General features: G+C 41.2%; 1 protein-coding gene and 1 pseudogene across 1 annotated transcript; both read left to right on the plus strand.

The window, feature by feature from the left end:
* The first annotated feature begins 35,394 nt into the window (after positions 1-35,394).
* LOC147894742 (uncharacterized) lies at positions 35,395-37,151 on the plus strand. Its single transcript, XM_087385091.1, has 7 exons — positions 35,395-35,466; positions 35,900-36,008; positions 36,147-36,241; positions 36,325-36,439; positions 36,539-36,663; positions 36,759-36,829; positions 36,950-37,151. The coding sequence occupies exons 1-7, from the start codon at positions 35,443-35,445 to the stop codon at positions 37,083-37,085; spliced, it is 675 nt and encodes a 224-aa protein (XP_087241217.1). The 5' UTR covers positions 35,395-35,442; the 3' UTR covers positions 37,086-37,151.
* A 4,759-nt stretch (positions 37,152-41,910) lies between these two features.
* LOC147894743 (uncharacterized) lies at positions 41,911-46,789 on the plus strand (annotated as a pseudogene).
* Positions 46,790-72,089: the final 25,300 nt, after the last annotated feature.

Consider the following 72,089-nt stretch of genomic DNA (forward strand, 5'->3'; position numbering starts at 1 on the left):
ACCGGTCATGCTTATGTACTCTACATAAAAGACTACAACAATCAACTTGCAGTAGTAGGAGAGACTATCAACCCTGCAGAAATGGGTCAAGTAATCTTGAATGGACTAAGGAGGGATACAAGAATCTAGTCCAGAGTATTGACATTCAACGGCAAATTCTGACATTGGAAGAACTTCAATCAGCTCTACTTGGTGAAGAACTCAGGACTCAGGCAATTTAAGCACATAAAGGTCATTCTAATGATTAGGCATTTATAGCTTCAAATAGAAGTAGAGGCAGAGGTAGATCATACTAGAGAAGTGGTCATCATCAGTAACAAAATCAAAATTAGCATCAACATCAGCATCGTCATCCTTAACATCATCAGAATCAGCAAAGAGGAAATCATTCCAATCAAGGAAGATTTCAATGCAACTATTGTCACAAGTTTGGACACTATGAAAGAGATTGCCACAAGAAGCAGTACAACCAATGCGGTCAATCTAGTAGTAATTGAGGGAATTTTCGAGGCAGAGGAAATCATCATGGTGGACATTCTAGTCACAATCATTTTGCAAATAAACATGGAAATATGTTTCTTGCAAGTGAGGAAATACATCAGACTTATACAATGTACCTAGACTCTGATTTCAATCCCAAAGAGGATTATAGCTATCAAGTCGACCAAGTGGAACAGGATCCTTGGTACATCGACAGCGGTGCATCATCTCACATGACAAATCATTAGGAATGGTTCACAAAAAAGAGCCCATTAGAAGGACAGAAGAATGTCATCTACATAGCAGATAAAACACCGAATCCAGTTCAAGCAACAAGTGTTATCCCTATGAACAATTTCACTAGTACAAAAGGACTGCTGAAAGATGTGCTCTATGTTGCGAAGCTCAGCAAGGACCTCTTGTCAGTGGGTCAAATGACAGAACACAACTACAGAGTCATCTTTGATGGAGATAAATGCACTATTAGAGATAAATCCAAAAGATGTCAGCTAGTAGCAAAAGGTGTCAAGGAAGGACGCTTATACATAATGCTAGCTATAGTACTAGAAAAGCATGCCATGTCAGCTCAACCACAATAGATGCCACTTTTTGCAAAATGGCACAAGAGATATGGTTATGTCAACTTCAAGTACTTGTTAGATCTCAGGAATCAGAATATGGCAATTGGGATTCCTAAGCTACAGTTTCTTGGAAAAGTTTGCGAAGCATGTTGCTTCGGCAAACAAAATCGAACCAACTTTGTCAAAAGTGCCTCTTATGCATGAGGTACTCTTGATTTGATACATACAGATGTATGGGGTTATGCCCAGACCCGTAGCATCAATGGTTCACTTTACTACTTGACTTTCATCGATGACCAGCAAATATTATTGGGTCTATTTTCTGAAAAAGAAATCTAAAGTGTTTTCCAGATTTCAAGAATTCAAAGCCATGGTAGAAAACTAGGCAGGCAGAAAGATCAAGGTCATGAGATCAAATAGAAGAGGTGAATACATGTCTTTAGCATTCATAAACTTTTGCAGAAGTCACGACATACAAAGACAATTCACATGTGCAGATACTCCTCAGTAGGCAGAAAGATCAAGGTCATGAGATCAAATAGAGGAGGTGAATACATGTTTTTAGCATTCATAAACTTTTGCAGAAGTCATGACATACGAAGACAATTCACATGTGTAGATACTCCTCAATAGAATGCAAGAGCTAAAAGGAAGAATGGGACTTTAGCAGACAGTGCTAGAGCAATGCATAGTGAGAAGCATCATCCAAATCAGTATTGGGCAAAATCAATAGCCACTGCAAAGTATTTGCTTAATCGGCTTCCTACTGAACCGATATAGGGTATGACTCCTTATGAAGAATTCACTGGACACAAGCCACACATTGGGCATCTCCGCATATTTGGTTGCATAGCATATGCCCACATACATGATGATCATCATAGGAAATTGGATGCGAAGTCACGCAAATGCATCATGGTTGGCTACAGTGAAGAAAGCAAAGCATACAAGTTGTATAATTCCATCACCTGCAAGGTCATTATCTCCAGAGATGTAATCTTTGATGAGGAATCAGAATGGAAAACCTCACCTACACAGGAGATAGAAGCATTGACTTCACAGTCATCTACAAAATAGGATAATGAAGAAGAGCAAGAATTGCCAACAACACCCCAAGCAGAGCCACAGCAGCTCAGACGGTCTACTAGGGAAAGCAGACCCAGCCAAATTGACATATGCTTAGAAAGGCAAAGCAATTCGGGTGGAAACCACCAACTATGCTCTTATGACTACCATCATGGCTACAGAAGAGCCAATGTACTTCGAAGACATAGTAGACAAGCCAGAATAGAAAACTGCTATGAATGAAGAAATGGATGCTTTGTATAAGAATAATACTTGGGAATTATGCGACCTTCCACCAGGAAAGAAGGCCATAGCAAACAAATGGGTATACAAAGTTTAGGCCTCAAATGCTTCAGGAAAAGTTGGTGATTGGCAGTTTGCAGTCTTGTGATAGCAGTGAAAAGTGAGCAGGTGGCTGCTTTCAGCAGTGAATATCGAAAAATTCATAATGAATTTTGACTTGCAGTAAACTAGAAGTTCGTAGATCTATTGGTTGTCTACAACTTTGGTGTTTATATCAAAGGAACCAGGTTATGGTTGGGAAGATATTGACAGTTCAAAACAGGCCAAAACTGTTGCAGACTGTTATTATAGCAGTAAAAGTTTGCAAGTGGTGGCTTCCAACAGTAGATATAAGGAAATTTGTAAGGATTTTGGACTTGCTATAAACTGACAAGTTGAAGAATTTTTTACAAGCTACATTTCTTCTGTTTACACTTTTTGCATTGGAGCTACCGTGCAAAAGCTATTGGCTAGTTTTGGGATGTCTTGAGGTCACTTATAGCAGAACATGTATTTGTGACAGTGACAGTGTAGCTATTGTCATTGCAGTTGATATTTTTTGGGCTTGAGTTTAGTACATTGGTGTAGTGTATCCTAGTTGTTCTATCATCCATTGTGATGGCTTCAGCATCAGAGAATGCATTGTTTAACATTGAGAAGTTGGATGGCACAAACTTCTCCTATTGGAAGGAGCAAATCTACAATGTTTTGGTGCAGAAGAAGCAAGTAAAGCCTATAAAATGCAAAGGCATAAAACCAAAGGATTGGGAAGATGATGAAGAGTGGAAGGAATTGGATGAGCTTGCATGCTCCACGATCATGCTCACACTTTCAAAATCGATGCATTTCAATGTGAAAGATATTGCAGGTGGTGCCTATGGTGTGTGGACAAAGTTGCATGATCTTTATGAGAACCAGAGTGCCGCTTGTCAAGTGTATTGGCTGAAGAAACTCATAGATCTTCGCATGGAAGAAGGGACTTCAATGTCTAGCCATTTAAATGAGTTTAACACAATTTTCAATCAACTTTCAACTCAGAAAATTGCCTTTGATGACTCAGTTAAGGTGATGTCTCTATTGGTCACCCTTCCTGAAAGTTGGGATACTTTTAGGACTGCTATAAGCAATTCAGCTCGTGCAAGAGGCCTGACAAGTAGTGATGTTGAGAGTAGCCTTCTCATTGAGGAGGTAAATAGAAAGAACAATGCTGGAACTAAAAGTTCAAGTGCTCTCAATGTGAGAGGGAGGTCATATTCCAGGGCGAAATACCATGACAGAAATACAAGCAAGTCTAGAAGCAAATCTAGAGGAAAATCCCATGCCAAAAAGGATTTGGAAAGCTTCTATTAGAAAGGCAATTTCAAAAAGGATTGCTACAAATGGAAGAACGATAAAGGCAAAGGCAAAGCTAATGTGCAGCCCGAGAAGGAAGAGAAATCCACGGTCAATATAGAGGAAGTGAATGCCATAAGTAACAATAGTGATGAGGGTGACATTCTTTATCCCTCTATGTTTGAGCATGCTTTTCTTGTGACTAGTGATGATGCATTGTCACAGAATTGGATACTATACTTAGGAGCATCTTTCCATGTCACTCCACGTAGGGAGTGGTTTACCATTTATGGTGTAGGAAGGAAACGAACCGTGAGACTTAGAAATGATTATCCATGTGACATTGTTGGAGTGGGAGATATCCACTTGTCTCTTCCTAATGGTTCTACATTTGTACTCAAGAATGTTAGGCATGTTCCAAATCTGAAAAAGAGCTTGATAAGTATGGAAAACTTGATGATGATGGCTATCATGTGTTTTTTGGCAACAATACATGGAAAATTAGTAAAGGGTCACTTGTGATTGCTAGAGGTTCCAAGCATGGAACGTTGTACTCAATGCATGTGTTAGGCATAAGAGATAATGTAATTAATATGATGGATCATCCATCCGTCTCTTTGTGGCATCATCGGTTGGGACACATGAGCATGACAAGAATGAAGATACTTTTTGGTTTGCAGTATGTTCCTGTGTTTAATTTTTTAGATTTTAGCAAGTGTGAGCATTGCATGTATGGGAAGCAAACACGGTCTTCACATGAAAAATCTTTGGGCAAGAAGAGGCTTGAACCATTAGAGTTGGTTCATAATGATGTGTGGGACCTATGCCTACTGTCTCATTGGGTGGTGCTTCTTACTTTGCTACTTTCATTGATGATGCTACACGAAAAGTATGGGTCTATCCTCTTCAGAAGAAGAGTGATGTCTTTGATGCATTTCAAAAGTTCTTAGCATTTGCTGAAAATCAGTCGAGCAAGAAGCTCAAATGTTTGCACACTGATAATGAGGAGAGTATACCTCTCATGCATTTAAGAATTTTTGTGAGCTACATGGCATCAAGCGGGAGTTGACTACTCCTACGAATCCTTCTCACAATGGGGTTGCTGAGAAGATGAATAGAACTATTCAAGAAAGGAATATAAGCATGCTTTCTAATGCCGGTCTACTTGATGGCTTTTGGGCTGAGTCTATTAAGACAGTAGTACATCTTATCAATAGATCGCCTAGCAAGGCACTAGATGGGAAAGTGCCAGAAGAGGTTTGGTCAGGCAAGCCACCATCTTATGGGCATCTTCGTGTATTTGGCTGTGAAGCTTATGTTCATATCCCTAAGGAAAAATGCAGCAAGCTTGATCCAAAGTCAAGAAAGTGCATTTTTCTTGGATATGGTGATTCATGCGAGATAAGATACCGATTGTGGGATCCAGAGGCCAAGAAGATAGTATGCAGCCATGATATTATCTTTAATGAGGATAAGATGCACAAGAAGCCAAAAAAGACTGTTGAGATACAAAGAGTGGTGTTTCAAGAGGATGGACAACCACCATATAAGAGGCATGCACAACTTGTTCCACATGATGCAGGGCATGGATAGCCCATAGATCGTGAGGTGGGAGAGCCACATCTAGGCGGACAACCTCAGGTTATGCAAGAAAATTAGTTGGGATAGCAAGATGCTCATGGTGAGCAAGTGTTAAGACATTCCACTAGAGTCTCACGGCCTCCACAGAGATATGCTCCATCTCTAGATTATGTCATGTTGACAAATTGTGGTGAGCCTTCATGCTTTGAGGATGCTATGTCTAGGAATGACAAGCATAAGTGGGATAAGTCTATGCAGTCAGAGATGGGATTCTTTGATGAAGAATGCTACTTGGGATTTGGTTTATTTGCCCAAAGGAAAGCATGCATTGCAATGCAAATGGGTTTACAAGCTGAAGATGTCTCCAGCAGATGCATTGCCTAAGTATAAGGTAAGGTTGGTAGCCAAGGGTTTTAAGCAGGAGAAGGGTATTGACTTTGATGAGATCTTTTCCTCAGTGGTGAAGATGACTACTCTTGGTATAGTGCTTGCATTGGTTGCTAGAGAGGACATGGAGCTTGTCCAAATGGATGTAAAAATAGCTTTTCTACATGAAGATCTTCATGAGAACATCTATATGCAGTAGCCAGAGGGGTTTGTTGTGTAGGGCAAAGAACGGATGGTATGCAAGCTTCAAAAAAGTCTTTATGGGTTGAAGCAGGCTCCTAGGGAATGGTACCATAAGTTTGATGCATTTATGCGATCCCAAGGGTACACACAGAGTGAGACAGATCATTGCCTCTACACAAAGAAGGCATCAGATGGCAGCCTTCTTATTTTGATTTTATATATTAATGACATGCTTATTGCTAGGAAATCTAACCTGGATGTGGATGCCTTGAAGAAAAGGTTGCATGAGACCTTTGACATGAAGGATTTGGGTGATGCCAATCACATACTTGGCATGAGGATTGTTCGGGATAGGAACAAGAAACTCCTTCATTTGTCATAGAAAGAGTACATCAGCAAGGTACTTGAGCGTTTCAATATGGAGAGGGGGAAGTCCATAAGTACTCCGTTGCCTCCATATGTGAAACTCAGCCAAGCAGACACCCTAAGTCAGATGAGGAGTAGGCTGAAATGGCAAAGATACCTTATGCATCTGCAGTAGGAAGCTTGATGTATGCCATGGTTTCTACACATCCAGATATTGCTTTTGTTGTGGGAGTTGTTAGTAGGTAAATGGTAAATCCTGGCAAGAAGCATTGGGAGGCAGTGAAAGGTATCATGAGATACTAGAATGGTACAAAGAACATGTGCATTTTCTTTGGGAGGAAGGACACATCTGTTGTTGGATATGCAGATGCTGATTTTGCAGGGAATGTAGACACCAGGAGGTCTACTACAAGATATGTTTTCTCATTCACTAGAGGTGCAATTTTATGGGTTTCTTGTTTGCAGCCATGTACGCTTTGTCTACCATTGAGGCAAAGTATGTTGCAGCCATCGAGGCATGCAAGGAAGCTATATGACTTACTCGTCTAGTGGCAGACTTGATTATTGCAAGAGAGGTTCTAGTTTTGCACTGTGATAATTAGAGTGCGATCTAGTTGGCACGGAATCCTGTATTCCATGCAAAGACAAAGCATATTGATGTGAAGTATCACTTCATGAGAGAGGTGATTGAGGACAAGCGCATCGAGCTTGTCAAGGTTCACACAGATGAGAACCTTGTAGATCTTCATACAAAGAGTCTTTCCTCAGAGCGGTTTGCACATTGCAGAGTATTGATGGGTGTCAGATGACATTAGGATGCCCATCTTCTCCCTTAAAGGCGCCTTGGTCTTTAAGTGGAAGGTTGTTGGGGTAAAGGCCAATGGCCTAGTATATAGCCCTTTGTACCATAGTTTATGAATGAGATTTGACACCACACATAGTATAGCAATCACTCCAACTGGCTATTCCTACAATGTGATAGCAAAAAACACTAAAAAATAAGCTCAAATTCATGAAAAATGCTCTATGGGTAGAAATGACAATTTCTATTTTTCCTACTCCAAACTCACACTTTCTTCCTTCAATACCATCCTATACTCCACTAACAACACTGCTAGTAGCTAGAATAATTGTGCAATGGGTGGGTAATAATACAAAGGCATACCTCGAACTCCCCTGCACTGGCATCGAAAATATGTAGCCCGATGGTGACTCACATGTTGTGGAAATCTTGGAAGATTTCCATAGAAGCCTCTACTCTTGAGAAACTCCTTGTGGCATACTTGTATGCACAAGCCTCACTCTTGTGTCACCAAAGCATCTACCGAATTGTGTGCAAGCGATTCCACAAGGGAAAGGAGAGGAGGGAGAGGAAGGGGGAGGGAAGAAGGGAATGAGAGCAAGAGGAAGTAGAGAATGGGGGGAGGGGATACTGGCAATCACAAGACAACTTAGCAAGAGGAAATAAGAAGACTCAATGCAAGAGAATGTGGAGAAAGAGAGAGCTTCTATCCCAAAACCTGCAAGTATACAATGAAGACCAAAGTGAACTTTTAGCCTTTCATACGTCCACCTTTTGAAGGGAGGGCCAACCCTTGTACTCTCATGTCTCTCACTCTCATATTACAACCACTTGGGCCCATACAGCTCCAAGGCAGATGTCAGTTTTGCTAATCCTCACACTCTGTCCTACATCTTTGCTTGCTATTATAGTACATGAACAATTAATTATTGTGGTAGTGGTTAACAAGCATCTTCTTTATAGAACGTTACAATGTGCATGGATGCTTCCCCCTATGTATTACGACTTCTTCTCTCTTCTCTTGCATTCCCTCATGGTATGTTCACCCTTGCTTATGCTTCTGCCTTCATAGTATGAACTAATGGATATGTATTGTTGGCTCCTCAATCGACAATAAGCTCTAGGTCCTACTAGCTTAACCAGTGTAGGATGCTTATCTTCTTGGCTCTTGCTATGTTGCCTGACTTCTCCAACCCCTGACTTTGCATAATATGTTATGGCCTTTGTCTTAGCCTACAAAACACACACACACACATGCCGTGGTGCCTTTGTGGCGGGCATAAAAAGAAAAATGGGGGATCTCTCAAGCCCCATTCTAAATGGTTTCTAAATTTAATAATTCCCTTCAAAGGATAGCCTAAGTGGGCTATCCACCAACATCTAGCCTATAATCGGAGGCCTTGCAATAAATGTGATGGAGAAAACCAACCATAAATTCATAAAATGTGTGCAACAAACATGATATATCGTTTAAATCATCCCTTGCAATTTAATTTTGATATATAACATGACCCCATATGGATTTGGCAATCAAAAGATATGGGCTACCAAAGGCTAGAGATCCCTATGTTTCATCCCCCCTCCCAACAATGTGTTGACAAGCGCATGCGTGCACAAGTGCACACACACACACACGCGTGATGATGATGTGTGAATGGAAATCATAGAACTAAAGTCTTTCTAAGTAGTCTGAGTACATAGATTTTGACTCTCTCTCTCTCTCTCTCTCTCTCTCTCTCTCTCTCTCTCTATTTGTTCTCTTTTCCCCCATTCTCTATTCGTTCTTTGCTTTTCCTCCAATGCTTGCCCCCTATAATTCAATATTTGAACCTGCATGCGATTGTCTTTTGCCATTCCTTGTGTCGACATGCAAACTTTTTGCTTTTATTGTTGCTCTCTCTCTCTTTGTTATTTTACTTCGTTTCATCTTAGTGTGAGTCCTAGTACTAAAATGTTACTCTCTTTGTAGTATACGCCATGTCTCCAAGGAAGCCCAAAGGCATCACATCTCCCGCCTCCAAGAAGCCCGATGTCCTCTCTCTAAGAAGAAACACTCCATCCAGGAAGTCTGCAACCAAAGAGAAGGCAAAGGCTATGGACAAGAAAGCGGCTTCTATTCGGACTCCAACCAGAGAGAAGCCAAAGACTAAGGACAGCAAACCAATAGCAATTCTAACTGGAGTCAGTCTTGGATGGAGATTTTTCTTGAGAGCGAAGCCAGACTCATATCTGGAGTTCGACACCTGGATGCAAGAAATATGGGGAAATAACGACAAAGAGAGCCGGCGTGGCTTTCATATAGGTCGACTGAAGAAATCGTTTTACTGAACGATTTTATAAAGATTTATTTACAATTCAAAAACAGTCACGAATAATGAAGTTGGTATAGTGTTGGTGCGAGCATTCACTGCATCTACTCATGGAGTAGATGTGGATTGGGATGACTTTGCCCAACATAGAGACGTGAATCTGTGCTCGGCTAGCTTGGACAGCACATGTATCAAGCACGAACGTGATGTAGGCACGTCTATAGCAAAACAGGAGCTTGTACATTTATAGGTTAATGGAAGTTTAGCGTGGAGCAAGAAGGTATATTGCATGAGTGGAAGGGTATAGTGTCAAAGGAGAATGCAAGATTGCATGCAAATTTTGAGGCTGCTACTGCAACTGAGGGCGAAGCCCTCACAAAACTTGAATCAGTTGTACATACACTTAGCTTGGTGCACAATAAAGTAGACAATTTATTACATGGTAGTGTACTGCAGGACGAGTTCTTGAAGGATGTAGCAAAACTTGAGGTAGAACTAGATGCAGCAAAAGTAATATTTGAATCAGCAAAAAGGCAACGAATCAGTGTTGGAGAGTACTACACAGCAACCTCAAGTTTTTTGAGCAATGTGCAACATGTGATTGAGAAGCTTCCAAGTCAAGGTCTCGGAGTTCTGAATCCAACACCAACTCACCATCCCACAAGCTTTGCAACAGTGACTGTGAACGTGAATATTGAATGGTGAGATTCTTAACCTACATGTACAAATCGATGTTTTAGTTTTTAGAGTTGAGTCCTCTTACAATAGTGTGTACTTACCCTTTCAATAAATGTGCAGATGTGTTTTCTATAGGCTTGGATTTTCTCAAGAAACTATTGATGTGCTTTTTTGCACCATGCTTTTCTCTATATTCTTGCTTCTGTACAATGACCGCACATCAGATTTCTTCTTGTGTTGTATGTGGCGCTTCATCTTAGTAAGAGCTTCCTTAACTGGCAAACTTTCATTTGCCAAACAATATATAATAGATGAATAGATGTAATATATAAAACATGAATAAATGAAATAGATAAAATCAAAACTTATAAAAATAAGTAGTATTTAGCCTTTTAGGCTATCCTTTGAGTACTAAATGATATATAGTACTACATGCTAGGTGGTGCTAATATTACCAAATGTTGAATAGTCCTAAATGCTAAATAGTACTTACAGCTAAATAGTACTACATGCCAAATACTACTAAATGCTGCAAAATGTTAAACATTGCTAAATGCCAATAGTTCTAAATCATAAATATTGCTAAATCACATAAACAGTACTAAATAACCGACTTCAAATGTTCAGCGTGTACAACATTATATTACTCTATTGAGTAATAAGTAATAAGAAAAAAAGAGTAAAGAAAATATACCTTCTTTATCAAAGCCCATAGCCAATTTTGGTTTTGGATAAAATAATACTAAACTTTTAGTTAGGTCTACGCTAAGGAATCATGTGTCATGTCTGTTAGGGTGCTCATACAGTTGGCTGTTTTTGACTAGCATTACAAATCCATCAATGTGTAATAGAGCTGTACACTCTTCTGCTCTAGAGCTATAGGATGGAATATTGCAAAAAGAGCTGATAACATCTTCAGAGACCTTACAGATGCAGAGTACGACCCAGAAGAAATAGCAACTTTGGATGTCCGAGATGATAGCAACCCCTCAGGTTGCTCTACTAAACAAGGATGGTGAGGAAGAAGGGCCAAAAACTCTGACATTCTAGGGTAATTCCTTCCTAGAACATAGTATATTAGGGTGTGTGGAATGCAACGCCGCAGAGCTGTTGTATATATCCAAGCCTAACAAGGTTGTATATTGGGGTGTGTGGAGTGCAGTGCAAAGCTATTGTATCCAAGCCATTTGGGTTCCGTAATGTCATATGACTGATTCTATATGTCTCAATATGATTTTATATGGCACCTTCTAATTTTGTATGGCTCATTCTGAATTATAAGTGCAATATATTAAAAAGAGAAACAACATTACAAAAATATGATATGACAGTAGTACAGTGGTTCTCTCTCTCTCTCTCTCTCTCTCTTTCTCTCTCAATCGACAGCAGATGTGCTACTTAAGATAGTACTACATAGTATCACATAGTACTAACCAAATAGTATTTAGTAGTATGATATGACAATAGTACAATGGTTCTCTCTCTCTCTTCTCTCTCTCTATCTCTCACTATCAATTAACAGTAGTTGGGTTACTTAAGATAGTAGTACATAGTACTAAATAGTACTAACCAAATAGTAATAAGTAGTATGATATGACAATAGAACAAACTTAATATGAACTATAAAAATTATTACAATAGTACACAATCATTAAAAAATAGGGCTAATAGTATGATATGACAGCAGTACCTAAATAGTAATAATATAATAGTACACAATTAAAACTAATAGTACTAAAAACTGTTAAAGTTCCTCACTTTGGAGCATCCCTGAGAGAAACAAGATGCCTTTGTATTACAAAAAGCAGCCCCCAAAGGAGCAGCTAAAAATACAAAATGCACACAAAAATATGTAAGAGCCATTGCAAAAGTACATGCTCAGTAACAATTCTTATAGAGAAATGTTTGCCAAGATTCATTCGTGCACCTCCTGGGGTACACAATACACCGTTCTCTAACCTTTAACCTTGTGCTTTGCTTGCAATGTTTGGAACTTTATTACGAACACCGCATCAGCATGCACTATAGCAGGAGGTGCATCTTTTAGTAATTATGCATAACTGCTTTTGCATTTTGGGATTTTTGCATAAAAGATTCTAGAAACCACTTGATCCCCAACGTTGAAGACATTACCCTAGCCATATGTCTATTGCTCTATGAGGACTATTTTTTATTTTGAGCATAGCACCACATAATAATCCTCATTATCTTCATTTGTAGACGACCATAGTACTGCAAAATGGTCACCCATCTGAGGCATGGCAGCCAGCTGGTCTCTATCCATCGGATATGTTACATATTTCTTCTCCATGTCTGATGCAATCTGTCCATTGATGGGCTTCAGCCTGTTCAAGGTCCATGGACTTGCATGAGATAAATTGGTCCACTTATCCCATGTTTCATCCATGCAGAATGAACAAAAGCATGACAAATGTCTAAACAAGGCTTGTGTGGGATCTTTGTTACTAAAACCCAATATGCAGTGTGTTGAACGACTTCCTTTGATGGTCTGGCAGTTCCATGCTTTAAACCTGTCAACATCACCAACCTTTACTTCTATGAAGAGCCTTTGTTTAGAATCATCTCCCATCTTCCATGCCAACCATTCCACAACATCGTGTGCATTTTGTAGCTTTCCACCATTTACATCCAATTGCTCATTGGTTAGTGCATGCTTTATGAGACTGCAACAACCCCATCATGTTCTCCTTTGCCATGACCGCTTTCAAAAAAGTTTCACATCATCCAAATGCCAGTCAACTTGAGCAATACCTAGCATAACAAACAATAGATATATTGCATTTTAAAATATGCAACATCTTCAGCGTGATGTAGAAAATAAGGGGGCAGTGTCCAATGTCTTACCTTGCAAAAAAGTAAAATGGGCAAGCGGCCTTGAACTGAGATGCTGCCCCATCTGACCAAACCCAGTGTCTTTTAAACTTCAAGCCTTTAGACATCAACCATTGATGGTGGAGCATAAAGCAATGCTGCACAAATAGTGTGTCATGTTCTTTGTCATCTAAAATGTAAAAGATGGATTGCTTTTTTATCTCGCTCGTCTCCTTCCAATAGCAAATATGAACCAAGATGGTCACTTGGTCATTATGCCAATGCATTGATTGAACGTCATTCTCCACTTTGAATGTATAGTTCTCGCAAAGTCAACAACTAAAAGCACCACATCATCAGGAAAATTTGTGGTGCATTCTTTGAATTGAGAGTGTTGCCAAGTACAGAAGTTGTGAGTGATAAACACATTTAAGTGTTGCAAGTATTGACGGATGATGATGGATGGAGGAGTTTCCTTGTATAAGAATTTTATTCTTTTCTTTGGATCACCTTTTCACGTATCCTCGGTGACATATTCATACGTATTCCATCTTATCAATGCACCATTTGCATCATCCAACTCACATGGGCAAAACAACGGTTGTGGGCACTTGTCACATTTGTGCATTAAGCATTCAAGCTTGTGCCATTCACCATCCTCTTCCTTTGGACATACTGCCGAACGCCACATTTTAGACATAGAAGAACAGCCTGCTAGTGTGGGCACACGTGTCCTTCCCTTGGGGCCTACAAACCTTGCATAAGCAATCACACATATCTCCATGCAACAATGTGCTATTCTACCTCATGGAATTCTCTGCTAGTTGGAACAAGTCTATTCTTGTATGATAAATACAACAATAAGTATTCCTTTCCTTCAATTTTTTAATGAAATAGGGCTTCAAATTCTGAAAAGAATGGAAACCAATATCGATAGGATGATGCTCCTCCTTGAAATTAAGGAAGAATTCTGCCTGCAAAATCAATCATCAACAATTAGTATTATTTAAACCTAGATAGCAAACAAAAAAATTATAAGTTATTTAAAACTTAGAGTGCCATCATTATTTTACTAAGTTCTATCACTCAATTACTAAGTCTTAACTACTACTAGTAGTGCCAAATATTAGTAAGTGCTAGATAGTACTAAATGCTAAATAGTACTAGGTATTAAGTATTGTTGTAAATTCTAGATAGTACTAAATAGTAAATGCTAGATAGTACTAAATATGTTTACATAGTACTAAGTGCTAAAATTTTTACTAAATGCTAGATAGTACTAAGTGCGAATATTACTAACTGCTAGTTTAGTACTATTAGTACTAAGTGCGAATATTACTAACTGCTAGTTTAGTACTATTACTAAGTGCTAATATTACTAAGTGCTAGATAGTACTATTAGTAAGTGCTAATCTTACTAGGTGCTAGATAGTACTATTAGTACTAAATATTAAGTGGTAATATCAATAAGTGCTAATATTACCAGTGCTGGATAGTACTAAACAGTAAGTGCTAGATAGTATGAAATAGGAAGCATTAATATTATTAAGTGCTAGATAGCAAGTGCTAATATTACTAAATAGTAAATGCTTAATTTGTAGTACTATTAGTACTAAATAGCAAGTGCCAGATGGTAAGTGTGCTATTACTAGGTGCTATATAGTACTATTAGTATAAAATAGTAAGTGCTAATATTACTAAGTGCTAAGAATTATTGAGTCCTAAATAGTACTCAATAAATAGCACTTACTCATCATTGCTAAATGTTACTAAGTGCTACATAGTACTAAATAGTGCTAAAATACTACAAAATAATACTAAATAGAACTAATATTGTTATTAGAAGAGTCAAGGCAAGGAAGAGAAAAATATTCAAACAGTACTATATAGTACTAGTAGCAGGGTTAGTGCAAGGGATAGTTCTAGATAGTACTAAATAGAACTAGTAGCAGGGTTAGCGCAAGGAGAGAATGATTATGCTCGAAGTCCTTCTCTAATACAAATAATTTCAAACATCACACACTACTAATTAACACTAAACAGTATATTTAGTCATAACGAGTATTCTCTTTAGTCATAATAGCCGACTTGAAAGAGCAAACAATACTATTTTGTCCTATCTTTATTCCTAGGACTGATTTCTAAAATATGGTCTATACTATAAACGTATTAAGTCCTTGATGTAGTATTTAGTACTGATTTAGTGCTAAATTTGGTTCATATAGAGTCTGTTACAGTGGTAAATGTTAGCTTTAACATTTGAACAATACTAATATTATCCCTGATAGTACTTAATAGTTGTAAAGAGTACTAGATAATAGTGTGTAACTTGGGCTTCGTTGAAAGAAGGAAGATGCACCTCTGTGAGCTCCAAGAAATGGGTGGGATGTTTTGCATACTTTTTTGGGCCAAGCCTATGCCTGCAAACATCCTTCTTGTTTGGGGAAACCCTAGTGTTGTCTTTCTTGAACTGGACAATACATTGAACAACCTCACAACTTAAGGAACCTTGTCTACACTTTTGACCTCCATCTGCCCATTTGAAGGAAGCTTGTTTTATGTCAACGTGATGTTTCTTCAGATTCCATGCTTGAATTCCAAGGGCTTTAGATACTTTGCTATCACTATATTTTTGAAATGCTAAGGTCTTAGAAATCATGTGAAGAGCTCCTCTCTATTGGGGTAAGTATGATCAAGGGCTTGCTCTATGGTGCATGTGTGCATCTAGGGGAGTCACATGTGTGTTTGTGTGTGTTGTAAAGGCACATCAAGTGCTATGATGTGTCTAGTGTGTGACCTAAGTGATGATGTAAGACAAAGGCAATCCCACTAATGTAGGGATTGATTCCCACTGATGTAGGGGCTGATTGCCACTATGTAGGGAAGGTATTACCTTCTCCCCCTTGCTATAAGAGAGAGTCCTCTCTCTCACAATCATAATAGAGAACTACCATCTTTCTTTCATTGTGCTCTCACACCTCTTGCAAGATGCATCTATTCTATCCAACGGGATCCTACAAGTGATATCAAAGCTTTAGGTTCTAGATCTAGCCTAGCCTAGCATTAGATGCTATCTCTAGCATAAACTACTAGTTTCTCATCTTCTCCATTTTCCTTCTTCTTCCCCAAATCTTTGAGAGCTCTGTTCTCTGCCTACAAATGACCATTTCCCAAACCCTTTCAGTTGCAAACTCCTCACGTATGGGCAAACTTCTAGCTACAAGCAATCAGAGAAATTTTGACTATACGTGCAATGCCAACACTCACACTCTCTGACAAAATTTCATGCAATGCTACCTTTGTACTTAGCTTTCTGCAAATTCCTCTAAGCCCGTGTTGGATGACACTGAGGGCAAGCTGCTGCTGAAATCTGAGCTCATTTGGACAAGAGATGGAGGAGAAAATGACAAAAAACTAGTCTGTCTTCTCAAGCATAGCTATGGCGACCTGGCACAACATTTCCCCCTCCTTGCTAGTAGCCCTTCTTTGGTATAAGGCCCTTCTTCTACATAAAAATCCCCTTGAGTAGAGCTATGAGCTTTGAGAATTGCACCCTCCAAGTTTTGGTCTCTGTTTTGGACAGTTTTGACAATGTTATGAGTTTGATGCTACATTAGATGCTACTTTAGCATTTTTGATGTTTTAAAGTGTTGAATAGCATCAGTACAATTGTGTCCATAGCTTTACTTTAAGCTGTTATACCTATATTTGCCTAGAATACTTTCATTTAGCCACCTCTATGAAGCATGCAAGTGAAAGCATCATTTTCATTATAATTTGTAGTATGGAATTTGGTTACAAGTCTTTACTACTCTAAATGCATTGAAAAGAATGTTGTTTTGATCATATCTTTGCAATCATGAGTCAAAATGAGAGGATGTAAAGAGGAAGTTTTGGTGTTTTTCTGAGTATTTTAAGTTAGAAGTGTTTAAAGATACATTGGAATGGTTTTTGTAGGTGTTTTGGTTCAAACTTGATAGATACATAGATTAACGGAGCATGAGGTGAGATGGTTAAGTCTTGGAAGGCAATGTGCTGAGTCAATAATGGACTACACTAGTGTTATGTAGATTCTCCCTAAGCACATCTTACCCTTTTCTTAGTGCAATAGTCTAATAATTGGCTAGTCAAATACCCATACTTGTGGATACCTGCAGGGGTCTCCAACAAGGTATTTGTCACTTTTCGAAGAAATTTTGACAGTAATCACTCCCCCTCCTCCTGTGAGTTGGAACATGGTGAGTTGGAACGTGCACTAATATAAGCACAATAGATGCTACTTTGCTAAGAGTTGCAGAGCATTGTGGTAGCACAGGCATTGGATTTTATCTTGATTCAGGATCTCATGTACTCATTAGCAGATATTAGATGCTGACGTCACCTTCTCTCCATGAGGGGGTGCCGGAGGTTTGATCTCTTGCAATAGGCAAGAGAAGATGAGTCTATATATCTATTTCCCAGGCATTGGCCCCATATGTGTTTGATCAGGGTGAGCTTATCATAAGGTGGGAAATTTTTCTAAGGGAAAATCATCGGTATTTTTATGGAAATTTTCATCAGATAAAAGCATTATCAAATTTTCCTATGAAAACTTTCATTTTAATTTAAAAAACAATGCTCAAAAAATTAATAAAGTTAATCCATCAAAATTTTCATCAATCTATATATATACCTGCATCAATATTGATGCCTAACAAAATACTAATGCTATGGATTTTTTTTTAAAAAGTAGTGGTGGGGCAAAATGGCACATCTCATAGCCCTATTCTGCCCCACTATACATATTTTATTACAAGGTAGTACAAAAATACTTAATAAATTCCATCCAAGCTACAGAGTTTCCCAAAACTCTCATCATGTATTATTACATTTACTAAAGTTCACCCTTCCAAAGAGGGTAGTACAAAAATACAATGAGAGATACAAAATGTAAAACTGCCCTAAGTATGGCTAAATCAAAGTAAACTACTCATACTCATCATCATCTCCTCTTTCACTACTACACATGGGTCTTATTCCGATGCTTAAGCACCAACGTTTAGCATGCATAGGGTGCTACTCGTTGGTAACCAAAGCGGGATTCGTTAAGTGTCGCTATATAGTGACTTTAGGCAAGTGTCACTATATAGCGACGTTTAAAGAGCATCGCTATATAGCGACACTTATTAGACTTTATAAATGGTCGCTATATAGTGACACTTATTAGACTTGTGAATGGTCCCTATATAGCGACACTGAGACAGTTTCCTATAGCAATGTTTTACAGAGAGTGTTTTTTCCCATACCGGCTTGAAAAGATAGTTTTTCCCAATGACAATTTTTTTTCCTTTTCATACATGTTTGATCCTTTGAGAGAATAAAAGTACAAGAGCATGTACATCAAGCATTTGAAGCTCATATATTCATGTCCAAGTTTGAGATGAAAAAAATCAATGAAGAGCATTTACATCAATGGCTTCACATCTTGAGCCAAGTCTAACGTGCCAAACAAGTCTATCTCTAACTCTATACCGAGTTGATCTCCTATATCATCATTGTACTCTAGCATCATACGTTCACATAAGACTTGATCATCTTCTTCAATAAAGCGTGGTGATTCTTGATGATCATCATCTTCTTCCTCAATATCGTGATCTCCATCTTCCTCTCGTTCGGATGTCATTATGCACATCTTCCTCATGGCTCATATTGTGATCTTCATCTTCTTCGCTAGATCCATCCAGATCAATTGGATCCGACATTGGTAGTGGCATCTCCATATCCACATCTCTATCTTCAAAAATTTGCTTACTTCGTGGTGCAACTTGGATCACGTACCACCATCTTTGATCGGAATGATCCGTATGAAAAACCACCTATATTGAAGATGGGTGCCAAATGCCATCAATTATATATATGAAATTATGCTTAAGTACATGTATTAATGGATCTTTAAAAATGAAAGCTTCGATTAATTATATCATTATAGTGTGCACCTGCTCACAATGCTCAGGAAGAACAAAAGTATCACTTTCATCAGTCCAAAGTTAGGTGGAGTCTATTGCAAAGAAACCGCTACTGTCTTTTCTCACTTTTGCATGGGGACCGTTGTAAATAGTTCTAAACCATTTTACATCAAGAATGAAAATACTAAATCGTCTGAAATCAATTTTATAGATTTTGTGTATGGTTCCACAATAATCCAACTGTGAGGAGAGAAGATTGGTATCTGAAGCACTTGCTTGGCTATCTTGTGTGAAGTTAGCCATGACTCATACGTGACTCTCTTTGAATCGATGCGTTCCACATGAAAATATTGTCCATATGACCATAATGCACTATACTTTTTGTACTATTTGTACTACTTAATTATGTCAAGAGGTAAGAAACTTACATGCATTATACATCCAGATGATAACTCTCATGATAAAACATGTGTGCCTCTGGATCTATGGAGCACTCTAAGGTGGATGGAACCTATGTGGAGACATGATGAAGAGTCTAGTGCACATGACATGTACCTCAAGTCAATTAGGTTCCAAGATAGATTAGCTTGGACTCATAAAGAGAATCTTGAGATAGTGCAAAGTGCTTGATTGATATTACTTCAAATGAACCTCCCTTTTATAGGTGAGGGTACTTACATCCATATGCTTGCTCACATGTGGGATATCTCCTCCATGCCATGTGGCAACTTGCCCTTTACTGATACCTTTGCTCTACATGTGCTCATAGCACCACAACTCTCAACACCTCCCCTTGGTGCCATGATCCTTTGGCTACTGCAAGGTGGTCAGATGTGAGTTACATTCCATCACCTCCCCTTAGTGCATGCATTGCTACTTAAGGTGGTCAAGTGTGGTTTACATGTCAATACCTCCCCTGGGTGCTTTCATAGGTACTCTTAGGTGGTCAAGCTTGATTTACAAAATATAGGCAAGGTTGGCAAAGTTTTTGGCTTTCAATACATGTTATTCCTGTCATTCTGCTCATGGCTTGATGATGACTCCATGTAGTTGACTTGTTGGTTCTTCAATCTACAATTTTCTTCCTTGTGTCACTTCATGCATGATGCTTTGTTCTGCAATGTGCCCTGATGCTTTGTGTGTGGATGCCATGCTTTCTGCTATGGTCATCTCATGCACTTGTGCTTTTGGCATGCTTATGACAATGATGTGTGCATTCATGCTTTGATTTTTCATTTGTTGCAAAGGTCTTACCAATTGATTTCTTTCAATATTGGTAGTGTCTAGTTGTGTACAATGAATTTGATCTGACAGGTGTGTAGAACTCAAAAGGATGATTACTTTTCCTTTTTGGAGCGTGTCCAAATTCCTCCTGGATTGCAAGTTACGCCTTGTTGAAGGTTTTGTGAAGAAGAGGGCCATTGATGATGTGGCACAAGGATTCACATGTTGAATTTCATACTGTGCTTAACAAGAGGCTATGTGCTTAGAAGGCACTTGGGTGATGTGGCACAACTTTGACCAAACTGAAACTCAACCAACCTGTACCTGAACCAAAGTCTTTGAACTCAAGGTTAGCTAAACTCAAACATTGTGTTAACCAAGGTTAGAACCTATCTTCCACATGGCAAGAAACTGACCAAGCCTATGAACCATGGGTTAACATCATCTAACCTTGGTTAGAGCCTATCTGCCACATGGCCTAATGCTAGAACCTTGGGAGAAAGAAATGGAAGCTTTGCTTCTCTGCAGACGATGCGAATTGCGGGCAGTTCATCTCCTTGGAGAGCTCGAATCGGGAATCCTCGCCTACTGGTGTCTTGGGAGCGTGTGAAGTCCTACTCAACTCGATTCTTCGAAAGGCTGCACAGCTTAGTGCTACCTGCAGTGGAGGCAAATAGCATTGGCTAGAGTCGGGACCCTCTAGAGCATTGCCCGCGAGCAGTCGTTGAAGACCCGTGGGCTGACCTTCGTGCTAAGAGTGTGCTGCTGGTGGACGGGCTTGCAGTTGCCCTCAGGTGCAGTGATTGTTGGTAGGCGCTGCTGTGGAGTAGAGACCAGTACGATCCATAGGAGCTGAGGCTATCGAGACGCCCATCTGTAGGAGCTGCTCAATGGTCCATCGTTGTGAGCAAGGCTAACTGCTGCAGCGCTAGTGTCGTATGGAGAGCTACCTTGTCGTGTAGGTTGTATATGCTACTAGAGCATGGGTTGAAGCTCATTGGAAGATCATCGCCCGTGAGTGGAAGGTTGTTGTTTGCTGGACTATGTCAGCTGTTTGGGCTGCTGCTTGCTTTTAGAGTTGCAGGAGCCATGGTCATTGAGGATGGATCATTGTTGCCCTTCACAAGTGCTTTGTGTTGCTTAGTCGGCTTTGATGCCCATCTCTCCTCTCGGAATAGGAGGAGAGTAGATCTCTTTCTCAGAAGGGATCTCTCTCAAGAACCTCACAACTTCTTATCTCAATAGGAACACCTCTCTCTCATGGACGGAAATTCCTCAGCAAGAAACACTCAAGTTCACAATGAACTCAACCCTCTAAATGAAGAACTCTTGAGATCTAAAACTAATCTTATATTCTAAAACTAATCTAGGAATGGGAGCAATCCTAGTGAACTACTAATGAGCTAAACTAGGAAAGCTAAACCTATGCTCTGATACCATGACAAAACATGTGTGCCTCAGGATCTATGGAGCACTCTAAGGTGAATGGAACCTATGTGGAGACATGATGAAGAGAGTTCTCATGACATGTACCTCAAGTCAATTAGGTTCCAAGATAGATTAGCTTGGACTCATAAAGAGAATCTTGAGATAGTACAAAGTGCTTGATTGATATTACTTCAAATGAACCTCCCTTTTATAGGTGAGGGTACTTACATCCATATGCTTTCTCACATGTGGGATATCTCCTCCATGCCATGTGGCAGCTTGCCCTTTACTCATACCTTTGCTCTACATGTGCTCATGGCACCACAACTCTCAACATCTCACTCGCACTCATTTATTGTCTCTCCATCGTGTTCGGCTTTACGTAGAGCCAGTTGTAGCCAATCAAGTGACATGTGAGTGGCGAGAAGGGTGAGATCCCATGGATATGGTTGCAATCGCCTGTACATTACTCTAAATCTCGTCCTTGCATTTATTCTTTTTGCTTTGGCCGCTTCATATCTCTCAATCCATTTTTGCATCTCCTTGCTATTGAGGATACAAAACTTATTTAATTTCTTCATTTGCACTTTGCTGATCTTTCTTTCAATCCCTTTTCCTTGGGGAACCTCACCAATGATGTGATCATCATCCTTGTTATGCCAAGCTTGCGGCATATTGGGATCCGTGGATGCAAGAAAATTCCTGATATATACTAATGACTCTTGCACAAGCCATCCCTTTGCCATGCTTGCTTCTGGTCTTGCACTTTGTCTTACAAATCCCTTTAAAGTTTTCATAAACCACTCGAGAAAAACATCCACCGACTATGAATGGTACCTGCAATGGCAGCCTCATCAACTATGTGCACAAGTAAGTGCAGTTGAGTTGTCATTATGCTCGAGGGAAAGTGCTTCTCAAGCAAGCATACAACTTCGATGGATTCCACCCTAGCCTTCTCGATGCTCGATATGGAGATCTCTTTTTGAGATATCCACCTATTTCACATGCCCATGTAAGATATATTCATAATCAGTCTACAGATTATTCAGCTTAAATTGAAGAAAATGCAATCAATGTGATTTGATAGTAAGCATACCTCACAATACCACTAATCTTGAATATAGCATTTCTAACATCTTCTTATAAGCACCCTTTTATTGTAGTTGGGAGGATGAACTATCAAAGCAACAAAGAAGTCATGTCAATAATATAACATAATCATAATTACACTAAGGCATCATGATTATCAGTACACTAATCCTACAGCTTAGAATACCTGTAAGACCTTGTGCCAATCATGGGACTTGAGCCCACTAAGCTTATTGTCCTTTGAAAATGCTCCTTTCAAGCAACGCATGTACCCTGTGGGTGTTTGAAAAGAGGCAATGTCCGCCTTGACCGCCGCTACCTCCTCTCTCGTGGTGGAGAGGATCCATGTTGCTTTCAAGAGAACAACTTTTCCTGAAGCATGCACTTGGGTCTACAAATGAGACATCCTATTCATAGCACGCAAGTCTTCTCACACTCCTCTCGAGTCTTTGGAACCAACCAAGTGTGCTCAAATAGTAGCCCCCACATTCTTGAAGATATGCATGGGATCCAAGAGATGATTGATTTATAACTAACCCCAATAAGGAAGCTCGTGAAAGATCAATAGCCTCTTCATACCATGAGGAGGTTCCTCTCCATTCACCCTCCACCAATCACTTGCCTCCAAATATGGTGGTGGTGGATCAAGCTGACCTCCATGTGCGAGATGGTCCAGCGGAAGGTATCAAGCATGACCTTCATAAACATTTTTCTTCATATGTTTGGAGTATCATCCAAGGGATTTCAAACACGGTCCACAAATAGGACAAGCATGGTACCCACTTGTAGTACACGTGCATGAATGTGTTAGTATAAGACATGCGTGTGAAAGAGTCATAAAAGCATAATCCTATATTATACATGTAAAGACACAACCACGTACCTGCGCACTCTCCATATCCTAGGTAGTCATGCATGGTCCACATCAAGATACCCCTGACCAAAATATCATTAGTATGTCTAGGAGCTTTGGAAATATCAAAACCCGCACTCCTTTCCATACGATCTTAACTCCTCTATCAAAGGTGCCATGTACCAGTCCATATTTTTGGCCTTGTACTTCCGTGGCACAAGTAGAGCAAGCATGAGGTTCCCTTCCTTATTGTTAGACATGGTGGGATATTGTAATTCACCAAGACTATGGGCCATGTCGACCAAGATGTCGAGGGTAAGCCGAAAGGATTCATGCCGTCCATGGTGAGCCCAAGATATAAGTTGCATGGCTCCCTCATAAAGTTCGGCCATCGATTGTCTATGTGCTTCCAAGCTGCACAATCTACGGGAATCCTCAATGTGTCATCAGTGGACTGATGAGATGCATTTCCCTTTTCTTTCTTTCTTTCTCTTTTTCCCTCTTTCAAAGCAACAAAGAAGTCATGTCAGTAATCCTACAGCTAAGAATACCTGTAAGACATTGAGCAAGCTTAGAATCCTATAGCTTGACATTGAGCAAACATTTACAGACTCCTACATTCTTTGAATTAGAGTGACATGAGTCTGTATCTGTTTGCTCAATGGTAGGCTATTGAATCTTCACATGGGGAAAAAGAGAGAAGGAAAGAGAGAAGAAAAGAGAGGAAAAGAGAGGAGAAAAAAGAGAGAAAAAGAGAGGATAAAAAGGAAAAAGAGAGGAAAAAAAGGACTGAAAAAGAGAGGAGATAAGAGAGAAAAAGGGAGAAAGTGAAGAGAAAAAGTGGGGATAAAAGAGAGAAAAAAATAGAAGGAAAGAGAGGAGAAAAGAGAGGAAAAGAGAGGAGAAAAAAGAGAGAAAAAGAGAGGAGATAAGAGAGAAAAAGAGAGAGAAAAGAGATGAAAAGAGAGGATAAAAGAGAGTCACAATTCAAACATACATAGGCTTCGAATAATGATGACTCTCAAACATACATGATGATTCTCAAAATAAACAATATCCAAATACTGAGTCAAATTAATGTAAGAGCTAACCTCATTAAGGCTGAGACACTGGTTTCCGACCACCCATACTTTGCTTGCAGATTCAAGATTGAGAGCCAAGCCTGTAGTTTAGACATCCTAGCACCCTTGTACAACTGTGTCGATTGCAACTCTCACATATTGACCTCAGACTTTGACATCACGTGTACATGTGATGTAGTGCCCCTAAAAATAGAATCCATCATGTCCAACATACCCTCTCATCATCTGGCACATCTGAGAGACTATAGTCTTGCTCAAAGTGTGAAGGTATATGTGCACCCTTGCCACCCTCCTCATCCAGTCTCAAGATTTCATGTAAATATAAGATCTTGTCTCAAGGTTTCGTGTCATAATGGTATCCAATATTAATCACGAACTCAAATAGCATTGACTTACCGATGATCCATCACCACGTGCAATACCAACAATGGGTATTGGTTTAGGCTCCTCCCCATACATCTACAAGCGGCACATGCCAATACGACATTGATGTCATACTTCTTGCTTGCAATGATTGCAATGACAATACAACTTCTCCATAAGCCACTTTGCACTCCCGAGTGTTGGCGCATCATCTGATGAGCTTCCACTCGTCCCTTCCATCTGCACACTTCCAAAATCACAACATGAGCTATAAGGAAATCTATTAAGATCCAAAAAATAGCCACCCATGAGCTCCTTCTATCTCTTTTGACAATAAGTGCCCTGAACCGTCACTATATAGCGATGCTTTGCCCTGTTCCATCACTATATAGCGATGCTTTACCCTATTCCATCGCTATATAGTGACGCTTTTTGGATATAGATGTCGCTATATAGCGACTGACCAGCGTCGCTATATAGCGACGCTGGGGCTTAAACCCAAAACCCCACGCGATGCCGTCTTTCACATCTCTATTACGGGAAAAGCAAAATTTCTCCTCCCATCTTATATTTGATAACCTCGCTTTCCTCCTCTCTATTCCCCACTCCTCACCCTTACCTAGCCCCTCTCCCAACACTTATGCTCCCTCTCCACCCTTCTCCCTCTCTGCTTGTGTGAAAGGAGTTTTTCAAGGAGGTGGGTCTCTTTAAGCAATGTAGATTCATTTTTTGTGAAATTTCATTTTGTGAGTGTTGAAGCATGTTTCTCCATGTATTGCTAAGCCTATGTGCTAATTTTCATGCTTGATTTTCAAAGGTTAAGGACAAAAAACGAGATTTGGTGAAAGAAAGAAGACTCGCCTCTTCTCTTTTTGGTATTTCTCTTCCTCCTCTTTCTCCTTGTTTGTAGACTTATGCTTTCTCCTTGTTTGTAGGCTTCTCCAAACTCATCCAATCCCTTTGAAAAGTTGCTTCTCCAAACTTCTCCTTCCTCTAACTAGTTATCTGAAAAAATTGTATGTTTTCTCTTTTTTGTAGGCCCAGTCCACGAAACACGGTTCGGGACTTTTCCAAGTAAGAAAATGCTTCCTCTTTTTTCCTTTTGTTATTTCCGTTATTTGCATTGGCCTGCAGCTAATGCCTTAAGCGCTAGCTGCTGTAATGATGGGCGTAGGAACCCTCTCTTTTCCTCTCTTCTCTTATTCCCTCTTCTTCCCCTCTTTTCGTCTTTTCCTCCCTCTTTCCCCCCCTCTTTCCCTCATATGCTCATGAGTAAGCATAAGCATAATCTCTCTCTTTTTCTCTTATGCATATGTTTTTCCTTCTCTTATGCTTATGCTCTTTTCCCCTCTTCTTTTTCGCTTCTTTCAATCTCCTTTCCCCTCTTCCTTCTCTTATTTTCCACTCTCTTTTTTCCTCTCTTATAAGCATGTGTACTATGCTTATGCATATGCATGAGCATATGCTCATATGTGTCATGCATAAGCACAAGCTTATGCTTTCTCTCTTTTTCTCTTATGCTTATATGCTCATGCATAAGCATAAGCATATGCTTTCTTTCTTTTTCTCTTATGCTTATGCTCTTTTTCCCTCTTCCTTCTCTTATCCTTATGCTCTTTTCCTCTCTTCTTTTTCCCCTCTTTCGATCTCTTTTCCACTCTTCCTTCTCTTCTTTTCCCTCTTCTTTTTCCCCTTTCCCCTCTTCCTTCTCTTATGCTTATGCTCTTTTCCCTTCTTTCAATCTCTTTTTCCCCTCTTTTAATCTCTTTTCCCCTCTTCCTTCTCTTATGCTTATGCTCTTTTCCCCTCTTCTTTTTTCCCTCTTTCAATCTTTTCCCTCTTTTAATCTCTTTTTCCCTCTTTCAAACATATGCTTTCTCTCTTTTTCTCTTATGCATATGTTTTTTCTTCTCTTATTATGCATGAGCATATGTCTCCTTCTCCTTCTCCTTCTCCTTCTCCTTCTTCTTCTCCTTTCCTTCTCTTCTTTTTCCCTCTCTTTTTCTCGTCTTTTCATAAGCATATGCCTATGCCTATGCCTATGCCTATGCTTATACTTACGCTTATGCATAATCATAAGCATATGCTTTCTCTCTTTTTCTCTTATGCATATGCTTTCTCTCTTTTTTCTCTTATGCATATTTGGTTCTTTTTCCCTCTTTCAATCTCTTTTCCCCTTTTCTTTCTCTTCTTTTCCCCTTTCCTTCCCTTATGCTTCTCCTTCTCTTATGCATATGCTTTCCGCTTCTTACCCGCTCTTGTTTTTTGTTTTTTATTTTCATGTTTGTGTCTACGTTTGTCCAATCCCCCCAAATTAGACATGGGATCACATTGTACATCCGACGAGTATGAAAACCCTCGTAGGAGGAGACATCATGATCTCTATTCTCCAGAGGACTTTGATTCCACACAAGCGACACCTCAGGGGCCTAGCCCTGTGACTACCCCTGGCCCAACTCCTCTCGGACGTAGCACTGTGACTACCCCTTGGGGATCTCCTTTGCTAGTAGCCCATGGCTTTGTCGAGAGTCTCGACGAGTTTGTCGCACAGATGACCAATGTGGAGGCAACGAGATTCTTCTCTCTGCTATCCTAGAGGACCTCAGCAGATCCCTCTCCTACACCAACGGCTAGACCCACGGTCTAGCCGTCCCCTCTAGCCCCTTCAATTGAGGGGTCATCACTTGGGCATACCCATCATAAGGGAAGGAAGAGTAGGAGGGGTTGCTTATGTTGTGCTGACTTGAGAGATGTAGACAAGTCAGCACACTCACATCCCTACAAGTCTCCACTTGGGCTTGAGACCTAGTACCAGTCAAGTCCCTTGCCCTCTCCTACTCACACTGCTACTCCTCGCTCCATAAGCACTCGCACAAACACCACTCGCTCTGACTCTACCACCACCATGAGTCCTCCTTACTCGGTCGAGGTCCTGTCCTATGAAATCATGGTTGCTGGAGAGATAATTGAAAATAAAAAGGGTGCAGCCAATGATGGCCACCATGAGGCGGCTGAGCGGCATAGCTACTGACTAGTGGTACCAAGATGAGCGAAAGAAGCAGGCAGTCATCGATGAATTGAAAAGATAATATCCTAACCTCCAAATTGGGGGTTCAATTTGGATTACATGAAAGAGCGCATGGGGGTCCTCTTGAAGCATCATAGGTCAACCTTGCGTACTTCCATCGCAAAGGGGAAGGCTAAACCCAGCTGGGCAGACAAAGTTTATTGGAAGTTTATCAAGAAGCAGTAAGGGACCATCTCGAACTGTTTGAGGGTCAGAGGAGAGCTGCGAGGACATGGCTAGACTCCGTAGGTACTTCGCACTTTGGTGTAAGCAGATAGTTGGCATTCGAGGCATCGTGGTAAGTCTACTTCTTCTCATTTAATGTATTTGTTTTACTACATATTGCATGCACTTTATCTAACTCTCATAAATTGGGCCCACAGCAAGCTACGATGGGTCACCTTCCTACAGACATAAAGAGGAGACATGTGTTTCGCATAGGAACAAAGCCGTGGTTTATTGAGCAAGAGGCGCTAGGAGCGACGGTTGATTGGGCTGAGGTGGCTTCTTGCATGATATAAGTCTACTCCTACTTGTAATCTCACCCTTTAAACTATTTTATTCTTTAATTTCCAATCTAATTTCCAATTAATATGGTTTCACTCTTAGAATCAAAGCTCGAATGTCCCATTAGCAGAGATGAGCGGGGATGATGAGGAATTAGGCTTACACGGCTTCGACGAGGGCCACGGATCAAGTGCAGCTCACAAGGGCTAGGAATCAGTCGTAGCTCACGAGGGCTAGGGATCAAGCCAGCACGATGAGGATGAGGACAACAATTCGGATGAGCAGTAGTAGTAGTAGTAGTAGTAGTATTAGTAGTAGTTTGCATATACTTTGCCATTTATATGCTTTTGTATATCGGCTCATTTGAGAAATTTTGTATCACCCTTTTCAAAAGGGTAATTTTGTAACAAACAATGTTGTATATCTTCGACATGTATATGCTTCTCTCGCTTAGTTCATTTGAGTGATTTTGTATCACCCTTTCCACAAGGGAATTTTTGTAACGAAAAACATTCTTTTGTAATTACTAAATAAAAAACATTAGTGGGGCAAACCAGGGCTTGCTGTGGCCGTGTTTAGCCCCACTAATGTTTTGTTTTAGCTTCTGTTAATCGTCGCTATATAGCGATGTTTACCAGTGTCACTATATAATGACGTTTATGAGTGTCGCTATATAATGATGCTTATATAGTGACCGTTCTTTTCTGACTCTTATAGCGACATAAATATTGACCTTTGTGCCCGTAAAAAAAAAAACTCTTTAGTGTAAAAAAGGTCGATATTTCCATCAGAAAAGGGCCTATGCCTTGTAGTGCTTTTTTGCCTCCCTTGCCTTCTTTGGCTAAATCAAAGTAAACTACTCATACTCATCATCATCATCTCCTTTTTTACCTCCCTTGCCTCCTTTGCCTCCTTCTTTGTCATGTCCTCCTTCACCTCCCTTACTACCCCACCTCTAGTCTCACCTCCTCCCTTGCCTCTGGCCTCATCTACTCCCTCATTAGGATCAACCATGACACCCTATCAATATTGTATCAAGCAATTTAGAAAAATAATTAGATCTATTTTATAAGAATGGAAAGTTCAAACATTAATAAGAACAAGGAGCATCAGAGACTTACATGGTGACTTGCCACTACATCCAATTGACCAATACTCCCTCTTGGCCCAACTTCTCAAAGAGGGATTTTGGTCCATATGCATATGCATAATTATATTCATCTTCTATAGGAACACAACCAATCCTAGCATACTTGAGAGAACGAAAAAAAAGCTTCAGATGAAGTACCATGATCAAAACAATATATTCAAACCAAACACACATATACCTACCACCCATGCCTTAGTGCCTTTCCTACATGACTTGCAACACACATATACCTACCACCCATGCCTTAGTGCCTTTCCTACATGACTTGCAAGATGTCTAGGACCTTTGGTCCACTAGACACATGCACTTGCTTCCTTCCACTAGTTGTCCCAAAAGAGGGGGTAAGAAAGAGGGGGAAAGGTAGGGTCAAAGATTTCAAAACGATAGATGATAAGAAAGGTACCTTTCAAGGAAATACTAGTCGAGCATGTATATATGCACACTGAACTTGTGCTACATGATTATCGAGATTATCTTATGGCACAGGCTCAATTGTGAGTTTTTAAACTTTCAATTTTAGAATGGTAGTTTTAAACATCGCTATTTTCTATGTAAACTAAAATATGTTTTGGTATTCATATCTTTATCCATCATCATATGAAGAATGGGATCTGGTGGAGTGTAACTTGGGATTCTTGGATGTCTTGCATGGAGTATTACAATATCAAGGTAGATCTATTGTCCAGTGTAATGCTTGTGGGAAAAGCATAGGAGAAGTACTTATGCAGGATGGTAGAGTGGTTGCACATGAGAGCAAAGTGTCACTGATGCTAACATGAACTTTGGGACATATAAGAAAGATATGGCGGCTCTCAATTAGGCTCTTGGATGCAAGCAACTTCGCCTCATTCTTCAACTATTTGCTTCTTAGTTTTGTAGCTCCTCCCAAATAATCTTTCTTTGAGTAATCTTAATCCTCCCAAAAAAGGATCCGGATCTCGATCTCCATTCACAGCATGGATGGTTTAACAGCCACCACAACAAGCTAGCTACTGTGGATAGAGACGATGTGATGAACAATTATGAATATTAACTAAGAAAAGAGAAATGGGGTGCTCTTGTGTGGCTAGAGCTCTACAAGGACTCATCGTATTTTTAGACTATTGTAACGTTACTTGGGCCACCTTCATCTTGCTCAGGGGTTTTGTGAGTACCTTAGAAACTTCCATTAGTTGGTTGAATGGAATAAGAGCAGAAGCTCCAGAAAGCTAGAGAGAGTGCAAATTTTCATCAAAAGTTTTAGGCATTGCTATGAACCTCTGCCCCCCTCACTTCCTTGCCAAAACTTGTGATACGGTCGATGAACCCTCCTCTAATGCCATTGTCTCTTGGAGTTACTCCATCAATAGCTTCATCATTTGGGATCCCCCCATAGATGCTCCCTCACTCTAGCTTGGTCCTTACTCCCTCACTCAAGCTCGTGTTGAACAAGGGCAGTAAGCAGACATGCTATCACCATCTGCGAAACAAGAAAAAAAAGAAAATAGATCACTTTGACCTTTGAAAAAGTCTCACACGGAACAGGATCATTTCTTCCAATTCTAAACCCTCTTCCCCACCAATCAATGTGTGCATTGCCATACACAATGAATCTCAAAATGTGTCCCATTGCACCCGATCGGCAAGAAAGTGAACTCATGCTTTCTTCATGGAAGAAGGTGACTTCATTATAACTTCTGCTTACCAATGTTTCTACTAGCATGCTTTAGGAGAATTTATGCTCCGAGATCGAATGTAGCTCATCCAAAATCATGCAAATAATAGTAACTATAGACCTCAAATAGCTCCAATTCAAGCACATCAATTTCTCTAACTTCATTCAAAAATTAAACACTTATGTGAGCCTCTTTCTGCGACTAAAAATTTATGCTATGGTGACTTCAAAATTCTAACATGATGATTTGGACACTAGAGCCTGTAATTTGCTGAAAGCATTGCAACAGTTGCATGCACTGAATTTTGTGGCCATCGTTAACTAGACTCTTGGTGAGGGTAGAAGAAGCGACATGATGATTCGCTCTACCCCAACTATTAGCTCTTACTCAATGTGCACAAAGTAATTATTAGGATAGAATAGATACCAAAGGTAGACAACTTTGCAAAAGTGTTCTGACTAGATTGTTGATTGAGAAATGCAATCCGCGATGAGCAACAGTTGACACGAAAGTCAAGGCCTATGAAGCTTTGGATCAAAAGATCACCAAACTTTGCAACATTCTCTAATCAAGAGTACTGGGTGTTTTTTATACTCTTTTGGTGCACTTCTCTTGCACTTGTTCTTGAGTTTTACTTTTAGGTGTTTATGGTGTTCACATGTTTGACTTATCTTGGTCTTAAGGTGTTGATTACTGGTTCGAAGCATTTTCTATCTAGTTGATAGTTGTTTAGAGAATTCTATCAGTTCTCTCACTCTCCCCATATCAACTCAAGGGGGTTTTGTTAGAGTTTGATCTTCATGGGGAGGATACCTCAAACTTTAGGGTGACAACTGGTGTGGCTCATGGACCATTGGCATGTAACGTGGCACTTGGATGGGAATGAAAGTAACTCCAACAAGTATCATTAAGGCGAAAATTGTGTAGGTGATTGGTCATCTATGTAGCTTAGCTGACTAGTGCATGAAGGAGACACATGGCAGTTTGCTAGATATCTAGCAACGACTAGGGTGGCTCTTGAGGTGGAAACAACACGTCAGTATAAGTTTGTGGGAGGAAATCTTTGTTCCCTCTTTTTGCTTGAGCCCTTGAGGCTCTTTCTCTTTGTCAATGTTATCATACAACTATGTTATGGTCCATAGAAGTGTCAGAATCTATTGTAGAAGGCAACAAGCCCCATAGGGATGAGCCTCTGGTCGACAATATTTTGTGTCAATCATACTAGTGAATTTTTCAAGTATGTTGCACTTTTGTGACCATTGGAACAGTCGTTTGATTTCAAACGTTCATTGCAAAATTATCTTGTTTAAAATGATCTTGGATTGACTGTTGTATTGCATGAAAACTATAAGCTTGATACACAAGCTATTAAAGACATCCCTCCAAAACAAATCAGAAAGTATCTAAGGCGATTGGGCCCTCTTGCTCTTCAATATGATGATGGACAACACTGCAATCACAATGGGGGTGGCTTCCTACAAAGCAGTGTGCTTTTGGGAAATCCTAGGAGGGATATTTCAAGCAACTCATATTTTTGCCAATACACATAAACTCTACATTTAGTATTATTCTGAATCCCCACTAGCTCTAAATCTTTGTCTTGCATCCACTCTACATAAACAACAATTAGAGTTGTGTCACGCAGCCTTTTTGTCATCGATCAGGTAACTACTTACTCGAACTTGAAGTTGAATCCTAGAGTTTAATCAAATTTTTAGTTAAAAGGAAAAAATGAATAAGTTAAAATATCGACATGAGACACATCGTCGAGCACATTACTAACTTGAAATTGAACTTGAATCCTAGCATTTTATCAAAAAATTTAAAGAAAAAAATGAATGTGTAAAAATATGAAAATGAGATGCGACACAAGGTCTGTTAGGACCAGATCCTCCTTGAAAATGTCATGGGTGGTGGTTTATTACTAACTTCATGATGTCCATATTTTGAAAGTTAAATCACAACAAAAGAGCTTATAACTGATCCTCGTTGCAGTCTATACAATATTCTCACATGGACTACACCCATATGAGTAAAGGTGTTGTGATGCTTGGATGTTGCATCCAGCTTGGATTTCTTTGCTCTCTTGCATCGAAAACATGCATCAAAAGAGAGGAATGTTGTAAGAATTCAAATTGAAAGCAAGTACAAATGGCAGTCCAACTAAGTGCTGCTGCTTGGAGAAACTAATCACATGGCTAAGCATGGCCTAGTTTCTTTGATAGCTAGCTAGCGGCATTGCTTATAGAAACAGAGGCCTCGTCACTATATTCAAACCACTCCGAGCATTGTCACTCTCATTATTGCTCGAAAAGTTGTTACAATAAACTTGACCCTTAGAGCAAGCAAGTCTTTGTGTTTGACTGCTCAAGCATTGGTCATCTAAGCTGCGTAGATCAACCAATCACCTACAAGATTGCCGCCTCAGTAATACTTGCTAGAGTCGCCCTCATTACCATGCAAGTGCCACGTTACATCCATGCCAATGGTCCATGAGCCACGCTACTCAGCCAATCAACAAGCTCACACGTCGACTAGCTCCACGAACCAACATAGACCGTGTCACCCTAAAGTTTGAGGTCTCCTCCCCATGAAGATCAAACTCCAACATCGAGGGAATTTTTGGATTCGCTCTAAGTTAGCCAGCCTTGTCAATCCCGCTTGATCCTAGAGTGGCGCGTGTTTTTTGGGGGGCCTTTTGAATGATAAATATTATTCACCTTGTTTAAAGTTTGGATTTCAAATGGATAAAAATGGAGTTCAGACCGTGGAATCGCAAAATGCGTCGCAGCACGACTAGCTAGTTGCAAGCTTGCATTAGTTATGGACCTTAGTATTTGGACTGCATAGATCCGACAAGCCGCTTTGATTGATTGAGACTCGAGAGCTGACCCATCATCCGGACACATGAAGTTGTCATCATTCTCTGCACGACATCTCAAATGACTAAGCGACCCTGATCCTGTACAGTCCAATTCTCTTTGTTGACCATACCCTACAGATGTTTCAGTCGTTTGGAGAGAAAGCGAGTATGATGTGCAAGCTTGGAAATTGGCATTTTGGCAACTTTGGACGACATTTTTCGAATACATCCTGCAAATGTGTGTTCCCCTCGAATTCTTAGTGTAGAGTCTAGACTGCCCTCCGGAGATCATTGCGGGCAATTGCTGCTGCTCATTTGTTGTGGCCCGGAATCAGCATAGCATGCTGAGTGCTGTGAAGAATATCTGGGTTGTGCAAAAGGTGACTCCTTCGTAGCTATCTGCTTTCAGCTACCCCTCCGAGTTGAGCTGTAAAGTTCAAAAGCGGTGCAGGAATCACTGACCTCAGGTGTGCGCTGTTCTTTCACATACTGTGGCCGGCCCAAGGCTACTTACGGGGAATCAGCGTGGAAATTTCAAAGATCAATGAAAGGCTTACGAAACTATTGCAAAGGAATATATAAATCGGCAGGTGAAGCTTCTGGCCCTGATCAATGGAGGCTTTTGCTCAGAGTTTTTGGCTGCGACACCTCCCAAATTGTTGGTGGATTCTGGACGAAGAACTGGATCTTCTATAGCAAGCAGAAGAATCGAGAGGAGTCCTCAACAGATGAAACCGTTGCTGTGGATAAGAATCGATCGGTGTCCTCAACAGATGAAACCGTTCCGGATTTAGGCCTCCTGAGTCCTGAAGCGAAGGACGGCAGCAAAGACGCAGTGGCACCTCCAATTGACCGGTCTGAAGACGCCTCCAACTGGGTAGCTACTAGCGAGTAGTAATAGCGACGTCGACGCCCATCGATCTCAGAATCCACGATCAAACTGAGGTTGGTATCCATCCTGTTGTAATGATAAAGTGGTGGAACAAAAGGACGCAGTTCAAACTTCACACTGCACCGTTGAGGAAAGATGGCAGAAACTTCTGTGCCAGAAAGTACTTTAAGAAAAGCCCGATGATGATGAGACTGAGCATGCCGCAGAAGAACGAAACAAAAGCCTGGAAAACAAATCAAGAAGATACGCGGGAACACAGAGGACCCTTCTGCGCGTGTATCACGCAAAGGCGGCCCTGCTCATTCCCATGCGCCCTTCGCCTTTTAAAAGCTCGTCGTGATCCTACTCCTCAACAGTGTCTACAGTCCACAGAAGTAGCCACCAGCGTTCTCTCTCTCTCTCTCTCTCTCTCTCTCTCGCCCTCAGCTCTCTCATCAAGCAGTGCTATGGCAATGGAAAACCTCTCCGAGGTTTGTTATGTGTTCGCTTATCATCGCTCAAACTGGTTGTCTTCCCCATGGCATGCTGTTTGCTCGCTGTATTGGCTACGTTACTCCCTGTCTGTTTCTCACCCGTCAACCCTTCCTTTCTTAAAAATCTACAGTCTATAGATGCAGCAGAGATGCATGGAAGTAGATATTATGATCTAAAAGGATTAGTGATAGCGAACTAGCTGGAGAGCATTCCTAGTTTCAAGTATTTGTAGGTTGTATTGAAACACAGAGAGAGGGAAGCGAGGGGGGGCTATTGCTAGAAAGGAAAGCGAAAGGTCGAAGGAGGGAGGCGTAAACCGCATGACTGGGAAGAAATTAAAATCTCAAAAAGGCTCCCGTTGGAACACTGGAGGCCACATGCTCGAGCTCAATTTTGTAGACGCTTTTCCTTACTCTCGGTTTTGGGCAGGTTACAATTTCTAGGGTGGAAGCCTGGTACTTTAATCCCACCGATGAAGATCCGAGGCTCCCACACAAGTACAATCCAAATCGCCCGGTGCCTGTGGAGCATCTTGATGGTACGCCGATTCTCTATATGCCTCTCAGTTTAAACTCTTTTGCGATCCCATGTCATACTTTCTACGTCGAACCACGCTAAAACGAAGCCTTATGCCTTCATGAGCTGTGCATCTAATTGGTGCTTCCTTGCTCTGCAGAGCTTGGCGTGCTATCATGGAGTTTGGATGCGGACAACTGGGAAGACAATGAAATGCTAGAAAAGATCAAGAAAGCGCGTGGTTATAACTACTGGGTACGGGAACTCTGGCTTTGCGAGTCTCCTCTTTGGCAGTGAACAGAGGCCCCCCTTGTAACTAAGATATAATTGCTGAGCAGGATATAGCAACAGTAGCTCCAGGAATGATGGAAGATTATGACGCTAAGATCAAACATTTCTTCACGGAACATTTGCATGCAGATGAAGAGATCCGATTCGTGTTGGAAGGAGGTGGTACGTTAGAAAGATACTGCAATAAACTTAAAAACGTCAAACTTTATGTCAACCGATGGAGTAGGAAATTGTAGTAGTTTTAAAGCCCGCCTGGCGCAGGTTATTTCGATATCCGCGACTACGACGAAAAGTGGATACGGTTTCGGATCCAAAAAGGCGATCTCATTGTGCTACCTCCCGGAATGTATCACAGGTTTACGCTTGACACAGAGAACTACGTGAAGGTAATCCAGAGATTGTTTTCAAGAAAATTAAACGTATTTTGCTGCAAGTTCTTTGGGAAGGAACTGTGTATATATTGTTTCTTGGCTGGATGCAGGCAATGCGTTTGTTCATTGGATTACCATGCTGGACTCAACATCAAAGACCTGCAGACGATATGAATTCAAGGTAAATATCAATCAAAGAACGATGAGCAACTAAAAGTATAGCACCTCTGATTACCTGACTTGAGACATCTGATAAGCTTCCACTAAGTATGGTTAATCGTTGGCGTGTGAACTTCTTCAGGAAAGCCTACATCAGGAAGGTGCTGAACAATCCTTGTGCCGTTCATAGGAGGACTGGCTCCTCAGTTTCCAAGTTCCCGAGACCGTCCTTTGCTGTCGAGTCAGGAGCTGGCACAACAGATGTGCATGGGATTTAAACATGCTCACTGAATGATCAAACGAAGCAGCGTCCTAAGCAACACCTTTCAAACTTTACACTATCGACTCCCATATAAACGAAATTGTTTGCGACTAGAATCTTACAGGCCTTCGCCTTACCTGATAATATAAGATCTAATGTCTCGTTCTATTGGGCCTCTTCTAAGGTTATGAATGCGTCTTACTTTGTTAGCACTGCCTTCACGGCAGCGCTATACTAACACTTTTGTGAAGAAGTGTCCCAAAGAGTTTCTTGCCAAGTAGCCCCTTCTATTTTGGTTTAATCTCTTCTCTCTCACACACACACACGCAATTTGTTTTTGGGTAAGAACTCTCTCTCTCTCTTACACACACACATAGAGCTTGCAATCTTTTTGCATTTACAAGCAATTGCATTATAGCATTCAAACTTTCAAAATGGTTCTATGCATGGGCATCCACCACAAGTGTTGCAAATTAATCATCCATTCATCTTGACAATTGTTTGCGTTTAGTAGGATCTAAGGCAGTGCTTGCAAGTACTTGTACTCACTTGTCAGCGCTCCTTAGAGGTAGTGTTATGGGAGCATTGGATCTCCGACTGTGAATTTCCACGTGTAATTATTTTACAAAATATGGTTGCTACAATAAACTACTAAGTTTAACAATAATCTATAAATAAGACTATGAGGTGTTTTATATATGTGTAAGTTATGTCCGCTTCCTAAGAGACGATATCCACGTATGTTTGTGTATTCTCGTTTTATTTCACTTGAGTCCCTTGCCTATGATTTTGAGGAGAATACTTAGAACCTCTTAATGTGCATGGGCCCATGGCAAACCAAGGTGAATATCCATGACAATGGTGATGAAGTTGCTGTAAAACAATAATTGCCTGACATTTTGGTTTTATGACAATGATGCTAGAAATAAATCCCAGTGGCAATAACTACATGACATCTTGACAATGATGCTACAAGTAAATCCCAACGGTTCGATCCTCAACCTTTCCAAATCAACTCATACATGCCCACACTCCACATGTCCACTATGCTTAAGAGACTTTTGACCAATCAACATAGCAACCTACATGTTACTTCCCTTCCAAGAAAGCCCTCCCCAAGACTTTCCCCACTAACATGCCATGATGAAATTAACCCTCCATATTATGATAGTATAATACCATGGACTTGGATCTAAATATCACTTTTTTCAAAGCATATGCATCCACCCAAGTCTTTAAAAGACATACAACATACAAAGAGATGAGGTAGTGCACATCCAACACTATGCCATGAAATTTTAGTATAATGTGTTCCTTTTCTATTCATGCTTCTAATGGGTGCTATCAAAGTTCATCATATAAATGCATTAAAGAAATATTTCAAGTTATTGGATATGGTCTTTTTTGCAAGATAGGAAACCATTACCATGAGTGAAAATATATGTACGAAAAAAGAACTTGAAGTTATGGATAAAAAAAACCTTTTCCAATAACTTTTCATTATACAACTATTATCTTTCAAGTTTAACTATTCAATTACTAATTCTATGTTAAAGTTATTTCCCACTAAAATCTATTTTGATATTCTTTGTGATCCAAAAACATAACAAAGCACATGATATTTCAAGCATCATACTTTTGCGTTCATGGATACATATAAATGTAATATTCGTGTTGCGAGCTTAGCAAATTTGATTGTTGTCACTATCTCTCCTAGGTCTAGGTTTTGAGGGTGTTGGTCACCTACAATCGTGCCATTGCTCGCTATAGTATATGTATTCAAAACTATAGCATAGGTCCTCGTGTCATATTTTGGTGAGAGTTGTAGGCTAAAGCATGGAAAACAGATCTCATGCACACATGGGTGAGATGGGTGACCATGAGTCCCTCAAGGAAAGACTCTATCAATTGGAAAAGAATATAGAGACAAGTTTAGTTTCCTACCATGCCATGATAGCAAAAAAATGAACAAGGAAGGCATGGTTTGATAGAAACCTTAAAGATAAAGAGATTAAGAAAGGTGACTTACTCCTACTATACAATGCCAAAGTCCACAAGGGCAAACTCAAATATCTAGGTCAAAGACCTTATAGAGTCCAAAATATGAATCCCATTGGAGGTGTGTTGCTAGAAACATCGGATGGAGTCCACTTCACCACAACAATAAATGGGGGCCAACTAAACCACTACTAAATCAAGATACAAGCAATCCTGACAATAATGAAGATTTGGGGTCTCCAAGTCTTCCATAGTTACTCCATAATTAGCATTATATCTCCATTATATTGTATCACACAAGCATGCACTAGCATATGTACGTCTTCACACATATAGGTAGCATTAACCAATCTCAACCTAGGGCTCAAAGGTGATGATTGAGTCCTACCTGCCCTATGAACTCCCTAGCAAATTAAGCATATAAGAGGAACTCACGCCTCACTAGTCATGCTTAGCATGCCCACACATTTCGAGCACCACGAATAAATTATACAAATAAAATCCCCAAGTGATACTTTATTTGGTCCACACACACAACACCCTCATCACCAAAAGAGTAAAATGCATCAGCCACTCACAAAAGAAACATGCACTGTTGGCACATGGCACTATATTGGCACTGTCAGATTGGGACCTAATTCATGTCCACTAAGATGGGGATGATTTTAGTATCCTCATCCTTTAAGATTTATCATACCATCTTTCAGGCTCAAGATATTATAAGTGAGCTTTGCCGCTACTCTACACACACAATGATCTCATCATAATTGCTCTAGACTGCACTTTTGGCTCTTGTTGCCACAGGGTTAACATTGATATATAGTGTCTTTTCACACTCATTCATAAAATGCATAATGCATGGGAAAATTAGCTACCAAACATAGTATGTCTATAATTTGGTAAATGCTACATGAACCAAGAAGGAAATTATTCATTAGGAAAAAAGGGAGCTCATTTTGGGGCCCTATAAGAAATTCACTATTTTCTCTTTTCTCTCTCTACAAAAGCAAGAAAATATGGATACTTGCGTGAGAAATGTCAGTGTGAAAAGGAATAAATATATTCTTTCACATGCTTTACATTCAATGTTCATATAAGAGCAACACTTTTCTATGCAGAATTTGGCGATTCTGACACCGCAGACGCGTCCAGAACGGCCAAAACCCTACGAACGGCACTGGAAACACTGGAATCGGACATCCGGAGGCCCGAAAACGGGATTTTGAAAGGTACCAAATCGCGTTTTTCTGCAAATCTCACTTTTCGGCCTTTTTTGGCCATTTTTGTGCCTCTAGATGTCCGATTCTAGTGTTTCCAGTGCCATTCTTGGGGTTTTTGGCCGTTCTGGACGCGTCTACGGTGTTAGAATTGCCAAATTCTGCACAGAAAATAAGTTTTTTAAAGATTCAAATTAGATCACCTCATTAATGTGACATGCTTCTACGAACATATAGTACTATTTCTTTTTCTTATTTTCATCTTCTTTTGTTGAATTTTCAACGTTACGTTGACTCACTCCTGATTAGTTGAGAGCCTATTTTCTCTCTCTTCTAAAAGACCCCAAAATGAGCTCCCTTTTTTTCTAATGATTACTTTTTGACATGAAGATGGTTAGTGATTTGGAATAGCTATTCAAAGTTCAAGCACTGGATCAATTATAACCTAAATCTTATATAATTAAACTTTTGATTTTAAAAATGCTACAATGGATTAGGAGAGGAGAGTAAAGGGTAATACAAACCCTTTTTTAGGGTTGCAAAGAGGCCTAAACACTTTACATAGGTGAGTTAATCAGCTCAAACCCACTCCTTCTTACCTGCCCACCATTACCTGTCACCAGGGGAGGGAAACCAATGTAGATTTCTAAATTTGTTGACTTCCACCCTGCCTCCTTCACCCAATAGCTTTGCAATAGCATGTACATGTACCTCCTTCCTCTTCCTCCCCATTATCTCCTAACTACATACTCCTCCTAGCCATTAGGAAAAAAGGGAGCTCATTTTGGGGCCTTTTGGCCAAAAGTGAAAAATAGCTCTCAACCAATGGCCATAGGGCCAATGTAATGTGGGGAAATTTTTAGAAGTTTAAAAATTTCTGGATTGTCAGAGCAAGAAATAATATTTTAGTCATGTACATCTATCAATAACAAATAAAAAATTTGGTCGAGCTACTGACACGATTCTACTATCTAACAATGTCTTATTCAAAATAGATCACCAACTAAAATGTGATTTCCCTCCCAAAGTACTCTTCTCTCTCTCTCTCTCTCTGTCTCTCTCTCTCTCTCTCTCTCTCTCTCTCTCTCTCTTTCTCTCTCTCTCTCTGTTACTTCCTCGTATGTGTTTCTTCAATCTGTAGATTAGGTTGCCTTCTGCGAGCTTTTGGTGGCGATGGCAAACCAATAACTCAAAGTACCTCGAGGAGCAAGGTACAACAACGAGCTCTTTACTTTGTCAATCTCTCTCTTTGAATTTTCAGAAGTTTTTGATGAAGCAGACTATGCTTTTACAAAACGATGTGTCTATCAGAATGGTGTAGACTAGAATGTAGCTTTTGTAAGTTTTTCGTGGGTACGGCAAACCATTAACAAGATCTCGCTCTTTGAGAGACTTTCTTTATCGAAATATCAAGGAGCAACATACAAGAGCGAGCTCTTTGCTTTTTCAATCTCTCTCTTTGAGATTTCAAAATTGAAAGTGGTAGGTTGGATAATATTCTTTCAGTTTTTGACATGAACAAGAGTGTATTTATGAAGATGCTATAGAATGGAATATAACTTTTGAAAGTTTTTCGTGGGGACGACAACACAATAACTGGTCCTGGTTCCACCAGAAGTTGTGTTCATGGTAATATTGAAGAGCAAGGTACTAGAGCGATCTTGTTGCTTTGTTAATCTCTCTCTTTGATAATATTCTTAAAGTTTTGAATAAGAAGATCATGCTTATTCAAGACTAGAATATAATGTGTTCTCCTTCATATGTCCATTGAGTTTTCAAGTGTTCAAGTAAAAGGTTGGATACTAGTCTCAATGGCATGCATCGATAATCAAAACCGTTCTTGTGCAAAATGTCGTGTTGATTAGATTGTCAAGGACGAAGTTATAGATGTGAGCTCCCTCCCTCATTGACCTCTTTTCTCTATATCTTCCATCAAAGTTCCAAACAAGGTTACTATGGATGGCTGCTGGCAAAGATTGACTATATCAAAAGGAAGTCGGGTGCTCATGCAACCAAACAAAAGGAAGAAGCCACGTTCAAGTAATCCCTTTTTGGCATCTTGGAAGGGTAGAGTGAAAACTTTTAGAACCGAGGGGATGAAATCAATAAAGGAAATATTGGTTCAACATGTATACATACATAGAGAGCTTGTGTTGTGAGAGAATTATCCAAATTATATTCCACAACATAGACCAAATTGTAAGTGACTTCATTGAGAATTCATATTTCATAATTAGAGAATTTCTTCAACCTCAATGTCTTGATCTTTATTTCAGATATATATCCTTCATCTTATGAGCAGTGGCAGACTATTGAATGTAGTTTAGGATTCATGGATGTGTTACATGTGTCCATAGGACAATTGCAATAACAAGGTAGAGCAGCAACACACTTAGCTCATTCAGGAGTCTTTTTCTATGATTATTTTTACCAACTATTGGATAAAGCCAACACACATGGTGCATTAAAGAAACTTGCTCTCCCAGCATGGTAGTACCATTGATTGGCCAATTCTCATGGTACTATAACAGAATCATATAGAGCCAGGTTGTTTTCAGAAGTACAACAATCCTTACGGCCACAGATTGCTAGTAGAATCAATAAAATAACTATTTGCATGCCAAAAATGGTATTTGTAGATCTATTCAATAAATTTCTATCAAGATTTGCAAGACAATGCTCACTTATAATGCAAATGGTGCTGAAAGAATTCTTGAACTCTTGGATTATGGTTGGGACATGATAACATCTAACCAAGTATATTGTGAGGTTGTGCACAACTCCATTAAACCTATGTACATGATTGCCACTCACAATTTCATATTATCCTTTTACTATAGATGTAGTAGAATGATTGGGAATGAATTGGTTCCAATCGATCAAGATCTGAACTCTTTGGGTCCTGAGAATGAAGCCCTTGATATCACCGTTAACGAGAATGAATTTTTTATTGGGAATTATATCACTCAGACAATGCTACACACTCACCCAATTATGCCAAACATTCAGGTGGAGACAAAGGGCAGTGTTGTAGAAAGTTTGTCATTAATTCTAAATAACAAGAAGGTAAACCAAGAGTTGAATATAATACAATGTTTTTTCTCTATTATTGATTAACACTACTTGTTGACAAGTATTGCAGAGAAGGGAAAGGAGAGTTCTGTGCAGAGACATCCCAAATGGGATTATTGAGATAATTCAAAACTCATAATTATAGATATTGTATTAATACAGCACACAGGTATGAAATGATTGTTGAGGATGGTGTAAATTGCACCATTTACATAGGACATAGGGGCAAACCCTAACCCTAACCCTAAGAGTTCACATGTATATCTTCATGTTCATTGTCAATACATTTATTGTACAGGTAGCTATATCGTTTGCACTCCTCTCTCTCTCCCTCTCTCACTTCAGCTATCATGGTATCAGAGCACCAGGTGCTCCTAAGCCCTCCGTGTGCGGGGCATTCTTCGATCCTTTGAGAGAGAATTTTCGTTGAGAGAGAGTTCAAGACCTTGTTCCATCAAGGCACAAGCCCTCCCCTTTGAGGCATCTTTAGCTCTTCATGTAGATCCTTCCCTCATTTGAGGCAAAAAGCTTCCAATTTTTAGTTTTGGAGCTTAAGTTATGTTCTTTTTAGTGTTCCTTCTTTCTTGAGTTCTCTTGTGAGGTCCATGGACATTTTTTGTAAGGTTTCTTTCATATATTTCTTCAGACAAAGAGATATTCATCTTCTCTGACTCAAAACAATTGTAAGCTAGCATCTCTATTGTACACTCCTACCAAAGCTTCACGGCAAGTAGCTCAGCCCGGCTGCCTACAACGAGCTTCTTGTAGCACAACCATTGGGGGAATTTTGGACTCAAAAAGGGCCTCTTGGATTAGTCCCTTAAGATTTGTGATTAGCAAACCATCCAATGGGAAGGCTTGGGCGTTAAAAGAATGGAGGAGTCCATATTGGCCTCTCATTGGTGGAGAGTCCTCCTTGGTCCCCACTAGGCTTCCACTTGCCTCTCTCTTTCCCCCACCACCTATTGAGGCATTTACTCCCTCCTTTCACTTTTGGATGGTCCCCATACCCTCCTAGGCTCTCTTGGTAGGCCCCCAAATCCACGACTTTTTTTTCCCTCCAAAAAATTGAAAATTTCCAAAAGTGTCCCTAGCACCCCAAACTCCTCCCAGGAGTCTCCCCATTGAGTCCCTACCTTTCTCTGAGCCTCTTCCTCCTCTCTACCTCCTCTCAGTCTCCTCCCAACCTCTTCCTCCTCTCAACCTCCTCCCAACCTCTTCCTCCTCTCAACCTCCTCTTAGCCTCCTCCTCTCAACCTTTTTCTCCTCCCAACCTCTTTATCTTTGCTTGCTCCCATTCTTTCTATAATCATGAAGCACTCCCCTTCCCCTAGGCTAAAGCTATCAATTCAATCTTGGGTGGGTCGCATTTTGAAGGACAACAGTGATATCCCTCAAGAGTTTAGGTTAATGTCATGGGTCACAATGCAACCATCTCCAATACGTCCATTCAAGGTTTCTAGAATGGATAGAGCAAAGAAAGAGAAGCATTGGAAGGGTTGCATTGTTGGGTTTTGTAATACAAAAAAAGGACTTAAAGTGAAGGTTCAGCACATGTACATGGCTTGAGACATGAACTTGGATCCTGCGAGTCAAACTTGCTTTCCTTCAAATTGTATCTCTTTTACATTAACTTTTTTTCATTTTTGGTTCAATTTTGTATTATAATGATTGTATGTGAGCATGCATTTTGAGAGAGGGTGTCTTGTGATGATAGTAGAGGGGGAGAGGGGGAGGGAGAGAGAGAGAGATGGGGGGGTTGAGGGGTGTTAGGGGGAGATAGTAGAGGGGAGAGGTTTGTGAGTGAGGGAGGGAAGGAGGGAGGGAGAGAGAGAGAGAGAGAGAGAGAGAGAGAGAGAGAGAGAGAGAGAGAGAGAGAGAGAGAGAGAGAGAGAGGTAGAGAGTAAGAGAGACAGATTGATTGGCCCATTAACATCTTTCTTTGCTTTCTATGTAGATATCTTTCCCTCTACCAAAGTTGAAACCCAGCCTCTGGATAATCTCACGAGAATATTTCAAGCTTTCCATTCAAATATTGGGGAATTAATGTTCTCAGGATGGAGTGCTCCTTGACAAAGTCTAGTATTTTTTTTCTATAATTCATGTTACCAAGTTCCTCGAAGAGAAGGTGCATATGGAAGCCTACGTCCTATTCCTCTCCCTAACTTTGATAGTCCAGAATGGCCTCCTCCTGATCCATTCTCTATAGATGCATTTAGAATGAAGATGAGATCAGATATTCAATCATCAATGAAGTTTACTTTCGATTCAAAATATGTGGGTGTTAGTTGGTTCATGCCCTCCATTACATTTTATTTATTTTTTCAAATCAGTCTTCATTCACAAGACAAAGTCCGTGTGGGTATGCAAAGGCCTAGAAAATGAATTTCTTGATAATCTTCTATACCCAATGTGGGATGTTAGGGAGGGTTTGCAGAAGGGAGACCATTTTTTATGTATACTTACTAAAGAAAGTATAGTAATAAGATATCAAGTAGTGTGGAGTATTTGCTACATGAGATATGCTTACAGACATTGGAAAAATAATCATGGCACATGGATACCGATGGATTGTGATGCAGTGCACACCACAGAGGTAGAGGTACATATGCCCAATGGGGATATCCAATATCTTGAGGTGACAGGTAGTTGGAGCTTGAAGCACATTCGAGAATACATCATTGTCACCTTTGATGATAGTGATTTTTTCTTTACACCAAATGGGAAGATAGTGAGAAGGTGACTCGAAGGAACATCAATGCTTGAGAAATACTTCGTCGCTTCTACTCATCATTCGAGTAGAGAGGCAGAGTTGTATGAAATTTTTGATCGTCAAATAGATGTCATCAGCATAGTCCACAAGCATCTAGATCTCTTTAGAGATGTGGTAGATTATGTGAGAGAGAAAATCAAGCCTTACTTGATCCAGCTAGACATAAATAGAGTACAGTGGGTTCCTGTGAATCTCCTCATTGATTGTCGCTGGGCTGATAGCACTTTCAAGTTTAGGTTGCAAAGAATTTGCAAATCCCTTAGTCCAAAAAGTTTTAGAAGGATTTCCAAGGATGAAGAGTTGGATCTACAAGCGGGTCCTATAGGAACTCGTTTTGTATTCCTGGAAATATCCTATTGTGTAATTCTTTTGGAAATGGAGGACATAGATGCACCTCCATTCATCAATGTAGAGCCACCTCTTCTTCTAGCAGTAGGGCAAGATGTGGATGTGAGGAGAATCCTGATGTGGTTGCGGAAGCCACCGTTGCTCTAGATTGGTCTAGTGCAACATTGGAAAAGGGAAAGCACACAGTAGAAATAGAGCAGATCGTGATAGAGTTGGTTGTGGTTCCCGAAGCAAGTGGGACATCATCCCCCATAGGACAGCCAGAAGAGGAAGAGGAGGAAGGAGAGCAAAAAGAGAAGGAAGAAGGTATGAAGGATGAGGTTTTGATGCAAACCCTTCCGTATATTTTGATTGCAAATAGAGAATATTTATTGTTGATTGACATTCAATATATAATTAAAAATTTGAGAGAAGATGAAGTACTAGGGCACTCCCCGCTTGGGAGAGTAGTAGTAACATAGGTTACCCAAAAGAGGGGTTGGATAGGTGCACAGATTTGGCACTTCCAAACACTTTGGAGCATCCAATCTTAATTGTGTGGGAGGAAATGCATGACTCTACTAATGCAGCAGTTATAGAGATGGAGTTCAGTGAGGTCCAAAAAATATTGGAGGCAGAGAGGGCACAGAAATGCTAGAGACTTGAGAATACTGCAAAGACCTCATCATCGGCACCACATCATGATGAGAGAAAGCTCCATCGATATAACTTGGCCGGGAATGGATGAACAAGATGTTTCCCACATTGTAAGTTCATGATATTTTGTCAATATGAATGAATTTATGTTCTTAGTTTGGCATTGAGAAGATTGCTGATGTTATCTCAATTTTCAAGATGTCATCGAAGTTGATTAGTGTGCGACACATAAAGGAGGTTGAGGTGATAGCATCGGTGTGGATTCAACACAAGGATACTACATGGGAATGTTCGAGCACCATAGCCTAGTGTGCTTCCATACTTTGTTGTCCCCTTGTGGGAAGGAGGAGATGATAAAGTGCAAGGCACTTTCAACGCTAGTCTCCCTTGTGCCTTTACCCCCTTCTATGCGCAAGTGTATTTTGGTGAGGCATTACCCCCCCTCAACCCTTCCTCCCCCCCCCATTTGTCATCGTCCCCTCGGGGGTTAACCTCACAAAATTTTAGTGTACCACATGCATTGTAAAGAAGGGATATTTATCAAAAAAAATTACGTAGTTCATTAAAACATTGGGTTTTTTCATTCAACTTTAAGAAAAAATTACGTAAAGAGGAGGGGTGTTTGTTTTGGGGGAAAAAACTTATTTAAGGGGTCTTTGAAATTCTCCTTTAACTCCCGTGAGGTCGCTCCCCCAACCTTTTCTCATCGCCCGCCCTTGTTGGGTGCACAAGTACAAAATTCAATGCTTGTTTTTAAAAAAACAGGGCCAATTAATCAAATGTTCACAAGAAATATTGAAGTGCAATTTTAATTAAAATCAAAGTGAACTTAGTTTAGCGATCCAACACTTTCCAACATGACTTCTGGTTGCTATCCAACTTCTATGTTTTTGGGAAGCTTGCGAAGATATCCATGAATGCCTTCTTTTACTTGTTTGAGTTCGACAAACTGCTTGGGCTAACTCCGTTTGCAAAGTTTTATTCCTTGCATAGGAGAACCCGACTATACCACGATAGAACCACTCGAACATCTCATGAAGAGCATTAGGCTACATGCAAGTGCGGGAAGGCATTTCTTGACTTTCCCGAGGCAACCCAGTCTCGGGTTGCGGGGCTCGTTTGGAGCCCCAGATGATCCCGGATGGCTCTGGGCCAAATGGAGACCATAGGTTTGTTTCTCTATTCTACGCCATGGTTCTATCGTGTGGTCGGTGGCCTATTTCAGGATCGACCTCCAGTCGGCCATTTTGGGTGGACTACATTGGTCACCCAATTGGGTCTAACTGACTACGACTGGTGGCTATATAAGAGCAAGCCCATGAAGCCCATCATCATCAGTGGCTACATCAACCCTGATTCCTTAGCATCCAGACTCTGTCCTCTACTGTTTTCAGCATGCCATCAAAGCTTCTCACATAGGAGCGCACGGCTGGGAGGCAGCGCCATCTATTGTATCAGTTTTACAGTAATCAAAATTTTGATTCTCCATACTATCTGCTTTTCTCTCTTGCATACGAGATCTTGTTATCTATTGAGCACAGATGTTGTATTGTTTTCTTACATGGTATCAGAGCTTGGGCTCTAGCAAGCAGATTTGGTAGTGTGTTTCTGTTTGCGAGCGGATTGTGAGAGATGGCCCAACCTGCAAGACTGCGAATCCCACTGTTCGACAAAAGCAAAAAGTTGGATGGCACTAACTATCCAAGATGAAGACCATCCTAAGCACATATGAGCTTTGGGATACTGCTACTGGGGTGGACGTGAAGCCGGTTGCGAGACCGAATCCAGTCAATGCAGGACAACAGATAGTACCAACTGCAGATGAGATTCTTGTGTGGACAAGAAGAAATGCAGATGCACTGTGTTCTATTGTCTGCAGTGTAAGTGATTCTGTCATGGCGTTAATTCAACATGTCACCACAGCGGAGGAGGCATGGACGGTCTTGAAAAATCAATACGAGACCACGAATTAGATGCGGATTTAGAATTTGGAGACTCAACTCGTGAACGAGAAATTGTCTGAGTCTGAAATAGCAGAGAAGTTCATCACCAGGGTGAAGAATCTGCACGATCAGATGACTATGATTGGCATCACCATCACCAACGAGAATCTAGCATGAAGGTGCATACGGATTCTCCCACCAAAGTATGACGGTCTTGTTACGACATTGAATATGCAGAATAGAAATCCACCCCTCAACTTTGAGGATTTCAGCACAATGCTTCTAGAGGAGGAGATGCGTCAAAAGACGAGGACTAGAGAAGATTCGGCTTTCTCGGCTGGATCAAAGAAAAATAAGGGTAAGGACTCTGGTAACCCATCTTCTTCTGATGATAAAAAGAGAAAGAAGAAGATCAAGTGCTTCTATTGCAACAAGGCAGGGCACAAGCAGAATGAGTGCCGAAAGAAGATTGCAGATGAGAAGAACGAAGTAAAGAAAGAGTCCAACAACAGTGTGCAGGCAGTACCAGTAGAGCTGCTTGTAGTAATTGAGGAGATTTGCAAAGAGGCAATTCATGTACCTGTGGATGAACCTTGGATTATTGATAGTGGTGCATCGTGCCACATGACCAGTCAGAAGGATTGGTATACCTCTCTATATCCGGTAGGGAATGACATCCTAGTAATCGTCGGCAATGATGCAAAATGTCCAACAAAACGAAAAGGTATGATTGCTCTCAAGCCAGATGGAGTTGTAAAACAGTTGTCTGATGTTCTTTATGTGCCAGATATCAAGAGGAACTTGTTGTCCATTTTTGTGATCATGGATCGGGACCTCAAAGTTCACTTCGATAAGAATGGCGCACGAGATTTGGATCTTCAAAGGAAGGTCATTGGTAAAGGTACACGACACAACAACATCTACGAACTCTCAACTTTCAGTGCTCAAGCCGATGTGAGCAACATTAAGCTGTGGCATGAGAGGTTTGGTCATCTAAACCTTAGTTCTTTAAAGGAGATGCACAAAAGTGGAATGATTGCAGACCTACCAGAAATTACAGATCTACCCGATGTACGTGAAGCTTGCATGATGGGCAAGCAGCATCGGCAGCCCTTTCCTAAAGAGGCCAGCAGGGCAAAGGCTCCTTTAGAGCTCATTCACATGGACCTTTGCGGAAAGATGGAGACGGAAGCTTTGGGTGGTTCCTACTACTTCATGATGCTGATCGACGACTACAGTAGAAGGATATGGATATACTTCCTGAAGACTAAAGATGAGGCTTTTAGTAAGTTCAAAGAATGGCATGTAATGGTCGAGAAAGAAACAGGGAGGAAGGTGAAGAAGTTCAGATTAGATAGAGGTGGTGAGTTCACATCAAGTGAATTCGAAAGTTACTGCAAAAGTCATGGGATCAAGAGGTAGAAACCCCTGCCACAAACATCACATCAAAATGGAGTAGCAGAGCACAAGATGCGCATCATCTGCAAAATGGGCAGGAGTATGATGAAAGGGAAAGATTTGCCAAAGACTTTCTAGGCTGAAGCATGTAACACGGCAGTTTACATTCTGAATCATAGCTACACGAACGATGTGAATGGGATGACTCCACTACAAGCCTTTTCTGGTAAGAAACCTTCAGCTGCACATTTCAGAGTTTTTGGATGTGACTGTTTTGTGCATGTCCCTAATGCTAACAGGACCAAATGGGAACCGAAGAGCCAATAGTGTTTTTTCTTGGGCTACAGTGAAGAGGCGAAGGGTTACCATCTCTATAACCTTGTTACCAAGAAGGTAATAGTAAGTCACAATGTGGTCTTCTCAGAACAGCCGCATCAATCGAAGGAGGATGCTTCCTTCCCAGACAACCAGGACCAGGATATCCATCCCGTACAACCACCAATAGTAGACTGAACTCCCCCAATGGTGCTTGGGAGGATTCAAGATAAAGAAGACGAAGAAGAGCCTGTAGAACCACAATGGCAACGGCCATTCCCGAAGTGAGTAAAGCAGCTTTTGGACAGCAGAGAACCTCTAGCCATTGAGAAGGAACCATCTGAACACTGCCGGTCCAAGAGATTAGAGGAGCAAAGAAGGGCACAGGAACACTTGGTCAACTACGCTTTGATGACAGAGGTGATCCGTGATGAAGAACCCAAGCGTCTTGAAGAAGCACAAGGTGATGATAGGTGGATGGAGGCTATGCAATCGGAGTATGGCTCCATAATGAAGAACAACACTTGGGACCTTGTGGATCGACCACCAAAATGCAAGGTAATTGGCACCAAGTGGGTGTACAAGACCAAGTACAAGTCCAACGGCACGTTGGATAAGTACAAGGCTCGGCTCGTGGCAATTCACACAGGTACATGGTTTTGATTATCAGGATACTTTTGCTCCCACAACTCGACTAACCACAATTCACAGGTTTTGGCTTTAGCAGCACAGGAAAGTTGGCCCGTGTTTCAAATGGATGTAAAATCCGCCTTTCTGAATGGAGATCTCAAGGAGGAGGTATACCTGGAACAACCACCAGGTTTTGTGGATCCCTGGTTCAGAAGGTAAAGTCTATAAACTAAAGAAGGCACTTTACGGGCTGAAACAAGCCCCACAAGCATGGTACTAGTGGATTGATGCCTACTTTCTGCAAAACAGGTTCAGGAGGAGCCCATCTGATGCAAATTTGTATATCTACAGAGAAGGAGGTAGGTGTATGATCGTGATCCTTTATGTGGATGACCTTGTCATAAGAGGGAATCATGAAGAGAAGATCTTGTAGACAAAGCATTTGCTAGGAAGAGAGTTTGAAATGACAGACCTCGGACTGATGCATTTCTATTTGGGGATTGAAGTTTAGCAAGAGCTAAAACAGATCTTCATTTCATAGCTGAAGTATGCTAGAGAGATACTGAAGGCATTTGGCATGGCTGAGTGCAAGATAGTTGGTACCCCTATGGAGGTTGACGTGAAGCTCTCAAGCGAGGATTCATCACCACTGGTGGACAAAGCGAAGTACAGAAGTCTTGTGGTAGTTTGATTTACTTGTGCAACACATGGCCGAACATCAGTTTTGTGACTGGTGTATTAAGTAGGCTTTCCAATAAGCCCCACAAGAACCATTGGAGGGCAAGTATGCAGGTGCTGAAATACATCAATGATTATGGCATCACCTATACCAAGGGCAACATCTTGACCAGATTCTATGACCCGAATTGGGCAGGAGACATGGACAATAGGAGATCAGTGACAGGTTACAGTTTCTCACTTAGATCTGGAGCTGTGTCATGGGTTAGCAAGAAGCAACCCACAGTTTCTCTTTCTACCGAGGCTGAGTACAAATCAGCATGTTTTGCCTCTTGTGACGTAGTGTGGTTGAGGAGGATTTTAGGGGACATGGGTGCAGTGCAGCCTATGCAGTTATCATGTGACATTGTTGATTATGGAGGTGCTGAGACTAGGAGCCATTGCACCGGGTTGGCAAGCATTTCTATATCGTTGCTAGGGGTGGAGCTTGAGCTTGTTGCTTGAGGCTAGCTATGGCATTGTGAGCAGTCATTGAAAGGAGGTCACCTTTCATGGGAGTTGCTGGTTGCACATGATGGAGGACTTGAAGTTGGTCCTTGAGCCCATCGTCGTTGTTGTGCTCCTTTGTAGTTCATGGTTGGCCATGGGTCAGCCATTTTGCTTGCCTTGTTGCCCTGGTTTTGATGCTATACATTAGGGGAATTTTGGACTCAAAAAGGGACTCATAAGGAGTGGATTAGCAAAATGGATTAAAAACTAATAAGGCCTACAAAGGGTCCCATCACCCCATATGGGGACAAAAAAGTACATCTCCCTAGGTCCTTGGTGGTCCCCAAAAGTGCACCTCCCTCTCCCAGTTGGACGGCCCCCTCACTCTCAAAAACTTAACTCTCTTTACAACCTTTAGTTGGTCCACATTCCAAAAAAGTATCTCGTGGGTACACCCTAGTCCAAAAATTTGAAAATTTTCAAAAGTGTGCCGAAAATGGCCCAAAACTCTTCAAAACTTTCCCCCAAACCATGCCTATGCACCCGAATCACTTTTCAACATCTAAATCCTACTCCTTCTCATTGTAATCATCTTTCAATCCCACATTCATACTCCTTATATCGTAAGCACTTTGCAACACCCAAATCCAATTTCTTCTCATCATTTTGTCCCAAACTTGCTTCCATTGATCCTATTATACCTTTCCATTGTCCCAAACTTGTTTCCATTGATGCTATTCTATTCTTTGAATTGATCCAAGGCCTTATTTCTAAATCCCTCTCATGGCTCCATTGGAAGATTGCACCAACAAGCCACGAAAAAGCACCTTGCACATTGAAGTTGCACCAGAGTATGCCACAACTCGTCAATGTTATAGCCACAAGGTTACCGGCAGCAAAGATATACTAGATCAATTATAACAACAAGGAACAAAGCATGTCAACTTATGGAGTGTTGGCGGACTCTATCCAGTGGATCCTTTGATAGGTGCTCCACCTTTGTTTGAAAATGTGACGAGTTTGATTCAATACGTAGGCGATGGTCTTCAAGGCTTACTAGGATATTGTAAATGCATTGGCCATTCCAATGCTGAAGCACACTTTGTGAGGTTCACTTGCTAAGAATGGAAGGAGAGACAAAGATACTTAGAGATACTATGCATAACCTCCAAGAACAACTAACCCAAGAACAAAAAAAACTTGCTGACTTAGAAATTGTGAAAGAGAGGTCACAAGAGACAATCACAAGATTAATAGATGAGAAAAAAAAAATTGTTAAAAAAGGCTTGGTGTATCCAACAAGAGCTTGCTACATTGACTAGGAGATTAGAAAGGATGAAAAGAAACCCTCTAGGTTACAAGCATAGGATCAAGCCTGTGCATAGAGATTTTATGGAGGAGGTTATTGGAAGAAATTCCTCTGACAAATTTTGTGCCATAAAGAGTGTAGTTAAGAAGAAAGAATTCATTTCTATTCTTAGGGACCCTCATCGGCATGCATTGCAACATGCAATATTACAGGAGGTTGCAACTGATTTAGAGAATATCCATCAAAAGTTGTCCATGCATGTGTGATGCTACTGGCATTAGTTGTCTTGGCAAGGGTACTTAGCTATGTATAATGTCTTTGTAAATGCACTTTCAGGTCAAGCATTAAGAATCCTCTATTGCCAAGACTAGTATACATTAGAAATGCAAGGAAAGAAACAAATTATGATGTTCAAGATTTGTTGGGTGGATTTATACACATCTCAGAAAGCATGACATTGGAAGGTGCAAACAAGACAAATGTCCAACATAGCAAAAAGAAAGGAGGACCAACTACCAAAGGGGCAAAGCCAGGACCAAGAACCTTTGAGTACATAGAGCATAATAATGTTTTTTTGGATGTACGTACGGCCAAGCTACAATGGTGGAGTTTTACAACATGAAAGCATGGGTAGGTTAAATTTATATTGTTTAGAGAGCTAGAATTTTTGTTGAAATCTTTTCTAATCATGTAAATCTTTTAATCTTTCAGATTGTGAAGGAAAGTTAGTATTCATTATCAAATTGGATAAGTGTGAGGTTGTATTTAAGGCCACAAATTGGAGAGGGTTACTATTACTTTGATGGATAAAGCCCTAGGACATGCCAAAGATAAGGAAATTAGGGAAGATTTTAGAGTGCAATCGAAAAAGCACATTTGGTCGCTTTCCGCGTTTAAACTTCCTAAAGAGACACACTCATTCTTGAAATGGGTATTCGATAGATCTCCAATTCCAAGTGTCATAGATGCTCAAACTAAAGGAGAGTTGCTTCAAGTTGAAGGGTTCGGATCATTTAAAGTTGAATGGCACATGGCAGGAGATCTTAAGACATTGAAGTGTATGTTTGGAATGGAATTGAGTGCAAATGCGACATATTCGTGTCTTTGTTGTATGCACTCACACCAAACTCGAGGCAATAACATAGGAATGGCATCACAGATGATGAGGCTAACAAACAGATGCATTGTAGCAATGGAATAATGAGCTGCAATCAGGATGCTGCACCCAACAGAGATTAGAACGATAAAAATTGGGATCCAATTTTAAACATTCCATTACAAAGAGTGCATTTCTATGGTTACATGCAGAGATGCATCTCATTGATAATTGCTTTACTTGCACATTGTATATGCATGGAACATGAAATCGAAGGAGAGAGCGGCATCATGTATAGCAAGGGTCAAAGCTTTACTCTCGAGCATGGGTCTACATGGGGGGAATGTAAAGCTAATCAAAGATGCACAATTGTTAGGAAAATCAGGAAATCTTCCAAATAAAGTGTCCATGGGAGGCTCTAAGACACGAAGGTTTTTGTCCAATCATGGAAAACATCGATTAAATCTACATTGGAATTATTGGAAAAAGTTATGTGATTGCACCACTAATTTGGAAGCTGATCCTCATGTCAAAACCTTGAGAATACGTGTTTGGAAGGAATTGGATAATCTGGTAAAGATCTTGAGCCTTCCATAGGCGATGATGATGTGCAACTATATAAAGTCATTATGAAGGAGTTCATTGAAGCCATGGTAGATGGATGGGGTGAATCACACATTACTCACTACATGGTGTGTTTTGTCTTTGCTATTTTTAAAATTATAATTACAATCAATTTATTCTTGTTTACCTCATGTGTTTTTTCTATGTATGCAGTACATTCTTTATGCCCATGGTCCATGGTTTCTTCGCCAATATGGTTCCTTGAATGCTTAGAGTGCCCAAGGGATGGAAAAGTCTCATTATAGAGCTCAAGGTGCTTATTTCAAGAGTATGCGACATGGGGTGGGATTAATGAAATGCCAACTCTATCTAAAGCCATCTAGCCATCAGGCCACACATGGCCCCCATCTGGTGTCCAAACCAAGACCTATCGGATAACCGAGCTACTCAAATGCCTTCTCCTCATATGGGGGGCTTACAAGTAGAGTTAGCTGGTTCCCGCATAGTTACACGAGAGTGGAGCATTGATATCTAACACGGAATACAGAATGGAAGATAGATATGCAAGAGATAGAACACTGAAGAACACTGTATTTTGAAGCAATAGCTCGCACAACATCTGCATACACAATGATCTCGGAATGCTAGTAATAGCATGTGTATAGAACCATTTGATGGCTAGAGAAGAAGTCGTTGAGGACTACAATCGCTTGAAGATTTGAACCGTCAACCCTTGCAGCTGACCTACCCTCGCATGCCCCTCTAGGTCATTGCTACTAGCCCGCATGGTTATGCAATAAGACATTGCACTCATGGTGGACTATGCAAACCACACATGCACATCCCTGAACTGAAGTCAGATGCCTTACACAATGCAAAGTGTATGTGCAACAATCATTTTAGGCAAAGCCTTGGTAGAGAACCAGGTGTGGTAAATTAAATCTCTCTCTTCACTCACTACACAAGAATGACCAAGCATCTTAATTTGAAAAACAATCAGAAAAACATCCACTCTCTATAATTGCAATGCCTATTTGAATGTCCTTTTTATATTTCTCCTCCCTGTCCAAAAGCATCTCTGCATTTTGGACATCTTCGATGTTGCCTATCCAAAAGCAACCACCTTACACAACCATTGCTCTAGTTCTACTCTTCATCCAAACTAGAAATGTACTGAACAGGCACACAATGCAACCGTGCTTGCCCAGTGCTGCATCACTACCCTTAGGTAACTCTATTGGCAACTATGTCGCCGCTCCACTCGAACCAACATTTGAAGTCATTTCTAACTGCCACTTTTGCATGAACATCCTCAGTTGTCGATCCTACTCTAGATCCATCAGCCATTGTAACAGATGAGGCTTGGAGCTATACACTACCTGCAATTCAAGCCACTACTCTATGGGTAGTACTTCATTGTATCCATGCACCTAGTGGCAATTGCTGTTGCCATCGCTCCTGTGCCATCGCAGCTCTCTGAATCACCATCGGCTCATAGGAAGGGGGATCTGATAACCCTAGAAAAGGTGTGTGCTTATGAAAATACTTCCCCAAAGACTTGTCTACCTCTTTCCACAAAGGAGGATGAGGAGGTAAAGACAGACTGAAAGAATGGGCGCACAATTCCAACCACAAACAAAGTGAATGCCTTTGTCGCTACAGCGCATCAATTTTTACTGTTGTGGAGAACGAACAATACCTTCTGCCAACTCATCATATTTGGCTTGCCAATCCTCTTCAATCTGCATTGTCTCACAACCACTCCTTTCCCCTTATCCGTACCACCACCACCAGAAGAAGTGCCAGACTCTTTTGGTCCAGAACTAGTCAGTACCTGGGGACCCTATTGTTGACCAGAACCTGCACCGACACCCGCATCTCCATCTAGCTTGGTTTGTCTTTTCTGCCAAACTAGCTCCAGACATGTCTGCGGAATAATAGCCGCACTCCATCTGGCCACCTGCCTATCCCACTCCGCCCTCACATCATCTTGCAAAGCTTCTAGGAGCGAGCCCATTTGCTCCATCTTAACACTCACATTCCTCGAAAAAGCTTGCAAATATTCTTTGCTAGTGCATCAATAGTACGTCGACGTAGTAACTCTTACTCAATGCTTGACACATACTCCGCATGCAGCTGCTGCGTGGCCTCTGAATAAGCCTCTACCACTTGAACTTTGGCTTCAAGGATTGACATCCGGTCCTCCAGTTGCTGCACCTGCTCCTACTGACGTCACAGAGACTCATTTTTTGTGCACAACTGCGTGATTCTGCCTCTAGACTGGTCACCCTAGCAGATTCTCCCCCCGTACCAATTTGGGAAGCTATCCACGCGAGCACATTCGAACAAAACTCCAACTAGACATGCACAGGCTGCAATCAAAAATTGAACCTAGCAGAAGACACTAGCGATACTCCCACAAACTCCGAGATCGTCGTTAACACTTCTGTTGTCGACACCCTTGCCGCATCAGCGACTGCCACTAATGTTGTAGTAGTCGTCGCAATTGTTGTTGCTGTACTCTGCTGAAGCTGCTCCATCCACCACTGCATCAGGGAACCTCCCACCACTAGAGTACCGCCTAAGATCATCGCTACAATAGACACTGGAGTCACTGACTTGAAGATTTCATCGAGGAAAATACTCATGAAATATGTTAAATAGGACCCGAAGATCTCCTGCATTGCCCTCTGAAAGGTTGAGGGAGCATTCCGCAATCCGAACCACATAACAGTGCAGACATAGACCCCCCAGGATGTGATAAATGTTGTTTTGGATTTGGTTGTACCCGCTATATCCATCCAAGGAGTACACCTCGTGCCCTGCCACTTCATTGAGTAGCGAATCCATATAAGGCAAGGGGAATGGATTAGGAACTGTGGCCACATCCAGTTTGCGGTAGTCGACACAAATCCACAATTTCTTGTTTTTCTATGGCACAAGATAATCAAGGAAATCCAATCCAGATTATCAATTGGTGCGATGAATCCCACCTGCAATAAGCACTCCAATTCTTCACGTACTTGCTTCGCCATGTGCAGATTCATACGATACCTCTGTATCTTCATCGAAATGACATTTGGTTTGAGGTTAACCCGGTGTTGGTAAAACTTTGGATCTAGACCCTTCATATCCGCATAGTCCCAGGCAAGCACATCGAAAAATTCCCACAACAGGGCAATCGATTCGCTATAGAATTCAGTTGTCAACAAAGTCCTAACTTTGACTAGTTTAGATGCGCCATCCACTCCGAGAAAAACCGTATCGAGAGAATCCTCCTAAACGTGCGTGATTGTACTCATTCGTTCTTTGAATTCCCTCTCCTGCTACAATAAGTCCCATATATCCAATTCTACTGCGACTTGCTGGGGCTCGGACTCCCCCTTTGAGACAGGGCTGACTGCATCTGCCAGACCACTATGATGCATGTAGCTATCTATAATGCCATCCACATCAATGGTGAAGATAGGAACCAACTCTGGATTTGCCTTAAGAAAGGCTTCCTCCTCATCATCCTCCAATCTGTCCACCGTGTTCACTGTCTCTACCAACACAGGTCGAATCACTTCTACCAATGGTGCTGCCACTCCCATTGTGACCCACACTTTCTTCTTTCCTCTCCGCACTGAAATGATGTTCTGCTCCCAATTTTGCTTGACTTTTGCTTGCCGCAACCAAGGCCTACCCAAAAGGATGCTATACTCTGGTGTTGCAGCTTCCATGGTGAGCACCACAAAAGACACTATGAATGGTATGCCCGCCATCTCTAGAACAACATCCCGCAAGATTTCGAGTGGTCGAGCCCGGCGTTGATCAGCCATGCAGACTAAGAAGGGTGCCGGCTCCTAAGACATCCAACCCATTTCTTGGCAAGTCTTCAAAGTGACAATATTGACCCCCGACCTGCCATCGACTAGCACCTGAGCAAAAGTCCAACCTTGTACCTTTGCAAAAATCATGAGAATCTGCATGTCGGTCAGAGAAACTATCGGAACTGGACATGAATCAGCTTGGCATAGCTCCACCTCTTTTGGTTTTAACTCCGTATGTAGGGAGGGCAACAATTTTTGGTGGAATCGTGAAACCAGATTAAGCAAGCGGCCCAATGAAATTTGGATAGGAGCCTCCAAAATGCACTCCAACCCTGGCTCCCTTTGCGGAGAATTTGCTTGCCTCTTGTCTTGGTTAGCAGCCAACAACAAAGTTACTTCGACCACCGTGGGACCATTTCTTGGTAAGTGTAATTTGAATTTGGCTTGAGTCTCCACCTCTGATTGAACAATTGGTTTCGCAAACTGCACCTTTTGCCCTTCACTAGGCATTGCTGCAAACTCTGGCAGAGACATCAATGGTGGCTTCTTTGTCACCAACTCACAGACTTGGCGATGCACGTGTTCCTAAGCTGACCAACCTAGTATCTTGTCAGCATTCTTGGGAGTCGATCCTCGTAGCTTTGTACTAGCACGGGTGATTATGCTAATCTCTGAGCATACCAGCGAATCATCATCAACAATGTGTACCATCGAAGTGCTGGGCATTTTCTCAACCATCTTTTGCTGCTCCACACATTGTCGATCCCATTCCTAAGCCTCCAAGCATTCGTTTTGCCAATGGCCTTCACCCAAACAAAACAGATAGGTTTTTGGATGATTCTGACCATGCCCCCTGCCTCCACATCCACGTCCATGGCCATCACGGCCTCCGCCTCATTGAAACCTCTATTGTTGTGGCTAGAACACTTGTTGTTTTGGCTCTTCTTGCACAAAATATGCAGCTACATCTTGCTCTACTGACCAACTGCTCTCTAGCCATGCCCATTGTAATGGCATGCCACCATGTTGTGTGTATTAGTCAAGCAAATTGCGCACCAATTTGCATTAAGAGCACACTTGACTGCGGAGTGACCAGGATTTTGGCAATGAGTATACCATATCCCCTTCAAGCCTTTAGGTACGGATCCATCTCCGGAAGCCATTGGTGCACCCTTATCTCCTTTAGCGGTTCTCCGGGTCTTCATCTCTGCTTCCGAGTCAGACTCCTTTGAACTGGTGTCGTCAAACCTTCCGTCCAAATTGGTCACATCCGAATCCTCCTCACTATCATCCAACTTCTTGGATTTGGACAATTTCTTCTTAGATTTGCTCTTCCCAAGTCCCGTGTAGTGATTCCCCTGCTCGCACTGCTTGCGCCGTGATCGCCAAAAGTGTTATCTGTGTCCGATCACTGTAGCCAACGCCATCCACAGATCTCATGACAGCCCTGAAATAAAGTAGTCATTGAATACCTCTTGAGCAGCGCGTTGAGCTGTAGGTACACGTTGTAAGAGTAAATTGAATTTGGATGCATAACCTTCCACATCTTGATCGCCTTGTTCCAAGCTATGCAATCTCTCCAGAGTTTGTAGGATCATTTTTTCTTAACGAGACTGCCTCAAGAATGCATCACGGGCCACATCATATGTGGTGAAATGGTTCACTGCGTACTCTGCCAACCAACGTGCTGCCTTACCCGATAAGGTTGACTCAAAAACCACCTCTTGTTGGAGCAGTACCACAACTCCCGGATTGTTGATTCCATACACCTTTTTGAACAAAACATGCGTATCAGGGTCGTCCGACTTTTTCCCTGAAAACTTGGCATACTTGACGTTACCCTCCGTAGCCATCACCACACCACTAACATTTGGTGCTCCTCCAGATGGCCTTACTTGACCGAAGAGATTGTGAGAAGCCGCCGAAACTGTAGTTGGAGATGAAGATGCACTCAGCACCCGACGTGCATCAATCAAGACCCGTACCCCCAGCTTTGGCGATGAAACTAATTGTGCAGGTGGGCTCTGACGTCGATTGATGCCTCTCGGAGCTTCTTGCGAACTATCGGCCCCATGCTCAAGATCACTATTGTGCCACCATAGTCACGTAGTTGGTGTCAAGGGATCAGGAGGTCCTTTCGAGTGTGTGCACATGCATGCCTACTGGGAAGCCAACAATTGCAAAATACACTACCACGACCACCGGATGAGGTTCTTCACTGGAATTTTTGCACTCGCTCGACTGTAAGTAGGATGCTGGGGGTAGAATGCATCCGATGGAGTTCATCTTGAAATCCCTAAATGTGTCAATCTCCTCCAGAGTGAGCGCAATTGCGTGCAAACCTCCATGGGAAGTGCCTTCACAAAGACGGCAAGGACCAAATGACATGATCGCTCAATTCCTCGATCGCAAATTCCTTGCGTGATGGTAAGAATGTGCATCGTGATCGCCAATGTGTAGCATCATAAATGCACGTAGACACTACGGAAAGCAATAGACAAATGATACACGCAACATCCACAAGAACAGAATACAGAATGGAAGATAGATATGCAAGAGATAGAACGCTGAAGAACACTGTATGCCGGAGCAATAGCTTGCACAACATCTGCGTACACAATGATCTTGGAATGCTAGTAATAGCATGCGTACAGAACTCGTACAGAACTGTCTGATGGTTAAAGAAGCAGCCGTTGAGGACTACAACCGCTTGGAGATCTGAACCATCAACCCTTGCAGCTAACCTACCCTCGCACACCCCTCTAGGTCACTACTGCTAACCTGCATAGCTATGAAATAACACAACTATGCCCGACACTCAGTTGTCATCTTCATTTTATAGGCTTGATCCTTGGCACATTGTAGTTCTCACATGACTCGGTTTTGACCGTTTAGCGTAATCCCCCTAGTGGAAACTCTCAAACAGTGTTCTCATGGGTAGACACTCTCACCGGTACATGGGTAAGCCTCTTGCATAGAGACTAGTTCACATCACACAATTGATGATACAATAGTCATGTCTCCAAACAAGATCTATGAGTGGAAAGAGAACCTTCTTCAACCATTTATTGCCACAAGGTATGTACCAGTCTATGTTGCAGACTTGAGCCTCACTAGCCTTGATAGATCAAACACAGACGCTTCACATGTTAGCATGGATCAGCTCATAGTTTTTGATCCTCCACATTTCTCGTCGGTTAAGCCCTCAACATGAGGCACACTTCTTGGTAAGCCCTCAGCACGAGACACATTTGGTGGTAAGCCCTCAACACGAGGCAAATTTGATGATAAGTCCTCAATATGAGGCAGTCTCATCTATATCAATGTAGACTGATCCTAGTGATGTACATCCATCACTTTCATGCATGGATTTGACTCCATCCTTTGCCACAGATGTAGATACATAGTAGGAGTTCACCTATGATCATGCAGTTGTTCAGCAGCAAGTGAGTCCTCAATACAAGGCACTCACATCTTCTGCTGCATGTAGAGATTTATGCCCTGGCGCATTCCGCTCCTCAGTTGATTCCATTCTAGCATCCATCATTGATGCTTTCACCTGTGACATGGAGCTTATCACATCTATGGTCATGGTTCTTACCAAAAATTGAGATCATCACATCAGTGTACAAGACATTCCAGCATCGGCTCAGTCATGCCACATTGCACCCTTGGACCTGTTATCAACACCACCTCTTTCGATCAGCAGATCATTCCTCAACAGAAGGATACCTATGCATCAGTGTGGTCCTGCCCGTGTAGTAGACATCATCAGGTTCAACCATAGTGCAACTTGGGAGATGCAGCATTTCATCATGCACTTATGGCTATCGTATACAATTCATACTTGATGCAAATTAGTGGTTGGATCTAGGACTACAAATCAGTCCCTACATCAGCATTTGGCATCGCATATGCCTCATGGACATCTTATGCTTTTTTAGTTGTATTTCACACTTCTAGGCCTTTATTCTATCAGCTCCTTCTCAACGAGCCTATGATAGATGCTACATCCCATGCCGATGGATGTTTAGCTATGCACACATCAGACGACCTTTAGCTCATGATAGTTGAGCATACAGATTGGACAAGTTCTTATACCTTGTCACTTGTACGGACCTCTTCTTCAGTAGAGCAGCGTATCATACATACACCTTCAGCCCCTAGATCACTCTGCCCACACTTACTATGCAGTCTTCTTTGACCCCACATCATATGATAGATATTTCTCTACTATAGCATACCTCACACATTGTTGTCAGTTCTTTTGGGTTGGTGACACTCATATGTCACAACTTCCCAGATTCTTTCTTCACAACTACATCAACTAGCCTCAGATTTGGATGCCTCCCTACCATCTACATAGGACATAGGGGCAAACCCTATCCCTAATCCTAAGGGGTTCACATGTATATCTTCATGTTCATTGTTAATACACAGTGTGTATAGGTAGCTATATCATGTGCACTCTTCCTCTCTTACTTTTGCTATCAATTATTATTTACATAGTATACAAATGTGATGCAACGGATGAAAATTATACATTCTAATGTCAAATAAATGGAGGATTCTCAGGCAATCACTACCATTCAATGCTGTGAAGGGTTGGCATCATGCCTAGGATGATCCTATGAAGAAGGTTGATCAAGGATCTTTTATTCATCCACCACCTCCTCTACCATGCTCTGATCCAGCATCTTTGCCAAAATAACCTTTGCTCTAGTTGGTAAACTTTTTTGGCTCTACAATAGTCTTGGTGTAGAAAGAACAAGTCAAAGAAGCTCTACATGTTCTGGCTCTAAAGTTACAGCCATAATCTACATTGTAACTATATTCTCTTATCATTTACAAATAACAATGGAAACTCGGTTTCTCTAGTATTGTAACAATTTGTCATAAAACTTTTGTAATAGATACATCTATATTCATGAGTCTCTCTCTCTCTCTCTCTCTCTCTCTCTCTCTCTCTCTCTCTCTCTCTCTCTCTCTCTCTCTCTCTCTCTCTCTCTCTCTCTCTCTCTCTCTCTTGCTCTATGTATTACAAACCAGAGTCTCATACATAGATAAATTTCATTAGACGTCATTATTTATTATAAACTTCCAAGAGCACAATGTGCCTCAACTCACATAGGAGGCTCTAAAGTAGTTAAAGGATTCTCAGGTCCAAACTCAGTATATAGATTTGTGAGGGCATCAACGTCTAGACTCGGTATTTGGATGGGGACGGGGCTCAAAATCCTCGGTATTTGTATGGGGAAGTGGTTCACGATCCTTAGGTCCAAGATGAGTAGTTTGAGGGGCTAGATGACGGTCCTCATGTTTGAATTCAGTAGTTAGAGGAGGAAGCTTAGTGGATGGTGGAGGCATTTGAGGTTGGGCCTCACGGTCCTTGAGTTCCATCAGAGAGTCCTCATCTTGCTCTTGAGTTAGGTCCTCCATCAATTTTAAGCTTTGTCCTGGATGTGATTTGTTAGAGCTTTCCTCCTCCCTGCTTTTCTCTTGCGGTAACGAGGAGGCATATTGAAGGAGATCTACAATCATCCTAGCTCTAAAGTTTAACACAAATTGATCATCATAGCTTTCCTCTATCATCTGCACAAATGCAAACAAAACTTTAGGTTCAAGTTCAGTGTTAAGATTAATGTTATGTATAAATTTTAAATGGATCAATAATGGTGCTTACGAGACCCAGTATGTCCCCTGACAAATAAGCCTCAAAAATGTACTTGGTGTTTATAAGGACCCTCCATCCACAAGAGTGGGCATCGTATTGTTGTGGTGTCTATGAACCATCCAATAGATTGTAAGCTTAAAACTATTTTGATTAATTTAAAAAAAGTATTGATAGTGCAAAGGATTTTTTGTCTTATGTCCAAGTGCGGTGGTTCAATTGCACCCCACTTAGATGGATTTAGTCATCATGTTATAAAGAAGCAATGACTGACTAAGTCATCATGTTATCCATAAAGCAACGACTCATAATTTGGCTATGTTGCTGACTAGTTCTTGGTGCTCTCTGAGGATTTTTTAGGTTTTGTGCACAAGGTTTGTTAGCACAAAGGGATGCTATACTACCTATTCTACCTACTCAAACCAAAATAGCACAAAAAACAACAACTTAAATGCATTAAATGGGAGACTTTTTGAAGGGGGTGGCTAAGAACTCACCCAACTTAATCTGATCCAAACTCATTTTTTAGTGTTTATCAGTGACATGTGACACCATACACACTCTAGCAATCATCCCAACTATCTATTTCTACAAATGTGACAACAAAAAATACTAAAAAACAAGCTCAACTATGAACACTTTATGGACAGAAATGACAGCTCTTACTTTTCTTACTCTAGACTCACACTTTCCTCCTTCAATCCCCTCCTATACACCACTAACAACACTTCTAGATAAGCTAGGAGCATAGTGCAATGGGTGGGCAATGATAGAGGGCTTGTGTGATATGAAAGCATACCTCGAACTCCCCAAAATGTGTAGTCCAGGTGGTGACTCATGTGTCATGGGGATCTTGGAAGAATGATGTCAAAGCCGCCACTTGCAAACAACTCCTTGTGGGAGTTTCGTACATGCAAGCCTCATGCTTGCATCACCCAAGCTTCTACCAAATTGTGTGCGAGTGATTCCACGAGGGGAAAAGAGAGAGGGGGAAGGGAAGAAGGAAAGGAAAAAAGGAATGAGAGCAGGGGGGAGGGAAGAATAGGGAAGGGGGAGAGTGGCAATCACAATACAACTTAGCAAGAGGAAGTAAGAAGACTCAATGCAAGAGAATGAAAAAAGAGAGAGAGCTTCTATTCCAAACTTTCAAGTGCACAATGAAGACCAAAGTCAAACTTTTGGCCTTATATACACTCCACCTTTTGAAGGGAGAGCCTCTCTTGTACTCTCATGTACCTCTCTCATTCTCATTTTACAACCACTTGGGACTATTTGGCTCCAAGGCAAATGTCATATACTAATCCTCATGCTCTCTCCTACATCTCTGCTTTCTTAACATAGTATAGGAACTATTAGCTGTGGTGGTGGTTAACAACATTGTGGTGAGGCCCCAAAGATTGCATCAACTTGTTGACCATTTGTCATGAATATCTATAGGAGTAGTAGTAACTGAGATTGTGGATGAATTGCCAAATGCTCACCTTTTTGGAATCACAGTACTAAAGGATAAATGTTTGTTTACAGTGGATTTCTTTCCACCATGGTATCCCAACATAGTTAATTTTTTGTCCATGGGTGAGTTTCTTGAAGGCTAACCCTAGCAGAGAAGAGGAAATAGATCGTTCAAGCATCCCCCTTCAAATTGATTGTTGGGTAGTTGTACAGGTTGGGAAAAGACCACATTTTGAGGTGGTGCATGCTCCCACCCAAAACTCTGTCCCTTCTTAAAGAGGATCACGCTAACATGGGAGGTGGTCATACGGACCCAGAAGCCATTGCCAGGAAGATAATGCGCAAAGGGTTATAGTGGCCAAAATTGCTCAAAGATTGCTACGCTCATGTGTGCACATGTGACCCATGTCAAAGAGTCGGCCCAAGCTACCAGATGTGAGTATCTTTCCCTTAAGCCTGTGCCACCCTTCTATAGATGGGGTTTGGATTTTGTAGGACCCATCTCTCCTACCACAAGACGAGGAAACAAGTATGCTCTAGTTACAACAAACTATGGTACCAAGTGGGTCAAGGAGATGGCCACCTTCTTGTATGGTCAAATTATCTAGAGGTTTGGGTGTCTCGTGTAATTGATGAGTAACCAAGGGTCCCATTTCTTAAATGACATCATTGCCATGTTAGCTGCACAGATGAAAAGTGTTCATAAACATCCATTTCATATTACCCTCATGGCCATGGCCTAGTGGAGATTAACAACAAAACCTTTGGTGGTATCATGACAAAACTTTGCCTAAGCTGCTTGAAAGATTGGGTCGTGTTACTCCCATAGTTGCTTTAATTTCATACCAGTCTGCCTACAAGGCCAATATAGGGTGTTCATTGTTTGAGTTGGTGTATGGCCTGGAGTCACTCATGCCCTATGATTTCCATATGGAGGCCACCCAGGTGATGGCAACGATGGATAACAGCTTAGAGGCCTACACCCTTGAAAGACTATAGGATCTAGAAGCCCTGGAGGATCACTAGCAAGAGGCCAACTTTACTCAAGATGTGTGGTAGAATAGGCAAAGAGCATGGCGGACTGGAATCTCTAGCATAGAGAATTCCAAGGGGTGAATTGGTTCTATTGTATTCTAGTAAGTTCCTAAAACACGAGCCTAAGTTTGCCAGTGATAGGACATGATCTTTCTTCATCACAAAAATTATTCCTAGTGCGGCAGGGATTATTTGGCTACTTTGGAGGGAAAAATGTTAAATGCACCCATGAATGGCTCATAGGTAAAGAAGTATCATGGTCACTGAGAATATCTCTCTTGGTGATGCCTATATATACTCTTTATTTTTAAAAAAGATGCATTTGTCTTCATGTTTTACACTATGGTTTAATTATTTTTCACCTGGTGAGAGATAAATACAGTGTTTTAGTGTTTTTTGGAAAAGATGAAAGTGGATATGGTATGTGGTGGTTTTCCTTTACATCATACATGGCAGATTGGTATCGCCTTAGCTCTATGACCATGGATGTTTGGTCTCACATATGACAAGGGATTTGGTGCCGCCTTAGGTTTCAAATATGGATAAGGTGGCTTGGAGTCACCCTCAGTTCAGCAAAATCTAGAAGGTGATTCTTGCACATATCTTTTCCCTCTGTCACCCCCTTGTCTTCCTTTGTCCACCGTTTGCCACCCCCTTTGTACACCCTCTATCACCCCCTCTATCCACCCTATGTCAACGCGCCATTGTCACCCCCTTGTTCACACTCTATCACTCCCTTGTTACCCCTTTGTCACGCCCTTGTCATCCCCTTGTCCACCCTTTGGCACCCCTTTGTCCACCCTCTGTCACCCCCTTGTCATCCCTTTGTCACAACCTTGTCCACCCTTTGTCATTGCCTTGTCCACCCTATGTCACCCCTTGTCACCCCTTTGTCCATCCACCCCTTGTCGCCCTCTTATCACCCCTTTGTCCACCCACCCCTTGTCACCCCCTTATTACCCCCTTGTCACCGCCTTATCATTAGGAAAAAAGGGAGCTCATTTTGGGGCCCTGAGAGAGATCCACAATTTCTTCTTTTTTTGTGAGTCCAAAATATGGGAAAGTAATTATAAAATACTCCTTAAAATATTCATAAGTACTGTAAATATGTCAGAGGATGACAGAGGATGAAAGAATAAAGATATTCTTCTATATTCACTCCCATATCTCATGAACATTATTATTCAATGCTCCTAGCCATGTCTTTATCTCAATCAATTTTTAGCCATCTCCACGATCGTTAAGCTTCTCCGTCAGAACACCATAACTAATCTCGCCATATGCTTGTTTCTCAAAGTTTACCACCGCCATCAAGAGTCTTTGCCTTATGAAAGAGTAATGAAACCACGAAGCAATGGAAAAACACTGCACTCAAAATGGCAACACAGAACTCCAACTCTACAGAACAAGCCAACAAGAGATGGCAACACCATCTTCATATTGATTTAGCTGAAGAATATGCGCCTCTTCCGAAACGACAACACATCGATGCCATGCAATGAGAAACATGAGGAGAAAACGGTTTACAACATATCGACTCATGGTGTGATGGGAAGATTTATCCAAAATGTCTTGTCCGAAGTTCTACACCACCATTCTCAAATCTGACAACATTGTTGAAGTTTGTGGGCGACGGAACGAAAGGTATGCATGGATACATTATGGCTCAGTATCAAGTTGCGCACATGTATAAGTCTTTATATGAGCAAGAGGCGAACAAAAAAATATAGCAGCAGATAGGCTTACAAGAAGAAAACTTCGCGACCTTGCAGAATTGAAAGCAGGAAGTGGAGGGTGCAAGCGTTGAGTACAAGTAGCAAGGTGAGATTGTTTAAATCGTTTACTATTTGCAATGTGGTTATGTAAATCTTCCTTTGTTAACTCTTATTTACACATCCGGTTTATAGGAAAGTTTTGGAGCCCCTGAAGGAAAATGTTGATCTGAAGGCTCTTCCCGTATAATAAATGAAAGGTCTATTTTCAACGACTATTGCAAAAAAGATGATTGCAAAAAAGAAGTTTTAAACCATAAAATGCAATGTTGTGCAACAGTTCGTGGAAAGAAATAAAGTTGATGTAAACTTAATTCAAGAGGCTCTCGATGAGAGTGGAGTTAGTAGGAAAGATTATTCTTCTATTTTCAAAGCATTGTCATCAACTTTTAAAGATCAAAGGATCAAACGTGTGCTTCTTCCAAATCCTGCAAAAGTTTGGAATTTAAGAGCTTCACTCAACGAACAAGTAGATGATTTTATCGGTTAGTGGTTGCATATTGAGGATGTATTTGAAGGTAGTAAGGGTCCACTATCTTGGCTACCAACTTTTATGCATGCCTTTGCATGGAAATGAAGACTTTGCTCCCAATGGAAAAGGCAAGATTGCTCTTTCCCTTCCATTACATTGTTAGGGCCACCATTGAAAGTGGCACGTACAGCTCTCCAAGTGGCTTGGGCCTCATCTGCCATGAACCCTTTGAATTCAGCATGGTCAAACCCTTCTGAAACCATTACTTTTTTTAGAGTATCCCAAAATAGAATTTGTGCAATAGTATCTTCCACCTTGAAGTCACAAGTTGCAATTGCTTGCAACTCTTGGATAAAAGGATTATAGACATGACAAGCCATGGTAGTCCAATCTTTCATTCTCTTCACAAAATCAAACAACACCCAGCTCTCCCCCAGGTCTCATTTTATTTACCAAGTCAACCCCTGAACCAGAACCTGGAATAGACATTTTAAATACATGACACCTACTGAATGAACTATGTTGTAATTGTCCAGGAAACACTACACTTTGGAAATAATTATCTCTACAATGTCTTTTCAAGTATAAAATTCCATCTAGCCCATCTGACACAAGTCGAGAGTCACGTTAACCCTCCTCAATCCATCTTGCTAATCTATACACAAACCAAAAATTGGTCAAATTTAATAAACCAATGCAATGACAAATAGTATGGTAATTACCTTCTTTTGTCGAGCAAAGGTTCACATTGTTTTAGCAAATCTTGTAGCTCAATATCTTACATCTTAATCCCATCTTGCACTTTTTTAGACAATAAAGTTTCCATAATAATGTCTTGGACAATTATTAGGGCATACAGCACCAGCAACCCTCACCATTTCAAAAACTTTGGTTTTTATGGCATCCTTTGCTCTCCTAGTCAAACCATCTCCAACGGGATGATTATGATGGCCATGGCGTATGACTGCATAAGTAAGATTCACACCATCTCTACATTCTAGCATGCAAAGTAACATTTCACAGTAACATCTCTCCATGCAAATTGGTGGATGACCACAATGTATACATGATAAGGAACCGTATGATTCAAATGATAAGGAGCCATATGATTCAATTGACACATTTGCTGGGCCACTCTAATCAATCTCCCATCCCATAAGGAATCGGGAGATGGCGAGGGAAGAAAAGTGAAGGTTTGGGAAGAGAGGAGGGAGGGCAGAAAGGGGAAGGTTTGGGATGCGAGGAGGTGGGAGAGGAAACGACGGATATACTAAGGTGGAATATCTGCGACAAGGAAATTGTTCCTAGCCTGGCGTCTCAGGAACATCTTGACTGACTACTATTGACGAACGTTGCTTCTTCACCATGTCTTAAGTTTTACAATTGTATTGAAGACTCTTTCTACGCTTTCCCGATGCTCCACCTATTTTCTTCACGTCCGACTTCCAAGAGGTGTCGTCGGTACTGGCGTTGGGAGCAGGGGAGGGAGAGATAGAAGCAGAGGAGATGGTCAAAGTGAATGAGAAGATGGAGAGAGGAAGGTGGACGAGGATAGCTTTGATGCGACTTGAAATTGAGGGCTTGTCTAAACGTAGTGCTTCTCTGAGCTCCATCCCCCGATGACGATCCACCCCTTTACCAACCTCGCCGCCCACTTTTTTTGCTTCATCGTCTCTCTCCTTCTCACCTTCGCTCACTCCACATGCTTTCCTGCGCGCAGGATGCAGCGTCAATCTAGCTTACTACACTTTCAACTCCACCATTGATAAGAATTGAGTGTTGTCGCTGCCCGCTATAAAGCAACAGAAAGCGACATCCTCGAGTACAGCCGTTTGAACAATTCCGTCTCTTTGCAATTTGGGCAACCTCTTTTCATTCTTTTCCCATGCTCTTGCGGCGGGGACCTGTTGGGTCACAATTTTACATACGTTGTACAGCCAAATGATCAAGCCAACACAATAGTATCACAAAAGTTCGAATTCTTGACAACAGTTAAAGCCATGACTGCTGCCAACAACGGTGCAAGCTTGGATTCTATATACCCGAATAATATACTTATGGTCCTGTGGCGATGCAAGCATGAGCCTACAATACGGTTTGTTTACAACCTACGTAGCCAGGGACCGGGACAACCTTCCAGGCTTGGCCCTTAAGCTCAACAAGGAGCTGAATTTGAACCGTCTGCAGACAAACGTGGACAAACGCTGAGCTTCTCTAAACGTAGTGCTGCTCAAAAGAATTGCAGCAGTTCCAATTTAAGGTCGCAAACTTCACCTTGCAGTCGAAGTCTCTTCTTATTAATTGTTCCAGGTATTCAATTACTGCCTGTCTTCATTCTTA

This window comes from Dipteris shenzhenensis, chromosome 14 (assembly GCF_047967505.1).
Source record: "Dipteris shenzhenensis isolate YYH24624 ecotype China chromosome 14, Dip_SZ_1.0, whole genome shotgun sequence".
NCBI classification, from domain to species: Eukaryota; Viridiplantae; Streptophyta; class Polypodiopsida; order Gleicheniales; family Dipteridaceae; genus Dipteris; species Dipteris shenzhenensis.

Bases quoted from the DNA above. Each gene is read 5' to 3' on its own strand.
- LOC147894742 (XM_087385091.1), top strand. From the start codon at position 35,443: ATGGCAATGGAAAACCTCTCCGAG. The intron at 36,440-36,538 runs GTACGTTAGAAA...CGCCTGGCGCAG, and splicing joins ATTCGTGTTGGAAGGAGGTG to GTTATTTCGATATCCGCGAC. The intron at 36,664-36,758 runs GTAATCCAGAGA...GGCTGGATGCAG, and splicing joins ACACAGAGAACTACGTGAAG to GCAATGCGTTTGTTCATTGG.